The sequence below is a fragment of the Sceloporus occidentalis genome, unplaced genomic scaffold (assembly GCF_023333645.1).
Source record: "Sceloporus occidentalis isolate IW3139 unplaced genomic scaffold, rSceOcc1.0.p SCAF_49, whole genome shotgun sequence".
Classification (NCBI taxonomy): Eukaryota; Metazoa; Chordata; class Lepidosauria; order Squamata; family Phrynosomatidae; genus Sceloporus; species Sceloporus occidentalis.
The window spans coordinates 948-73,036 of NW_028317029.1; the positions used below are offsets into that span (position 1 = coordinate 948).

Below are 72,089 nucleotides of genomic sequence, written 5' to 3' on the forward strand. Positions count from 1 at the left end.
GTTTGTTTTTTACTCTTTGGCAATGAGTCTGTTTCCAATTTTGCTGCTTTTATCTGATTTTTACATTTTTTTTTTTTTTTTCCCGATAGCTTTTTAGTGCTTCCTCACTGCCTTCCTGTTTTAGTAGCTTAAATGCCTTTTTTGCCATTTATTGCACGCTTTACATTTCTATTTATTCACATTGGTTTTCTCTTGTTCCTGACTGTTTTATTCCCATACGGTATGTACCTTTCACAGTGAGAATTTAAGATATATTCTTAAATCTCCCATTGAGTGTCTGTACTCTTGTTTTTGAGGCCTTTTTCCAATTTACAGTGTTAAGGGCTTCTCTTAGTTCATAGTTCTTGTGGCTCCTCTAAGAGTTCCAAGGACAAGTTATAATGTATTATATTGTGATCACTATTTCCTAGATGCCCCCTGACCTGCACATTGGTTACTGTCAGGTTTGTTGGTTAATTTTAAGTCCAGTAGGGTGCCCCCTCTGGTCGGGTCCTGTACCATTTGGGACAGATAATTATCCTTACTTATAGTCAGAAACCGGTTTCCTTTATGAGATTCACAGGTCTCTGTTTCCCAGTTTATGTCGGGATAGTTAATAACCACCTCATTGTGATTTGCTGCCTTGTTTATTTGCTGCTTCCATTATATTTGGTGGCTTATAGCAAACCCCGATCAGTATTTTATTTTTCTTTCCATATATTGCTACCCATAATGACTCCACATTATCATTTCCCTCACATATATTCTCCTGCAGTGTGGCCTTTAGGCTGGACTTTACATAAAGGCAAACTCCTCCCCCCTTTTTTTTTTTTTCGATCCTTCCTGAATAGACTATACCCCTGTATGTTAACCGGCCAGTCATAGCTATCATCCAACCATGTCTCTGTTATACCCACTATGTCATAATTTTCTTCAGACATTATTAACTCCAGTTCATCAGTTTTATTGGTCAGACTTCTGGCATTAGTAAGCATACAATTTAGAGGTGTATGGCTTTTTTTCCCCCTATGAAGCCTATCCCTATTAACTATTCTAACCCCTCCCTCCGCTTCACCCCCAGGTATATTTATAAGCCCCAGCTCTCCATCTACACTATCTTCCCCTTCTATATTGTAGTTTTCCTCCCTCCCCTTTTCCTAGTTTACACACTCCTTCTCACTGAGCACAGCTGCACCCTCCCCATTGAGGTGCAGCCCGTCCCTACCGTAGAGCCTGTATCCGACAGAGAAGTCGGCCCAGTTCTCCATGAACCCAAACCCCTCCTTCCTACACCAGCTTCTGAGCCACTTGTTTAGCTCCCTAATCTCCCGCTGCCTCTCTGGTGTGGTACAGGTAATATTTCAGAAAATACTACCTTGGAGGTCCTTGCCTTAAGCTTGCTACCCAAGTCCCTGAAATCATTTTTAAGGACACTCTGCCTACCTCTCACTTTGTCATTGGTGCCAATGTGCACCATGACTACTGGGTCTTCTCCAGCCCCTCCCAGTAATCTGTCAACCCGATCCGCGATGTGCCAAACTCGAGCACCAGGCAGACAACACACTGTTTGGCGATCCCTGTCTTTGTGACAGATTGCCCTGTCTGTCCCCCTAATAATTGAGTCCCCCAGTACCAGCACCTGTCTGGCCTGCCCTGTGCTCCTCCTTCTCTCCTTACTGGAGCAGACACCCCTCTGGTGGTCAGAGGCAGGGACTTGCTGCAGTACTGCTAACTCTGAACTAACATCCCCCTCATCTGCCAACCGGGCAAACTTGTTGGGGTGTGCTAGATCAGGACTAGCCTCCCTGGCGCTTTTCCCCCTACCCCGCCTTCTAACTGTAACCCAGCTAGCTGCCTGACTGTCCTGTACCTCCATCCCACTATCCTCCCCAACCTCTACCCGTGAGAGCTTGCTCAGTGAGCAGCAGACTCCTCTCCAAGTTGTCAATAGATCTCATTGTTGCCAGTTGCTCCTCTAGACTCAGTATTTGTGCTTCCAAATGAGCAACCCGCACACATCTCGCACAGCAATATGCACCCTCGAAGCGCTGCTCAAGGATTGCATACATTGAGCAAGATGTACACCTGACCGCATTGTCAAACATGGAGGACATCTTGGCAATGGGGATAGCTCAAATAACTGGCAAAAACAGACAGTAAGGCGCAAAATATATATAAATATATTATATGGAATCACAAGGATTTATACTTTACCCTCCTCCTTGCTTTTGAACTCCTTCTTTGCTTGTAACTCCTCACTTAGAGATGTCACTTAGGAGATTCGCCCCATCTCAGGATTTGCCTGTGTCCAAGCTAAATGCAACTGCAAAAGCCAAACAGAACTCACAGAGAAGGTTACTTAATTAGCAACACACCTGAAATAGCCCTTACCCCTTTCTTTGCTTTTTTCCAACAGAACTTTACACTGAACACAACACAAACAGTGCTCCGCCCCCCCCCCCTTGCAATAGTAATGAATATCCTCTCCTTATTTGCTTGTAACTCCTCACTTAGAGATGTCACTTAGGAGATTCGCCCCAGCTCAGGATTCGCTTGTGTCCAAGCTTAATGCAACTGCAAAAGCCAAGCAGAACTCAGAGATGGCTCCAACACTAAACTTGGACATGGCGTGTATGTAGAATTCCAACTGGCCGTAAGCACCTGTTCTGCTTTACTGCTAGCATCAGAGCTATCCTTCCTGAAAGGATAAAGCCATTGAGGATGTAAATATGAGCATCCGATGCACATTATCACGGCTGCTGGGGGTTTCTAAAACTGTCCAGGACATCCTTGTTGAAAGGAGGCTGCACAGCTTATATATTTGAAGAGAACATGGCAGCTTGATGTAGTGGTGGTTACCTTTCACACTGCTAACTTTGTTTTACTCCATTAGGCTGACTGTCCGCTGCACCCTGTCTTCAGACTCGTTCCTCCCTCTAAGTGTTGTGGTTTCACCTCTGACGCCACATGTGGGTCTGACCAGTTATGGGCCATTAAACCTGGAGATGAGACTTGCCAAAGGTAATATGGAAATAGGCAATCAAAATGATTTGTATGTGACTTCTTGTTTTTTGTATTTTTTTTTTTTTTTTTAGGGCTATTACTAACTGCGCAATAGTAGGTAAATAAACCACCCAGCTAGTCAATATTTGAACCTACAGGCAGCCAAAAGCTGCATGCTGCCTAATTCGGAGTGGGGATCAGTCTTTAACCTGCTCAATGTTTTTTTTTATTTTTTTGTTTTTCCCCTTGGCAACAAACAGGGCTTCCTGATAACTACAAAAACTGTCTGTCTTGTTGTTCACAAATATCCAGACAGCTGTTGTAAGCCTTTGCCTACTTTTTAATTGCTAGCCATAAACTGTTTTAAATGTAACTGCTGTGCCCAATTTGTACACTTACACCAGTAAGAACGGCGCAGACTATCTACGTGGTTTATGGATACACCAGCACACTGGGATAATATTGTGGCCGCTTCTTAAATCTGATTGCTCCTCTTAGATAATGAATATAGTCAGTACTACACTGATGGAGAATACCCAGTTGTGAAGCTCTTGAGAGATCCTGTGTATGTGGAGGTCCGTATCTTGCAGCGGGTAGATCCTCAACTTGTACTGGTGCTTAAGGATTGCTGGGCAACCCCAACACCTGATCCTTACCAGCAAACTCAATGGCCACTTCTGCTGGAAAGGTGAGTAATGGCTAAATATGGAGATGACCATAACAACCTGCTGTTACTAGAGCCACCACTGGGCTAACCCTCATAGTTATGGCTGTCCACATGAATTTTAGATGCCCATTTGGAGGTGACAACTACAAAACATTAGACGTACAGATTGATTATCTGGCCAACAGAGACTTTGCCTCTCACTACAAAAGATTCATTGTCAGCACGTTCACATTTGAGGATACCACATCACAACAGCCTCTGCATGGTCAGGTGAGTGGCTTGATGGAAATGGCAGCTTCTTATATTTAATCTATAGCAAAAAAATCCATGCAGGTGTTATGATGGACACTGTTGTATGTCCCTGGCACATGGGTCATTGGTCTTCACTAATCTATGGTGTTCTATGGGTCTTCTCACTCAGGTGCACTTTCACTGCAGTGCTTCAGTCTGTGTGCCATCTCCTACAGAGCGGTGCCTTGCTTACTGTCCAACCAGGCGTAAGTATGATGTTGTGGCTCTGGATTTAGGGGTAGTTGAGTGGGTTAAAACTGTAGGTTTGCAATATAAAAAAAGTGCAGTAACCCCGCAGTAAAGAAGTACAAATGCAGTATTGCAGTTTTTTTCATGTCCAAAAAACTGCAGTATTACTTCAGAAAAGCTGCAGTCATTTTTTTGTAAGGGTTGAACAGCACAAAATGTTTTCATGGAACATAGACTTTCAACTTGTTTAGTCTATGTGGTATAGCTGTACTGGAATTTGGGGATAAATGCTTATAAATGCCACCATATAAACTACAGGATATAATGGGTTATCCCTTGATGCATGTGAAACATTTTATGCCTAGATAACAATTTGCATGGGGTCCTGAATAAGGCCGTGCATACAATCTAGAAATGTGACGGAATTAACACTAGTTATGACAAATTTTATTGGTTTTGGTAGTAAACATCTAATTTTTTTTTATAATTTGGTTTTTACTAGGGAAAAGATCTGAGACTCGTCCTATACAGGACATGAGGCTGGTGTCATCACATGGACCTATTGACTTCCAGATTTCAATGGAAAATGGAGAACACCTTTTAAGAGGTACATTTCAGAGCCTACAGAAATTGATTGACTTTTAATAGTATAGGATGTGTCTAATATTACATAAATGTGTGTTTTGGTGTCCTTTCCCCTTCAGAGTCCAGACAATCCTCTGCCTTGATTGAGTGGGTTGGCTTTGCTGCTGCCCTGGGTGTAATCTGTGTGGCTGTGGGTGCTGTTGGCTTGTGGAGATTCATTGCACGAAGATCGCATGATGTGACTCCTGTAAATATGTAAACAATAAAATGTAAAGATGTAATTGTCAAATTCTTGGCCGTGCATGTGAATTCTTCATTATGCAAAACTCTGGGGTAAGGAGCCAATTGTCCCTGAGGTTGTTGCTTAAAGTATCTGGTTATCTATAGGTAGGTGGACCTGGTGTGTGGTATGATGCATGCAACTTGCCTGCTTTCTTGGGGTATATGTAATGTGGTATTCTACTACAGTTAGGGTGCCCACATTGTATTTCTGCCATTCAGGGACACACCATGTGCATAGAATCAGACATACAAAGCCGGTATCTGCAGGTATACAATAATATATACAAAAAACAAAAACTGTCTGCGCTTCTTACCCTAATATAGTTGGCAACAAATATATAAACATAATATAAATGAGAGGTTTTGGTTATATGAATTGGCCAAAGCATAATTAAGCTCACCCGCCACGTCAAGGCACACTCTCAATAGGGTGAGAACCTACGCTCACCTCCTACATAGTGGGCACACAAAGCAGTTTATACTGCTACCAAAACCTTATTAATGTGTCGGGAGGTGCAATTAAACCTCCTCCCTATTAACCCCTGGACAGCAAGCTGCAACCAGACTAATGAGGAGCCAACAACCTCAAATATGTGCAAACAGGGAAAAGAAAAAATGTCGGTGCGCTAAGCTAGTCACAGGCTCAAATAATACAAATGTATAATACGAGGCCTACCAAACAGGTGTAAGCATGCTGCAAAAACAGTGTATTGGCTGTACAATGTATACAAAAAACAAAAACTGTCTGCGCTTCTTACCCTAATATAGTTGGCAACAAATATATAAACATAATATAAATGAGAGGTTTTGGTTATATGAATTGGCCAAAGCATAATTAAGCTCACCCGCCAGGTTTAATTGCACCTCCCCCAACACATTAATAAGGTTTTGGTAGCAGTATAAACTGCTTTGTGTGCCCACTATGTAGGAGGTGAGCGTAGGTTCTCACCCTATTGAGAGTGTGCCTTGACGTGGCGGGTGAGCTTAATTATGCTTTGGCCAATTCATATAACCAAAACCTCTCATTTATATTATGTTTATATATTTGTTGCCAACTATATTAGGGTAAGAAGCGCAGACAGTTTTTGTTTTTTGTATACATTGTACAGCCAATACACTGTTTTTGCAGCATGCTCACACTGTTTGGTAGGCCTCGTATTATACATTTGTATTATTTGAGCCTGTGACTAGCTTAGCGCACCGACATTTTTTCTTTTCCCTGTTTATACAATAATATATAGCTACATAGCACTCTTGGTATAGATCAACAGAACACACAAGCCCAGCATTGCAGGTATAGATCAACTGGAAATCACATGTAAGCTCAGCACTGAGGGTATCTATCAAAAACACATGGAAATGGCATTGCAGGTATCGATCAACTCAATAAGACCTAAAAAACCCTGCGGGTATACATAATGTGTGATATGGATCAACAGAATTACACACAAGCCCAGCTTTGCAAACATAAATCAACTGGCTTCATGTAAAAACATTAAAGGTATAGATAACACCCCCACCCTCTAAATTACAGGCATAGATCACAGGTTACACACCCCAAAGCCAGCCCTGGCATCTACACTGCCCACATGGAACCTGACCAGCACCCAGATAACACACATAGGATTTGCCATATTGGTTACCCCCCCCCCCCCCAAAGGCTAGAACACCCTGCTTGTGCCATCTCTGCCTTTCCACAAATCAATTATACATCTGACGCAAACTCTTACAGTCGCTCACCAATTCACACTTTTATTCACACAAATCATTTATGCATTCACTAATGCATTTTCTCCCAGATTCAGTCAATTCTTTCACTCATTCTCACTCTAATTTATTTCAATATTCTTACTTCCATCTACCCCTGACACCCCCCCCCCCTTCGTAGTTCACTTGCCTTCCAGAAGTCCTGCTGTGGCCTCTGTTTTCCTGCTCTGCCACCGTGTGCGCTGCTTTACTGCTGAGCCGGAGTATGACGTCAAATTCCAGTGCTTGGCATGACATGCCAGCCCTTGGAGTAGAGGGGTGCCGACCGGTTGCTGAAAACTCCATCTCTGTCCTCCAGCAAAAGACAGCGTTTCGATTCTGGGGCAATGCCTTGTCCCGGATTGAGGCTGCCCGGGACTAAAAGTCCAATTGCGGAACTGTCCTGGGCGATCTGGGACATGTGGTCACACTATGTAGTATTGATAAGAATGCAGCATTGTTCATGTAGCTGAAATTTTGCAGCATAACTCCACTCCTTTGTTCTATGCCGTTGCAGAAACCTTCATATGGTGGTGGTCTAGACACCCATTGGGTAAATGCCTGATGAAGGCACTGACAAGCTGATTGTGGACCACTTCCATGGCCTTGTCCCCCTCAGTTGACAGCATCCTGCTCTTCTCATTTTAGAGAAATCTGTTAGAGCCGGTGCTGGCGTATGTAGAATGCCTGCAACGCTAACTTTTATTTGGCATTGCAGGTATTCTAGTTTTTTGTTTTGTGTTCCCCCCCCCCGTCACCGGATGTGCAGTTAAGGTTGCCACCAGATGGCAGCAAGATTCTCTTTAACACAAGGCTATGTATCTGTTATCGTTGTGTGCCAACAAATTCCACAGCGCTGTACAATGGGACAGTTAACGCATACATAACAAATATACACTAATAGACAAGTCAGGAGGTAAGAACCCTGCCCATAAAATGCCTTATCGGCCTTGCAATCTAATCTGATCCAATCTGGCTCCGGCCCCATGTTTCAGCCATAACCATTTATTTGAATTTAAGACGGAACCAACTTTCAAAAGTGATTTGATGATGAAAGATGCCAGACGGGTTTGTTTTGTAGCGGCAGTAGTTAATTTTCGGTAATGTATAATTTAGCCTACTTGTTGCAGTTTTCCTAAATCCAGGTGAAGCTTTATTAACTCTCCTACTAGCGGGAGCATAAATCTATCAAATGTATAGCTGAAGTTCTTGTCTGGGTCAAATGTTTAAAGGTTTAACGGCTTCAAGGGAAGGGCAGCTTTTTTTTTTTTTTTTTTTTGCCCCACCCCCCCATTATAAACTTGTCAGTGCTGAAGGCACTTCAACACTTTACAACTGAATTAAAAGCATCTGTATAAAAGTTTAGTGCTGACAAAAAAAATAAATCACAAAACTACAACTTATATTGAGGATAAGCATATATTCAGTATTGGGGGGGGCAATGTGCAGTGATGGTGTGCATCTGCACAGTGACAGGACATCTAGGCACACGCTGCCAGTGTGGTCGTCTGGTGGCACACCTGGTTTTAAATGAAATTGGAGGCAGGAGGGCTTGAAATATTCTCTGCCGCTGTCCTGAACCATCCCTGTTGGGTAGGCTAGAATTATTTTAATTTTTTTTTAAAGTATTGCGCGCCCCCCCCCCCCCCTCGATCGATGGGTGAAATTTAAGTCGGAAAATTTCTGTGGGAACTGGCAGGAAGCAGTGAAGAATGCGGTGTTCCAATGGAAAAAAGATCACAAATGCAATTTTGTTTTTTTGGGTGCTGCAAAACCCTGTAAGAAGAAGAATTAAAAATAAATGACACTAAATCTCTGACATACCTCTAAATGATCCCATTTTATGTGTATGCTACGTAAGCTTATTACAGCTTGGAAATGGTTTTTATGTCTAAAGATATTCAGACCGTCACGTAATTTTACTTTTTCTTAAACTGGATGATTTATTTTACTTTTGTAGAGCTTTTTCTGTTTTATTTTAAATTCCAATTGCCAGAAATTGCTACCGCATCCACATCCGCAAAAACAGAAATGGATACGAAAGCTCGAACTCGCCCATATCACATGTACAAAAGGAGAACAGGTCTAGTGCAACTTCACTTCCCACAAAGAGTGGTAACTGTCTCGAGGCAATTCTGTGGCTATTTCCAGAGTGTGTCTCGGTCCTGGATCAATTTACTCGGCATCGCTTCTTTTCTAACATCTATTTTAAAAAAAAAAGTCAAAAAAAAAAAAAAATTCCTACTGACTCCAGCATAGATGGGATTTTTCAAAGTAGATGAACAAACTGCACGTTATTAATAAAATAAATCCGTTTTATGAGCGTTGGCAGAGACTCTCTGCTTTTAAAACTAGTCGTCTTTTATTTGAATTGACTATTGATTGCTATAGTGATAACGCCATTTTTAAAATTTACGGCAGAATTTCTTTTGATGGATCCCCAGTGGCGATTATTGTTATTTTGCCCATTAAACCCGAAGACGTTTATGTGTTTGCCGAATGTATCCTGGTCACAGAAGCCGATGTGCCGTATTGTCTGGAATATAGGTTGCACCCCTAAAGATTGATATTAATTTAAATAAAATGTAATAAAAAAACATTACTGGAAAGCTAAAACAGTATTTTCTCGCTCTCGCTTACTCATACTCTCTCAAAGCTCATTCACTCTCTCACGCTCTCTCTCTCGCTCTTTCTTAATGTCTCCCTACCTTATCCGCTGTCTTCTGCTTGTCTCGTGTTCAGTCTTCACTCCCGGTGCACTTCTGCAAAAGTGTGCAGCTTCCTAGCGCACCCGTTCCCCCGATTGTGGGTGCTCTCAGACCCTCTGCCCTTTCACGGAAGTGCGCCTAGATCGAAGACTGAACACATGGGGACAAGTGGAACAGACAACGGAAAACAGAAGACGGAAGCAAGAACAAAAAATACAAGGGAAAAATCGGAGCCGCACTGTGGATAAGGTAGGGGGACATTGGAATTATCTAAACTCAATTATAGTGCGCAAAAGTATGGCGTATGATTGGGACAATTTGATAAATGGCCACCTAAACATACGTAATGTCCATACCTGGGATCAAGGCTCAGGCTACCTGGATCCCTCCCTTTTCAGGGTGATGCTGTGGGAGGGTCTGGTGATGATTGCGGGTGAGGATCTTTAACTTTGTGTGGGGGTGGGACATGCCTAAATGTTGCCCCATGACCTAGAGGACCTAAGAAATGGCTTTTCATCCTGAGTCTCTGGGCGAAACCTCACATATGGTGCAGCCAGGCATACCCAGCAGGTGGCCTCACACTGCTGCACCCGATCTGCCACTGCAGCTTTTATATTTGCCCGGTGGGCAAGATGGCCAGTCTAGACCTGGCTATAGTGGGGGGCAAAATGTTTTATAAATCACTAACAGTCTGTTGGTTTCAATAGTGATTGTCCCACATTTAGAACTTCATACAAGAGCACTTTTTATAGCCAATTGTGCATACATTTCTAGAACTGGCCCCAGGAGAATTTGCTCACGTGCTCCTCATAGGAGTGGGTTCTAAGTGTGAAACCAAACATCATTCAGCCCCCACCTAGAGATTAAACCTGGAGTACTGGGCCATGAACCAGTTCTGATTTCCATGCCCAGCCCCACTTCATCTGGGCACTGAGCATGCACAGCTGCCGGCAGTCCCAATAAATTGAGACAATGGATGGGACTGTTGGCAGCCGCGGGACAGGTTCAGTTGATTAAGACAATTAGTTATTAATGTATACACCGATCAGCATTAACATTATGACCACCGAGAGATGAAGTGAATAACGCATCTTGTTATCATGGCACCTGTGGGTGGGATATATTAAGCAGAAAGTGAAGATTTCGCTCTCAAAGTTGATGTGTTAGAAGCAGGAAAAATAGGTCAATGTAAGGATCTGACAAGGGCCAGTTGTGATGGTGAGACGAATGGGTCAGAGCATCTCCAAAACTGCAGCTCTTGTGGGGGTGTTCCGGTCTGCAGTGGTCAGTACCTATCAAAAGGGTTCCAATGAAGGAAAAGCGGTAAACCGTCATGGGCGGCCAAGGCTCATTGATGCACTGTTGGGTTTGACCATATGGTCAAACCCAACAGACGAGCTACTGTAGCTCAACTTGCTGAAAAGGGTAATACTGATTCTGATAGAAAGCTGTCGGAACACACAGTGCATCGCACTTTGTTGCATATGGGGCTTTCCAATTAGTTCCCAAGCAAGGATGTCAGACTCACAGGTCTGTAATTACCTGGTTGAAATGTTGATCCCTTTTTGAATATTGATACCACTTTTGCTTAATGCCGAACCAAAAAAGAGAAGATCCTTGGAGATCAAATGCAATGGTCTGGCTACCATCTGGTCCTGGGACTTTATATATTTTAACTTTATTTGGCATGATATTATTTGTAAAATATTTAAAATCTTATCTGTAAAATTCTGCCTTCTCCTGATCTTCAATAACCAAGTTACCAATTCCAGACTTCAATGGGCTAACACTTTCCATCCTTATTTTAGGACAACAAGACAAAAAAAATGGTTTGTCTAGTTGTCATTGGCTATTCATTTCTCATTTTCTACTATTGCCATTTTTGGAATTTTTGTTAGCGTCTTTGTATTTTATAAATGATGCTGCTGATCCCATAGATTTATATGCTTTAAATGTCATTCTCCTTTTTTTCTTTTTTCCTGGCCCACTGTTCATTTTAAATAACCTGATTTAATGGTGTTTTTCATTGTCTGGTAGATCAACTAAAAGGAGATGTGGCATTGGAAGTCCCCTAAGATCCCAAACTGCAATAAGAAAATAAATTATTCCTTAGGGGAACAAATATTATGTAACTTCAAAATGGCTGCCTTGCTACTTCCTTGACTTAGTGTTGGTCTCCAAGGGTAACAGAAGTCACATGATCATCATACACAAAAAAAAGCACCAGAGCAACAGCTGCTGGAGTATATTCCAAACCGATTATACCATTTGTTTTAATTTATAATTTATGGTATGTGATTTATTTATCGTATTGCAAATCATCGTGATCAATCCCTTCTATATAAATCCCTTTTGTTGCAATCTGTTATTGTAGTTGGGGGTTTTTTAAAACAAATTTCAACAAAACTCCTTAAATAGAAAAATATATATTCTTAAATTGTTTTTCCTTTTAAGCAAAAATTTGGAGACGGCTGGTAGTCGGATGAAGAGACAGCCCCGGACTAATGAGCGAGGGTGCAATGTGGCTCTGTGGAGACTGGCTTCAGATGAAGAAGTCATGGAAAACAGGTGGGATGATGATGGATTTACCTCTCCGGCAGGAAACGTGCCCCAAAGTAAGTGATCTACTTTGACCCGATTTTTCTACTTTTTTTTAGTTTTTATGAAAAACATTACAAACAATATTTTTCACTTACTGAATAAAGCTCTATTGAAAGAGACAGTATTCTTAAACATCCCCTATGAATGAAGAAATATAGGTCCCTTACTGCCAATTTCGCTTTCCATTTATAAACCTATGGTAGAAGCATCATAAAATGATTGCACCCATATATTTGGGGTCTATCTATGGTCACTGTATACATCTGCCAACATTTGAAACAAGGGCATTCTCCGTTTTGTGCAATGCAGAGTATATTGGGATTTCTAGACTTGTTGTCGGTCTACAAGGGGATGGCGGCTCCCTGATAATTGACTATGTTCCTTTTACCCATTATAAAAAGTGTCACTGATTCAAGTTCTGAGGAAAAAAAACTGGCATTCTGTAACCAGGTAAGGCTGATTTTCTGAAGTAATATATATAAGATTTGAGGTTGTCACTGATGCCCGGTGTGAAGGTCTGACGCGTGATCTTCTAGCTCTGTTGTAGGTATAAACACTGATGCCCTTTAAACCCTTTAAAGGTTGTCACCACGGTATGAGTGCCCATCAAGGGCGATTATCACGACTAGATTTATCTCAGTCTATTCCATTGTGTATTAAGCCGGGAGAATGCCACATTTCTCAGCGACAGGTCCGGCACATCATCTAAATGCTTGAAGGAACGTACAGGTTTTATTAATTTAAGACCATAATGACAAAATAACCCAGCAACATTGCATTAATCAGAGCCAGATTCTCATTCTGCCATTAAATGTTATTTTGTATGTTATTTTGTTACCATGTAGGCATATTTGGTAGACCTTCTAGTTGCCTTTGTTAATTACACATAGATTAATATATTTAATTCCGCATTTGGAATGCCTGTTTATAATGCTGTACACACAACCATTTACAGTGTAATTAAATAAACACTTTTACTTTTATTTCTTTTTTTTAATTCCGATGCCCTCCTTTGTCTCGCCCCGCGGCCTCGTTCCGCTGTCCATCGCACGCACGTCTAGTTGTCTACGTTATTTCCCTAGTTGCTGTTTGTGTTATAATTAAACAATTTTTAACAAGCATTTTAATTCCCTTCCATTCAAAACCTTTTCTGGTTTGTTTCTGGTCTGAGCGTTACGGTTACAAGCGAAGACCAGAAAGACAAATTGCTCTAAATTTTCCTGTTAAAAAAACATTACAATTAAAACGTATGATATTATGGAGTGTTTGGTGGTAATTGATTTTGCTAACCCTAATAGGATGAAGTGTAGAAAATTGTAATCCTGCACTTTATAAATTATTTTAGTGACATCACATTTGCTCCTACACATTTTTCTGTTTTAATACCTGAAGGGTAGGTTCGTGATTCATGGTGACCATTGGTTAGAGCAACGAAATATGTGCTCCTTAAAACCCCTTGTTTCACTAATTAGAAGTAATTGGGAGTTATATGGAAAGACCAATTCTAGTGGGACAAAATGGGGCAATCGCCATAGCAACTAATGTTCCTGCTGATTGAAAAATGCATTTGGTACACAAAACATTCCCAACAAGGTGGACTTTGGACCATCTTTTCCAGCTTGTAATGGCCATACCTAGCCCGGGTGGGCCTTGATGGTTAGGCATCTATGTGTAAAAGTTTTAAAAAATTAGCATATGCTCCATTGTTTGTAAACCATAAGGAGTCATACAGCCGTTTGCCATGACAACCCTAAATAACGAAAAAAATTAAAAGTGGTCATTATCACCAGAGCAGTCAATGGAGTGGTCCAATCAGCCATAGGTGCCTATGAAGATAAGTCCTGAGCCACCTTTGAAATTGGCCATAATCAGTGCTTCTTTCTTTCTTCCTCCTCCCCATTTATTTTTTAATGGAGGGGGGGCTCCACATTTTGTTTTTGCATTAGTTGCCCCGGGGATATAAATCCAGCCCTTATGTTACAATGTCTGTGTTTTCTAACCTCTTAAATATAAAACTAAAACAATTTTCCAAGAAACAGGGAAAAGCTTATTTTCATGCCCGGCTGTTTTGTTCAAGTACCGGTATGTCTTCTCTTAAACAGGAAAGCACATCTTCTATGTAGGAACCCCCAAAAGGATCCAGCAGATTACAGAGGAAGAGCAGTTCTTACAGAAAGATGAGATCCAAGTAACACCTTTACCAGGTAAATGCAATGACTTTACTTCTGTCGTTTTATGTGTTTTTTACCACCATGCAAAATATATATTTTTTTAACCCCTTAATGACAAAGCCCGTACATGTACGGGCTCAAAATGCATTGTTTTCAATGGGTTTAAGGACCGCCCATTTACCTTAAGGGGGTTAATAAAAATGTAATATATGGTATTTAATAATAATATTTCATAGCACAAGCTCTCCTCCAGTAAGGCTAGTTTCGAATTTTGTGTTTTGGCTGCATATAAAGTGTGAGAAGCTATAGAATTTCTTCTCCAGTTCCCATGCAGTACTTCATAATATACAGTATGTGTATCCCCCACTGTGGCTCCAAACTAGAGCCCTGCGCTGGACTGCTTTTTTAAGCCAGCTCCCGCAATGTGGGTGTTCCGCTCCCGCCCGCTCCGGCCACATTTGTGGCCAATCACGCCCGCCTCCTCACCTGATTTCCTGCGCAGTCCCGCAAGGCTGCCCTCGAGTTGTTCCCTCACAGCGTCTCTTCTCTTGCTCCGCCCAGGAACAAGGCAGAGTCACAGTAAGTGACGTCACATCACGTGACTCTGTTTTGTTCCTGGGCGGAGCAAGATAGGAGACACTGTAAGGGAGCAGCGAGAAGGCAGCCTTGCGGGACTGCGCGGGATTACCGGGACCCGCAGGTACAGTGCCTGACCGCCCGCAACACCAGCAAGACCGCCCGCGCCCACCTCCCAATGCAGTCCTCTACTCCAAACCCTGTGATAAAATATATATATACTTTGTATAATAAATACCAGGGCCAAAGTATGACCGTTTAAAACAGTCATTGCCCCCATTCTGCCTAAAGAGCCAGCATGGGTTAAACGTTGGAGGAGAATAGAGCATGCTCCCCGCTGCCTCGTATGGACCGTGCACTTCCTGTCTGCAGCGTGAGCAGGGAGTGTTTCATGTTTTAGGGTATGTGTCTCTATCACAGACCCTCGAGAGGCTACTAGTGACACCTTTTTTTTTTTTTTTGTGATTTAATTGTGGAGATTATGTTGAAAAAGTGATTCTGGTGAAAAGTCCGAAAAGTGGTTGTCTCACTATAGCAACTGATAGAATGGTCCAATCAGCAGGGGTATTTAGCTGGTTGCTATGTGAAAAGACCACTTTTCAAATGGTCACTGTTTATACACAGCCCCCATTGTGTCCAGTTGTTGGTCAGTAAGATAAGTTCACCGTGTGTCAAATTGTTGGAGTATGTACCGTGTGTCAAATTCTTGATTGAGCCCCACACATCAGGCCTTTCTAGATAGTTAAAAGTTGTCTAATTCCAGGAAAAATATACTTTATTGATGTTTTTGCTTGTGAACTACGTCTTGCACATATGTGATACCTCCTTACCCCAGTGAGTTTTTTATGTATATAAAATGTTACCTTTTTTTTTTTTTTTTTTTTTTTTTAAAGTTAAGTTTTAAGCAGCCAATCAGTGGCAGGAAAGTGTTACCATTTAATTAATTGGGAGGACTTCACACATCCATCGCCTGCACAACATTTAGTTGAGGGGGTGCAAAGCAGCAAATGCATTTGGGGGGATTTTGCATTAAAGTGCATATGATGGCCGTAGTGTCCCATGTTCCCTCTGCACTTCTCTGGCTGCCTGGACATTTTACATATGGGACCTTTGTTTGAAGGTCTTCTAGTCTAAAGAGGAGGTCAGACTCCTGTGATGTGGCTTTGGGAGAATGTCAGGTCTCTGTTTCTAAGCATCACCTGTATCTCAATAAACATTTAATGCAGTTTTTAAGTGACAGGGAGCATTGAAGAGAAAGGTAAAATGGCAGCACTACATGATGCAGCGCTTATCTGGTGATATTTTAAAAGGCAGGTTGAACAGGGCCTTTGAGCATTGTGGACCACTTACCACAGTAATTACATGCCTCAAGTCAGTCCAGTAGTAGCCAAATACATTGAAATGTTATAGATCTGAACGGGGATGAGGGTCTCTGATTTTGCTGCGTGTAACCGAGACATAAGCTTACACTTATGCACGCTTTCTAGAGTAATAAACTAAGTTCCCGTTCCAATCTGCAACTTCTGCATTTATAGAGAAACTTAGAAAAAATGAAAACTCCAAGTTCCATTTCAAATTTTTTTTTTTTTTTTGCCACCGGCAACCTTTTTCTATTTTCAACAAATTGACTCAAAACTGAATTGCGGGAGCTCCATTCAATGAAATTGAGCAGACTTTGCAGCACTGTTGGGTTCTGGAATAAAATAAAAAATTGAACATGATTGCACAATAACAAGGCATCTCGGCAGCGATTCGCTTTGCTATATCTGAGAAATGGATTTCTTCATCTTATTTACATTAACATGCATACAATATCCAATTTACCCTGCAAAACGTTCAAAGTCTCCGACATCAATTCCATACCCAACAGCTTTACAGCCAATGGGCTTCATTTAAAAATCTCACATGAAACAACATTCACTTAATTTATTCACACGATACACGAACTGAAAAGGTATGATATCTGGGTGCTGGCATTGATTTATAAAGCATGTATGGTACTGCAGCTAATTCCTACACATCTGGAGACTGAACCGGGTACATGTAAATTATGCATCATAAATACACTATATGGATAAAAGTATTGGGACACACCTTCATTATTTAATTCAGGTGTTTCAATCAGACTCATTACCACAGGTGTATAAAATCAAGCGCCTGGCCATGCAGTCTGCATTTACAAACATTTGTAAAATAATGGGTCATTCTGAAGAGCTCGGTGAATTGAAGCGTGGTACTGTGATAGGATGCCACTTTTGCAATAAGCCAGTTTGTGAGATTTCATCCCTGCTAGATATTCCACGGCCAACTGTAATTGGTATATTGGACAGTGGAAGTGTTTAGAAACAGCAGCAAATCAGCCTTGAAGCAGAAGATCACGTAAAGTCACAGAGCACCAACGCTCTGCTGACAGGGCCGGCCCTACCATGGAGCAGAGTGGGGCAATTGCTCCAGGCGGCACTTTGCCTCCCCAAGTCTTTTTTTTTTTTTTTTTTTTTTAAATCGGAAGAGAGAGAGGGGCGCCGAGTGGTTTTCGCTTACCCTTACCTCCTCTGCGAGCCCTCTAGCTCGGTCTCGGTGCCGGCTTGTAATGTTGAGCGCCGGAAGACAACATAATTTCCGGCGCTCAGCATAACAAGCCGACACGGAGACCGAGCAGGGAGACTCGCCGCAGGACTGCTGAAAGGTAAGTGCAAAGGGGGGATGGATAGGGTAGGTAATAGGGAGGGAGAGTATGGGTATATAATTGGGAGGGAGAGGACGTGTAGATAATGGGGGGGGCGGCATTTTAAACTTCGCCCCAGGTGGCATTATGTCTTGGGCCGGCCCTGTCTGCTGATTTCAGAAGAGAGCCAAACTTCCACTGGCATTAATACCAGCAGAAAAACTGCGCGGCGAGAGCTTCAAGGAATGGGTTTTCATGGCCGAGCAGCTGCATGCAAACGTCGGAGCTAGTGGTATAAAGAACGCCGCCACTCTGGAGCAGTGGAAACGTGTTCTGAGGAGTGACGCTTCTCTGTTTGGCAGTCTTATGGGCGAGTCTGGGTTTGGCGGATCCCAGAACGTTACCTGCCTGACTGCGTTGTGCCAGGAATGATAATGGTCTGGGGCTGTTTTTCAGTGTTTAGACCCTTTACTTCCAGTGAAGGGGAATCTTAATGCTTCAGCACCAAGACATTTTGGACAATGCTCTGCTTCCAACTTTGCAGGAACAGTTTGGGGAAGACCATTTTCTACTCCAGCATGACTGCGCTCCAGCACGCAATAAGGTCCATAAAGACGTGGTGGAATGAGTTTGATGTGGAAGAACTTAACCTGCAGCACAGAGCCCCGACCCAACAGCTTTGGGATGAAATAGAACAGAGATTGTGAGCCGGGCATCTCGCCCAACATCAGTGCCTGACCACACAAATGCTCTACTGGATGAACGGGCAGAAACACTCCAAAATCTTGCGGAAAGCCTTCCCAGAAAAGTGGAAGTGTTTGTAGCTGAAAAGGGGGACCAACTTCATATTTAAAATGCGATGTCATACAAGTTCCTGTTGGTGTAACGGCCAGGTGTCCCAATACTTTTGTCCATTTAGTGTAATCTAAAATAAATATCCAGGACCCAATTTTTTTTTTATTGCCTTTTCTATTCTTTTCAATTTTCATTACATGGTAGTGGTGTACCTTGGTGTAATGGTACAAAGATTATTATTTATTTTATTGTTTTATATAGCGCCATCAAATTCCGTAGCACTGTAAAGATATAACCAAAACGTCTTCTATACCATAAGGTAAAACTCTGTTAACGTGTTCATGCGGAGATATTGATTTTATGTTGTTTTTAGTCAAGTGCTTGTGAAATGAAGCTTGCTGCTGTTGCAGTTCCATTTCTGGCCAGCTCGCGGTGCTGTGGAGTCAGTTTGCCGGTACATTGAGAAGAAATACATGTGCCGTCCACATACAACCAACAATTATCTGATTCAGTTAGAATTGTACGAGCTTTTAGATTTCTATGTTCTGACCGTCTGGGGTGCCTTTCCTACAGGGTCAAAGGGCAGACTGTCCAGAGATGTCAAGGCGTATAAGTGCCCTGGGTGGGGACACTTTGAGAGAACACAGGACCCTATTAAAAAGTTGCATTGGAGATAGGATAGTGGTTTGATCTAGACAAAAAAGTGATTACTAGCTATTCCAGCCAAACTTCAGAAAACAGAATAGATCAGACAGGGTCACGCAAGGCAACGTTAATGAGGCTGCACACTCCGGATATGATATGTGATAGAGTGAGGTTTGATTGATGGAGCTGGGTGTGATGGAGTCAGGATACATTAGTGTAAGAGAGAGTGTGTGTGTGTTACAGTGAGTGAGTGTTATGGGGAGGTGCATGCAAGGCCCAGGGGGTGAAATCAGTTTCCCACCTTGTTCCGCTGCTACTTAGTCTCACTCATGGTAACAGTACCCCTTTCTACCTGAGACCCCCTTCATAAAGAAGGGAGGGGGTAGTTCCAATAGAACGGTATACAGATGGATAGGTATCCGCTTTGAAGTCTGCACCTATCATATCTGCCTGACAACAAGTTCGCTATAATGATTTTAAAAGGTATTATTGCTGTCAGCTGTGGGTGATCATCGTGACACACAAACCAAAGTGACACTTAGCTGCAGTTACGTTACATGATAATTAAGCACACAGTTCATGACTGAGAGATGAGCCGGTGTGACGCTCTGTGTGTTATATAACAATTGTGTGTAGCGGATTACCGACTGCCACGGCTTGGATTTGCATACATTAGAATAAAAGAAATGAAACAACAATGTACGTAAAGCCTCGTGCTTAGCAAACCTGGCTTTAAGTAGCACCTTTTATCCAACGTACAAAAAGGGGCTGAAAAAAAGAAGCCCAAGTTGTAGGTAGATGCACAAGCCCCCCCTCCCCCCAGCTCCACAGTTGCTTCTATTCTATCGATGACAGATATCAATGGTCAAAAGTATATGCAGCACCAGGTGCAACAATAGCTGCCAACAGTCCCAAGTTTCCCTAGACAGTGACAGTTTTTTTGGTCCTGTACAGTCAAATTGAGTCTGTCCCGGCATAAAAACACCGCCTATGTACGGCGCGTTACCGTGCGCAGGCAGAATTGTGTTTGAACTGTGTATGTCTTGTAAATGAGCCCAAAACGACCCAGTATCTGTACTGAGTAGCCTAGAGCTCAGCGCTGCAGGGTCATGCAGGGTGTGTGGCCCTGCCCTCTTTAGGCCACACCCCCTTTGTTACAGGATCCAGGACATAAATGTTGGTGAATATGGGTCCAGATTATAATGGATGCTCTGCTGTGTAAATGGGCCAGTTGTGGAGATTAAACTATAAGTGGATCATTGAGCAGCTGCTCACCAGAGTTCTGATTGCCTAAAATGGTGATCTACCCCTTTTTTTGCACCAGCCCTGCTACCCTAGGCCAGTTGAACTCAGAAGACTCTTCTGTTGAAGAGTCCCAAGTTTTGCGGATGGATTCCGTTTGTCCTCCTCTAAATTTTTAATCTACAAAAAAAAAAATAGAGAAAAACAGAACATTGACATCCGACTGATTGAATGTAGATGAAACAAATCTCTTGTATTTTCTTTATGTCTTATGTCTGCCAGCTGTGGTGTTAAAGGATATTTGGCAAACGGACAGAAACGTGCCCACGAGACCTTTCAATCCAACAGTTCTGGCTAGGAACAGCTTCCTAACCCAACCTGAACATTATTCCAGGCATCGGGGGATAGGAGGTAAGACTAATTCACATCATCTTTCTTTGGGCAACAATCCAGCATGATTGGCTTTGCTAAAGTATAAAAGATGCTTATAAAATTAAACTAATTTTATTTATTTCATAAAGCATATTTTTTTTCCCCCTAAAAAATTATCTTTTGCAGAGATATAGCAAAGAAAAGTCTTATTTCCACAGCTTCTATGTTGGGGTATTTTCATGGGGACATTTGCAATTTTCTGTGCTCTCCGACCCTTTTTTTTTTTTTTTCATTAAAATACGTTCCTTATATACCTTCTCTCTCAACACATGTTAAGACGCACGGGTGCAGAAGGACTCTTGTGAGCTTACAATCTGTTAAGAGGAGAAATGAGACAGAAGGAGATGGACTTCTTGGGCAAAGATGATTTGACTGTAGAGAGGGTGATGTCCTCAATGTCGTGGGGATCTCAAAGAAGGGAAAGAAGCATGGTTACTTCACGTTGCAGGTTGAGGGTATTACGAGGGTAGGTGGCATTCTACTCTGAAATGGTTAGTTTTTAACGCTAGTGTAAGTAGGAGAGAGTTTGACCAAACCAGGCAATATGACCCCAAAGCGGAGATATGGGGGTCCGCTTGAAGTGTAGGGTCTCTATGCTCCCGTCAGTAGAAGTGGCAGCCGTGTGGCTCTGTCTTTTAAGTAAAAGGCAAAGCTCAGAGTTACTGTATCAGGATCTCCCAGCCAGCAGCCGCCAGTCACATGGGAAGAGATACTTTTTGCATCTAGGTGCCTAAATAGATAGGCGGAGATCTTTGGAGATAAAAGCAAACCCAAAGGGAGCCGCAAGTAAGGGTCAGGAATTTAAATGTAATTTTGAAGGTTATGGGGTACCAGTGGAAGGAAAGAGAGATTGGATCCATGCATACCTCCCAAATATCCCTCTTTCTTCCCCTAACATCTTTCTTCAGAAGGTTTGGTGGGTATGAGAGCATCCCAGTGGTCTACGGTACTAAAAACTAATGTTTATAGAATCAACAGAAAATACATAATTCCTCCTAATGAACTATTACAAGCATAATCTGAAACCAGACCAAAACATGGCGTGCAGTGCCATTTTCAGAACAATCCAAGTTTTTATTGATTCTCAGTTATTTCGGCTCCAACTCACTGAAAGCGGCGGCATTATTTCGAACAGCGGGGGAGGCGCTGCATGCAATTATTCTTCTTAGCTTTATCGCCATTTCATTCGTTTATTTTCAGACGGAACTTGGATGAAAATAAGAATCTTGCTGATAACTTATTGTTATCTGATTAACATTAATTGTAAAGAGAACAGAATAACCCCAACCAGACTGTAGAAAATGACCTTATTAACGTGTAGACTTTTCTATAGAAGATGGAACCAGATGAAGCTCGCATCTGCTCCGCCGGCACCTGCGGACTCGTTACCTTAAAACACATTAAGGAAAGAGCTTTCTGTAGGTATGGAACATAATAAATAAATGAATACGTAAATAGAGGGGAAGTCATTGTCAAAATAATGTTCCATCAAGAATGTATTTTTATACATTCCAACCAATAAAGTGATTTCATATAGTCATCAAAAAACGTTGAACCTATTAGAATGTCAAAGTCGCCTAGTAGTCAAATAGTTTTTTTGATTAATAAATATTTAACAGTTTAACCATTTTAAAAGGTCTATACAATTAGGACTTATTGACAGAAGTTACTCTCGCAGCCTGTCTTGATGGGGTTGTCATTCTTCATCTGGTGCAGAGCAAAGCTCCTCAAACTTTAGACACAAAAACAAAAATTTTTTCGTGTATATATAAATGCTATAGGTTAAGTTTTGAGATAAGATGCGGTCCCCGTCCCGCTTGTACACAGACACCTAATCTCCGTTGACCCTTGCACTGCCCGTTTGCCACAGCGCACATCCAACCCATCCCAAAAACATAGACCACGACAGAATAATGACGGCCAGCTGGCATTAAAATCGGCCGCAGCATTTATTTACCAAGTGCTACGGCGCTACTTATTAATTAATTAATTAATTAAACCCATTATACCTTTAATGACTCTGACCCGGCAGAATTATAGGGTCCCATCTAAACATTCTACATGAACATGAACATATGAAGCCTTAACAAATAAATCCCCCGCCACGTACCACTTGCCGGTTCCGCCAAACACAGTGGGTCGGAATCCGTCACCCGGCGTCATCCCTCATCTCACATAAATCTAACCACTAACGTGTCTTCATAAGTATGGGCAATTAACCCTTTCAGGCTAGCCACGCCACCAAAATCTAACCGGGACCCCTCTACCAACCACATGGGCAAATGAAAGCAACATTTAAAAGGGTAAGGCGGGCATCATACCTTTAATACAGTACCTAGTCCTGCTTTTTTTCCTTATTTGGTGAGAATTATTCCCGAATCATCGTTACTTTTAGGATTATATTGCAGGTAAACATAATTTACATCCAAATGTGATATTTGATTGCCCAGATGGATGTCCTCTGGGACATGGAGTAATAGGATCATTTACAACCAAGCATCTGAATCCCAAGGTATACCAGGTACTGCAGACTGCACGTCCCATCATCCTCAACTAACCAATGACTATAACTACAGATCCCAGTTAGCATGATAGGAGTTGCAGTTCTCAGCGGCAGGAGTGCCATTGACGTTTATGTGTTCCTTTAAATTTTAAGTTTAAATCTCTTTTATTGGCGATAAATCCAATATAAAGAAATCTTCACAAATGAGCTTCTTATGTATTCAGCAGACGGCAGCCAAGCACTGAAACAATGGCTGTCTTCCTAATCAATTCTCCGTTACAGATCTGCCTTGTAGTAGGAAAGCATTCACAGCTGTATTGGTCCCGGAGGGCAGTGTGCTTTGTGTGTTGTGATATCTTTAATTAGAGCGAGATTTTGGTAAACAGCGCTGGATTTACATACCGTGTGCCTGAAGGTGCAGGATCTTTGCCCCAGCACACTATTTATTTAGAAAATTCTATTATAACAGAAGGAAGGAAATTGTATACTTATACTAATTAACATAAATTCACTACAATAAGCAATTTTATTTCAAAATGCTCAAGCCATGTTTTTTCCAATCAGAAGTGACATTTTTTGTCCCGCATTTTCATTCACACACTCTCTCTCTCTCACGGTCTTAATGTCTTCCTACCTATTCTGCCAACCGATTCCGTGCCCACATATACATCCGCAGCTCAACTTCTTGTTTTGCCTTGTCTTGTCGTTCTGTCTTCTTCCTTGGTCTGCTTCTCCCCAATATTCCCAATATCCTTTGTTAACCTTGCCTCCTGGAGCGCTTCCGTCATAGGTTGCACACCATCTCTCCATATTGGAGCAATGGCCGAGATGCGATGGGTCCTGCCTTTTGTGGAAGTTCTCCGAGAGGCCAGAATAATGCAGAAGGATCCAAGGAAAAAGAGAGGCGTACAAATGCTTCTCTTTCCCTGCGGACCTGTCTGCGTTATACTGGCCTGGTGTGGTAACAGGGAAGAGCCTCTCCCCCATTCTCCCATCGAAGGAGAGGATGTGCACCCTTTGGCAGAAGTGTTCTGGGAGGCCAGGCTAATGGAGCAGATATTGGGGAGAAGCTAACCAAGTAACAAGAAAGAATACAGAAGAAGGGAACAACAAGATCAGGCAAGACAAGTAGTGAAGCTGAGAAAAAGGAAAACAGGGAAACAGAGGAGAAGGTAGGAAAACTTTCAGAGAGAGTGTGAGGGAGCGTGAATGAGAGAAATGAATTTTTGTTTGTCATGTATCTATCATTACGTAGGCTGTAATGATAGATAAGGACCAATTGGCCAATACCGCTTACCCTTTCACGCCTAACATTTTATTACCTTTTGTCATTTAACATTCATTCATATGCATCCCATATAAATGTTCTTTACTGTGTTACCCTTGTACTGTATGCTGATCTATAATAAACGGCTTCAGATCATTATCTCTGTATCTTCTGCAACCACCCTGATGTCTGGGTGCAACTCTGACTAAAAAAATGTAGTATGGAAAACATACAAAAAACCTAACAATGACTTCAAATGCTAATTTGGTAACTCTGTGAAGATTGCATTTGTTTATTTGAACCATTATAAAATACTTATTGGACTTGAATATTTCTATTGAATAGCATTCCATTTGGCACAGTTCCCAGACTGTTATTAGTCTACGGTAGGATTTGACTAATCCGCACCCCAGGACTGGGATTTACTTGGGGTGATCGGGAATAAATTTGTTTCAGATGTGCCAATTGCATCTGGTAGTCACGGCGTTAGATAACATTAAGTATGTGGCATCACAGGTTTTGGTCTGATTAGAACGTACGCTGTCATAAATAATCAATGCAGAGGGAGAAATAAGCTATCGCTGTGTGTCTCGTAGTAACAGAACAGAAATTTATTCCGTTCTAATTTTTTTCGTTTTATAGTTTATCCATCAGGTTCAAAGAACAACAAAATAATTCACACCAAAAAAGGTATTTATTTTAAGATTTTTTTAAAAAAATTGCTCTACTAAAGCCATTGAATGAGGCTCACTAAAATCAATAATAAAAATTACTATTATTACTAGGACCTTATATTGTAGATTTTGTATCCATCTACTCACCTCCCATAACGCATTATTCTATGATACAATCCACACATTAAATCATGGGATCCTGATCAAAGCAAAGGCTGCTCATCAAGCAGGCAGGTAAGATACTGCAGCCTAAAAAAGTAGCCTTAAAAAACAAATTTGGCAAACCAAGTACTGAATATATATCTATGAACCATATATTCAGTAGAAGGGACCGTATAGGATGCATATAAAAAGAGCACTGAAAGGCTCCAGCCAGGGTGTAATTGTTGCCTGAAATACTTTCCACTGTAGACACCTGGTGGCTTTATGAGGAATTGCAACACACACAAAGCTTTCAATAATGGCCCAAAACCTTGAATTCCCAGATGTCCAGGGGCAATTATTGTAAATATGCTATTATTCCAGATAATACATTGCATATTTGCTTGGTGATACACAATGTCAATTATTTGATTACATGTTAATTATAGAAACCCTAACATTTTGCTACCTTTAGGGCAGTCAATAACTTAATCAATTGAAATAAATGTCATTTTAATTTCTGTGTTGGAGACCCAATGAGATCATTATTCTTAATATATTGGGTTTCGTTAAGAAAAAGGGCATTACAGTCCTTTGGAATTATGTTTATTGGTGTAATCGTTGCGTGAAATCATTTTCTTAGCGGTGTTTATGGAGCCGCTTCTTGTTTTCCATTAATCCGAAATGTTACCAGAGGCTCCTTATCGAAAGTACCAATCATTCAACGCAGGCGATTATATATGAGAAGAGTCTGCGGGAAAGCATTCATTTTACAATCTACCGAATTGCAGTTTTCCCATTTTTTTTACAGCGACACAACTTTAAACGTACATATGTTTTTACATTTATTTTTAGCTGCTTTCGGGACCAAAGCTGTTCTGCAGAGCAAGGAGGTCCTTCTTTAACTGTCGCTGTAATTGTATTCGGTTTAGAAAGTATAATTTGCCTCTGTGTCGTGGCCACATCCAGATGTATCTATCTTTTGTGTTCTAGATACTAGTTTGAAAGACATAAAAGTATAATTAGGCAAATGGTTTGCCGAATCCCGGAGGAAGTAACTTACATTGTGCTTTTACCCTTTGAACAGATGGTGCTGTGAGTAAGAGATGGTCTCCGAAACAGCCGAATAACCAATCGCGCGCCTCCAGAGATACAGAAGACAAGTCTCACCCCTAGATCATTTCCATCCTTTATGTAACGGTTCACATTAAACCTGGACGGTTCTGTACCATATGCTGAGAAGTCTGACAATAGCCTGGGCAACCTTTCATTTCCAAGCCTATAAGACGTACAGCTTTGAAAGGCAAGCCGGGTAACCTAATGGATGACATCCTTCAACCAAGGATGTTAATAAAAAATATAGATACAGTGGGGCGTAAAATGTTTTAATTCCTGTAATTTACAATCTCTGTATTCTACCTGCGTTGTTCTAAGAGAGACTGCTCACGAGCCTATAGTGCTAGAGACAGATTACAGCCATGCGCTTCCCCTGTAAACCTAAAATCCATGCCAATATTTCAGATGTTCAAATCAGGACACCTGTTTTGGGGGTGTGGTTACATGAGGAAGTGGGCAGGGCCAAAGGCAGAAGTGGGCAGGACAACTGCCACCCAGGTGGGGGACCTTACCTGGTGAGCCACCTGAGGAGCTCAGCTGCAGACCAACGCTGGTGTACATGTGGGAGCAACAATGGAGGTTTCTGCTCCAACAGCACGGACCTCTATAGATTTTAAGCTCCCTGGGCCAACCGGAGGACATCAAAGGCCCATGACTCCCACTGTCCGCAAAATCGGGACAGTTGGGCAGTATAATAATTGGAAATATCTAAGGGCGACGGAGCGTTTTAAAATGTTCTGCAAAAGCAAGATAGCAGCCGCCACATGCAGCACAACAGAAAATAAGAGTTCATTTTTATATTAATATATAAGTAAACGAAAACATGATGATTATGATGTATATGTTTATATGAAATAGTATGCGGGATAATGTTGAATGAAGAAATTCTCCTTTAATTAAAAAAAAAAAAGAATGGAAACACAATATTCAACAGCTTACAGTTTAATGCAAATAAGCTGGGGATGGCTGTACGCATCACATTACTACGAACAAATAAAATCGAACACTGGAACGCGACTCACTTTCCTCCATCTGTACTTGTAATGAATATTATAACAACAAGCGCACGGCTTGCATTTCTTATTACATTACATGAAAGCAGCAGACACCGGCAGTACAATCCCGTGTATATTTCTACACCGGCCCTATACTCTCTCTCATCCATGATGTACGCAGTTAGGTCTTTCAACCTCATTACTTTCCTTTTTGACGTATGATCAATTATAAATAAAGCAAAGTCTCAGTATTGGTGGTTTATGGTCATTAATTGCAAATGAAGCAAATGCAATATCCTTTATGTTAATGTTGGTAGAATATATATATATATATATATATATATATATATTCTATCATAATGTGAACTTGAATAACTAGGAACTTTGTAACTGAACTGATGCTTCAGAATATTAACCATTTCAAAAAACAATTACAAACATTAGATGTGGCGACCCACCAGTTACTTAAAATGACCCATTAGCCATTCTACTGGAAACCATTATTATTTATTAAAGGCTCAAGCGCACATGTTATCATATGGGGCAAAGGCTTGGAGTGGGGAGAAAGAGGGCAGTTGAGAAACTTGGTTACGTAGAGAATTTGGAGGGGTAAGAGCAAAGTGGGGCATTCGCTAGATTAAAGGCAAGAAGTGGGAACTGAAATAGAAAAATCTAAGCCGGAGGTGAAAATGTTAAGGGGAAGCATGGTAAAAAAATTTAAGGGTGAGAGGAGAATGGGTTGGGAAGAGAGAAAGTTAGGAAAAGGGTTAAGAGGTAAACAGTGAAAAGGTTTAATAGGGGGGATTCAGTGAAAGAGGGGGTAAAAGGGCCTAAGAAGAGGCAGGGGAAAGAAATGTAGTCATCATGGGTTGGTTTAAAAAAAGCACTAGGCTAATTTCTAAGCATAATTCCACCTTGAATATAATCTGCCACGAGACCCTGAAATTGTTTTAAAAACACTAAGATTCAGGGTCAGAAGCCGCAAGTTCCCGGGTTTGACATCTGTCAAGGCTTCTGAAGTTCTAAGAACTACCAACATGGTTTACTTCAATGACAGCAAAACAATATAGACAGGAAAAATCATCTAAATTGAGATTCTGGAATGCTGCTGAAATAAAGGAGGCATAAATATTGGGGATTCCATTACACTATATGGCCATATATTGCTTAGCCGGCCACTTCATCAAAGCACCCCAAGTTTGGAGATTTTTCCATGCCTATATTGCTTACCAGGGAGCCGAATCAGTGGGACCTTATTGCATTTTAACCCAAAAGAGGCAGCAGGTGGAGTGCTTAGTGTCTACTGTTTCTATGAGTGTGTGTGTGTGAATGATCAAAGTCTCTTATGATCTAGTATGAAAGAAGTTATATAAGTGCTTCCATTGCCACAGTTTCTTGCTCCTTGCTGGTCTACGCTTACCAAGAAACCTGAACCCCAAATTCTGGTGTCACAGCCTGAGACCCTAATTCCCTTTATACTACAGTGGACAGGGTTTCTCCATGGGCATTTCATGAATTAATGGGTCATTCATCTTATCTGTGACTGGAGATAGGTATGTAAGTAAATCAGTTCTATAAATTGTTGGGAATGGGGTCTACTACGCTTCAGTAAATAGATAAATATATATGTGTAACTCATATTGAAATAAAGCTGGATGGAAAAAAACCATGATAACATCTAAAGCTGGTATTCTACAGTAAAGTCTTGTAGCCAAATCTATCTCATTAACAGAAAAAGGACTTCCTTTATGTGATTGTAAAGTGATCTAAAGGAATTCATTCATACGCTTGCATAATTCCATCAGCTGCCTTCACTTTTTCAATATTGCATTCAGCTCTGCCACGTAAATGCAGTTTAATGAATGGGGCCCTGTCATTGAATGCTGTGCTTTTTTAGGAGAGGTTTAACTGAACTCCTTGAAGGGCTAGCACAGTTAATTTGGACATACACTGCTCTATGCCTCATAGCTAGAAGCCACCATGGAGAGCATTCAAATCAATCTAACCTGCTCGACACTAATAGGTTAATTAGTGCGCCTCTCTGAGATAGATAGAAGTGAATCAAAACATACTAGACCAAACTGTCACTTTTTAGATTAACTAAATCAGCCCGATACGGACCTGCCATAGGCTTCCCAATTCACCGGCACCAAAAAACATGCTCAAGGCGCTACGTATCCCACTGAAAAAAAACCAGTCCCATTGGGAGTGTGCTTAGCCCTAACCCATACACTCATCCTCAAACTTTGCAGGACCTACTACCTCATAATTCCAACTACCGGGGGGGAGGGGAATGGCGCTGTGCACCTGTTGATCGCCTGTACAACAGCCAAATTATCACACCAAAAAGTTGTGTTGTAAAGTTTATCTCCCCAAACCATTAAGGCAACAGAGATAGGAAAGAGCTCCAACAATGCAAAACCAACCCATTCAACAGGGCTGGACTCCGCCACCCATCTTCCCCTAAAAAACACCACAAAACCCACGGAGCCTGCCAGGGGCGTAACTAGAAACCACGAGCCCTGTGTGAAAAAATGCCCTGGCCCCCTAACTTCAACAGCGGGTCTGTACCATCATTGTCCCCACACAACTGGTCTGTGGCTTCTTTGCCCCAACATACAACATATGTAAACATACTTACACAAATTACACACACTAAGTCATACTCAATAACACACACTCCATCTCACCCTACTTACACAATTACACATATATGCTCAAACACACACACACATATATGCTCAAACACACACACAAGTACACATCCATGTTCACACGCACACGTACACATCCATACCCAAACACACACACACAAGTACACATCCATGCTCAAACATCCACACACAGAAGTACACATGCATGCTCAAAACACACAAACAAGTACACATCCATAAATATATATATAAATAGATATATAGATATATCTAAACACATATACATATATCCCACCTCCCGCCCCCGCTTACCTCCCACCGCTCCTACAGCTTTCCCTCTGGCTGCTCGTGTACACTGTGCGGCCAGCCTCGGTTTCACCTTTAAAATACGGAAGGTAAAACCAAGCTTACCCAAAAGCGAAAGCTGCACCTTGCCTGACGGCTTCACCTTCATGACCCACTCCAACAAATCTGCTATCTGCTCCATTTTGGATAAATCCATTTCTATGGAACTGAACTAATGTAGCAGGCCACATATATACGCATTTCCTGCCATTTACTGGTGGATACCCTAAGTGGTCCAAGGCTGCTCTAGGTGAGCTGGGATGGACAGAGTGGACTCACTCACTGAGTAGCTGCTCCCTCCTATCCAATACCTCCCAAAGCCCAGACACTAAGCTAGAAACCTGCTAAAGAAATTTGAGGTTATCATTATGATATAGACTGGAAAAACCCGAGTCAGCCAGGAGTGGAGATATTCTTAATTCCTTACAGGGACTGTGTGTTACCGAATGGAGCCAACAATGAAGAAGACTTGATTTCGGATGTCACTGTAGGTGATCATCAATCTGTATGTTTTAATATAAGGAGAGAGGTTGCATTACACTACACTAAAACTAAGTTTTTCATCTTAGAAAGGCAGATTTTTGTTTTTTACATTAAAATATTTGAAAAATGAGTCTTTGATGGTCTGGGCATCTTTTGTAAGCCTAAAAGAAAAAGGAAACCACTGTGGTACTTCGTAAATGGCGTAAATATATTAAAGGAGAAGAAGCCAGCTTTTACAAACTATAACTAGACTCAAAATGAGGAAGATGGGAGCAAATACAAAGCTAAGCTTAGGAAAGCAAAGAGCGTTATTAGATCTGCCTAAACAAACACGAAGAAGGATATTGCCCGGGTTGATAATATAGATATACTGTATATCAAATAAATACAGTAAATTAGAAGAATGGTCGAGAGTGTGGCAGCTGCAGTTTAATGTTGATAAATGTAAAATAATGCACTTGGGACAAAAATATCCCAAGGCAGAATATAGCATTGGCGACATCGTTCTGTCAGCGACAACGGAAGAGAGAGACTTAGGAGTAATTGTTTCTGATTACTTAAAAGTAAGCAGACAAGGCAATGAAGCATCGGAAAAGGCAAGCAGGGTGAAGAGGGAGAAGGTTCTGCCATTTTACAGATCTCTGGTCAGATCTCACCTAGAGTATTATATAGAGTTCTGGAGACCCCAAAATCACAAAAATGATAAGTGCTTTGCAGGATAAAAACTCAGGAAAGACTAAGGGACCTTAATATGTACGGCTTGGAGGAAGAAAAGGAGAGGGGAGATGTGATAGAAACATTTAAATACCCAACGGGATTGGTCATAGTCTAAAACTAGGGGGTTAGAGGCTTAGATGTAATGTATGGAAATTCTACTTTAGTGAGACAGTAGTAGATAAATGGAGCACTCTCCCAGCAGAAGTGGTGGAGGCTAATACAGTGAGGGTTAAACTTAGACCTAAAACTACTGTCACTATGACACCAGACACATAATTTATAGGGGATTGGATACCTTACATGTTCCTATGTTTAAGTGTAAATGTGCTAAACCAGCAGAGAAGATGGGGCATCATATTTAAAGAGCATTTAGCATACTGCATAAAGCAAAGGATTGCCATCGTTGTCGGTCATGTGACTTCCCCTGCACACTCACCACACTGAGTTGATGCTTTATGGCACTGTTAATGAAGTCTATTTCTAGACTTTTATAGGGCAGAGTGTGCAGCTTGTGATTAAGTCTAAGCCATTGTGTTGTTTAAAACACATAGTATAATAAGATGAAAGAGCAAGAAAACAGGATACAAATGGCTAATATGCAGCTGGCTGAAAATACTATATTATACTAGCAAACACTAGTACAGATTTTGTTTTAAAAAAGAAAATTTATTTTTTAATCTCTTACTAGTAATAAAGGCAATTTGTATGGGTTCCCTTTTAAGACGCCGTGGTATACGTTCAGGGCTGGTTTCTATTGCACGTATAATGCCACAGCATGCTGAACGCCTCAGAATAAATACAGAGAAGCTGAACTTCCGAGCAACCATTGCAGACACTGTGACCACATAAACCACACAAAAGCACGGGGAACAAGACCTTGCACTAAAAAAAGGACATCCGTGAGCAAAGTTCACCGTCTTTTTTCCCCAGTTCTTCCGTATTTTATATAAATCAGTACACTTTAGATAATTGTATAGTGCCCTGTTCATTGAGCTGCATATCCCTTATAATAATTATTTTTTTTTTATATATAGCGCCATCAAATTCCGTAGCGCTGTACAATGCTCCTATAGTCGTGTAGGCATTGTGTCTGCAGTCATTTCTGTAAGAAAACTGTGTCTTTCTGGAACGCAACCCTATTTATATTATAATAATTATTATTTATTTCTTTGTAAAAAAACACTAAATCAGACTCTTCTTCCTTCACATTAACTTGCATCACCTTTTCTAGCAACTTAAACCGATGTAAGTGTGAAGACTGTTAGTATACGGGATGCATTTGTGATTTGGCCCAAAATCTCAGCATTCTGCAGCATCAGCACTGCTAATATAGTCCAGTAAAAAAAAAAAAGTGTTAAACAACAATGTAATTAAATAATTACACTGAAAAAAATCCAAGAAGAGAGCAGGCTTTAAAAAATATACATTAAAATTGAGTAGCCGGCGCTTGTATTTTAACATTCATTCTTTAATATTTTGATTTTCTTTTATAGGATTGAACACCATTTGTGGTAAGTGGCTTGCAGCCTAAATCCGCTTTTATTTTGAAATAAGTGTTTTTATTGTATTGTACTTTTTATGGTGTGAAAGTGATGCAATATCTTGATTTTTTTATGTTCTGCCGCTGATATCCTATGCTGGGAACCTCTGTGTACTGTATGTAAGATTATTATTTCATCACCCATAATGTGTTGGATGAAAACTAAACAATTTATATCTTTTCTTCTGAAGATCTTTTCCATAAATGCTAATGATTGGTAACGATCAGGAATTTCCTGTTTTTCTAAGATAATATGTAAGACTTACTCAATAAAATATCTACTGCAGTTTTTAATACTGATCCTCTAGGTGAGGGCTGACCAGAGCAGGGCCGTAGGAAGGGTGAGGCGAGAGTGGCACTCGCCTCGGGCGCAGCTGCGAGGGGGCGCACAGCCGTCCGATCGGCAGCTGCAGCCTCCAGGACTGGTTGGGGAGATGATGGATCTCTCTAACCAGCTCAACAGGGCCCCAGTACTCCCTAATCACTACGAGCCGGCAAATGATGCAGAGATCAAATAACATCTGTAAAAACTATTTCCCATTCTTGCCTCGGGGGCGCAAAAGAAGCTAGCTACGGCTCTGGACCAGAGATCTGTAAAGTGGTAGAACCAACTCCCTCTTCCTGCTATTAATGCCACTCGCTCTACAACCCAGCACCCTGGAATATTATTACCTACTTCCACTACTTTGTGCATGCGCGATTCCCATTTCGCAGTAAAACTGACACAGTGCTTGCTGAGATGACATTACAAATATATAATTGCATAATACAGATCTATAGCCATTTAGCTTTCAACTACTAAAAGACTGCAATGTATTTTTTTGGGTGCTGCCCTAGGTTTTACACAGGGCAGTACTCCAGCTGTCCCCCGAGACTCACCTTCCTGGTCCTTTACGGCTGAGTGCTGCGACATGACACCTTTGGTCTAAAACAAAGCAATCAGAATGGTGTCATCTAGAATCTCAGAGCTTCACCCATATATACCGACAATACCAGCTTCTTACCAGCCTAGTAGAGCCAATGGAGTATTGTGGTCTAGGTCTATGGCAGCAGATCAATGGGCAGCAGCCCGTGGGACACTTTATTTAGGCGACTGGCCTCCTTAGTGCACTGCAGCTCTCAATGGGTTGGTTGGAGAGATTGGAGAATTCCTGTGAAACTGCCTCATTTATACTGCAGAGGTTGGTGCAGTATCTTTTCTGAGCGACCTATGGCCCACAAAGAAGACTCAAAGGTGAAGGCGTACAAAGAAGACACCCAGCACAGGCCAGGTTCTTTGGTAGTGGCAATGGGTAGTCTCCTGGGTCAAGACTCAAGCCAAGGTCAGGTACTACCATAAATAATTCTACGACTATAGTTATAGTCAGCTATCCATAGACACAACACTGGGCTCATCAGTTTGAGACACAATGCAATTTTGCCAAGGTTAATTGTCAGTTTAATACCACTGGGACAAGTTGGGACTTGCACAAATTTGAGTTTATCAAAGATAAACATACCCAGAAACACACACACACAGTCACCACACTAACATACCCAAACACACACATTCAGACACAGAACTCACCATTGTGAAGCCTCAGCCTGTGCGAGCTGCCACGCTACTATCGTGAGGTCACACAACATGACTGCGTCTCGTCCTTTATAATAATAATGCTGCTGAACGCATGTGGGCGCCAGAAAGAACATGCCACCCCTGTCAAAGTGCTGCCTGTGTGCCATGTAAGTACTGTGTGTATCTAAACCACCTCAACATCAGTCCTAATAGCAGAGGCCTACATTCCATCTTCCTAGAAGCCATTAGTGGAATTCCACAAGCTAATAATGCGTAGGAATTTTTTTAGTTCAGTATATGCTCAAGGATATCAGTTGTGTTACATAGCAACAAGGTAGTGAAAATAATTTTTCCATAACTAACTAGTATATGTTTTTAAATAGACATGCCTTGCTATATACTGAGTGCCTTGGTCAGTATATAGTATATAGTGATGGGAGTTATGCTGTACCACCATTAATGTCTGGATCAGTATAAAGTAATGGGTGTAATGCTGTACCACGTCAATGTCTGGCCCAGTATATAGTGATAAGAGTCATGCTGTACCACCGTCTGTGTCTGGCTCACTATAAAATGATGGAAGGGTCAATTGTAGGGTCATGCAGCATTAAATGGCTCCTCTCATTTGTGCCCCCCTTTTATGGCTCCGCCCTCGCCAAGCCACAACTATGGACGGTATTTTTTTTTGAGGAAAAGGTGGCAACCCTAGTGATGTAGTATGATGTCACAGTCATTTTGACCACAAGTGATGCACCTGTTTTTGCCCCTTTGTGAGGGCTGTGCTGATTCTGCATAGTTTTATGCATAGTTTCATAACACTCTTGAGAACATACATGGCTACATAAGCCCAGTTGTCAGAACTGTCTTGTAAAATGTAAGATTATGTAAATACTGTATAAATATATATACTGCATATAATGAAGTATCTTTGTATTTAGGATTTAAAAAGGTAGCCATTTGTACGGAAAGAGTGCGAATTTTTGTGCATGAAAGTTGTCAATGGATGTATCGCTATAGGTTTCCGTGGTATGGCAGGAATTATGTGCCTGGATTGCTAGTGTTCCGTGTGCGACCTTGCTATCTCTTATTACGCTCCCTTCTCTCTCACTCTCCCCCCTCCCAGTTTACTCAGCAAAAATCATATCCGTCCTTATTCTCAAAAATATACTTATATCTAACATAATTTCATTGCATGAGGGGTTTTTTTTATAATGCAATCTGTTTTTCTACTATCTTTTAATTAATACATTTCAGACCTAATGTATTAACCTCATACATCAGCCTGAAAAGCACTGAACATTGTCTGTCCATCAAGGTGCTGGTCCCATGAGCCTTTGCTACTCCCAGCCAGTAGCTCATTTAAAACAGTTAAAAGATTTATTTCTGAGTGAAAGCACATCGCCTGCCATGGGACAGAGACAACTGCAAAAATCATCTTTTATTAATGAGTACCTTTGAGTTCTTCACATCCAGGTCACCTGCTTATGTGCTGTGGCATTGCAGACTGAATATCATACAAGTTCCATCCATACGTGTGTACATTTAATGAGAATGAGCGGGTTGGAGTGAAAAGAAAAGTGACCTCTATTCTGTGTACAAGGAGGGTCCTGGTAACATTCAGACTTGAGGTGCAAGTCGAGCCAGGTGGTCGACCACTGTGGCAGACAACATGATCAATGTGGACTACCCAGTCCTTTCCAGAACACTTTTATGCAAATTAATGGATAGAAAACCTCTTAAAGAATCACAGAATGGATTCAGTTATGATGTAACTGCTGCTTAAAGCCCTGGCTACTCTAGTGGCCCCCTAATGGCTGTAGGTGGAATTGCTAAATAAAAAAGCCAAGCAATTACTGCAACAGATAGACATTCCTTAGTACAGATTTTGAGACCTACTTCCTTCGTACGTTGATTCAATTCCCCGCCCCCCCCCCCCGTAACCGAGGACACATACTATACGGGTGCTAAACATCATTACAGCCCTGATTGGTGATTTTCTTTGAGTCCCTCATTAAAGGGACCATCTGTTCACTTTTTATGGTGTCATATAACATTTTAAAAATAGGCTAATCATTTATGTTCCTTCTTGCATTATCCAGATTCATCTTAGCTCTTGCATGTATTAACTAATTTTATTTTGTGGTATTTACTGATGTTCTCGAGAGCGTTCAGAGGAGGGCGGCTGAAATGGTGAACGGTCTGCTTGATAAAAACGATCAGGAAAGACTTTAGGATTTCAATATGTACGGCTTGGAGGAGAGAAGAGAGGGGAGATGTCATAGAAACATTCCAATGCATAAAGGAGAAGAAACGTTAGGACAACAGACCATTATCTACAAGTAGAGGTTTGGCTATAACGTAAGGTGGCAGTTACTTCACTGAGAGGTTGGTTGATAGTGGAACAGCCTCACAGCAGAAGTATAAAGGTTTTTATAGGGAGTGAATTTAATCATGCACGTGGTAGGCATATGGCTCCTCAATCTAGGGCGAGACCCCGGACTGGTTAAGGTCTTAGTCTTTACATGGGCAGATTTGATGGGCCAAATGGGTCTTATCTGCCATCAAGTTTTATGTTTATGTAGTTTGAAAATCATTGTGTGTTTCTTGCGCTGGGATACTCTACCACCCATTACTGGGTGTTAATATCAAAAGTATTTACTCACTGTACAGGGGGCATGTAGGTGAAATTAACCTTTTAACTCCCTGATTTCACTACATAATTTGAAGGGCCACCTCAGTGAGCTTCTCCTGTCTGGACAGAGTGAATGCATAGAGAAATCAGGAAGTTCAATTGTCCAACTCATATGCAAAAGTCAATTCTATGAACAGAATAAATTAATCAAGCCAGCGTGATGCCTCTCGCTCTTACCTCCGTCCTCTAGGCTGAGAAATACAGAGACTTTCTCAAGTATCATCCAGTAAAATTTAAAGAAAGCCTTAGATGACCCAAGTCTACGGACACATGGTTCTATGGTTTTACATCTCATGATATAATAACAATCCTCTGTTCCTTGTCTTAGCATGTCTAAGAATTAGGTCCTTAGCAGGGCTTTAAATTGTTTGTAAATAGCCTTATAACCCTTCCCAGATTCATGGGCAGCAATAATTGCTTCTCTAAGATCATTGCTGATGTCTTTTCTCCCTGACATTGTGTTAATACACACCTGAATGCTCCAGACCAGCAAACTGCTAAATCTTTGGCTTTTATAAAGGTGGTCATACTTGCTGATGATCAATTAATTAAGGGCATTTGATTAGCAGCACCTGTTTTACTTAACATCCAAATCCCAACGGAAGCAGTAAGTGTGTGCTTGGGTTTCCACACATGACTTCTCCATTTCGGCTTTATTTTTGTTCAATACATTTTGACACTGTGTAATATGTCATATGTGTTGTAATAAATACATATATATATATGTGTGTGTAATATATGTTGTTGTTGTTCACCTGAGGTTGTATTTACCTAATTTTTAGACCTGATAAGGAACAGAAGATTGTTATCATATCCTGAGATGTAAAACCATAGAATTTAAAGAGGGTGTACTTTCTTTTTCACAAGACTGTACCCTGGTAACGGTGGGAAACCTACCCCATATGATACACATATACTCTATTAAAGCACAACCCTTCACACATATTCTACGGTTGTTTCCAGACCCTTTGTTAACTCGTGCAGATGATTGTGGCATTGTATGTTTGCTTATAGAAAGGGTTTACCTTTTTTGATGGTGATGCAAGGAGAATCAATATAACACCCAAAGCTACTATATAATGTACTCACAGCAACCAAAGAGAAAAGCTCATCACACTAAAGGCATTAAAGCTTTCTACCGATATCTGTGTTGTACACTTAAAATACTGCTTACGGAGAAGGAAAAAGTGTTAAATAATTCATTTGAAAATAAATCTGTTCTCTTTTTCTTCTCAATACTGGATATCCAATAGGGCTTGTGTAATGGGTTTGTTAGCCCATTCCGGAAAATGCAGGCGTCTGTTCATCCAGAGATTTGCAGTTACAGATAATGAGGCACAATCTAGGCTAAGCAGTCATCAGATAGAAGTTATCTGTAATTAAATGTCATATCCATCAAAAAATCTACTTTTTTTTTCCCATACACTGTGGATGTGGCAATGAGGGAGTTTGTCCGTATGATTTTTTCCCCTTCTGTCTAATATTTTTTGTTAGACTGAGTACTTCCAAAGATGCTGATTAGATATTCCCTTGTATCACCCTAGAAGCCAGATGATCTCATTTTCATACCCTCTGAATTCTAAGTTCCTGCTGCTTACTAAAATTAGTAACTACCTCTGAGTATGAATGATAGGCGCCAGCGAATGAATGGATAAATGTTTTGCTAAAAAACAAACTGATTAACATTTGCTAATGTACGAGGCTACCGGTAGCCAATCCAGTCTTCTGGAAGGGCTTGCAAAGACCCCAAGTCAAATTGCCAGGAACTATTCTATAGGCAAATCAATTAATGTTATGTATCAGTTCAGGAGGGACATTCTATTGGTTGCTTCAATGGTAAGATTACTTTTTTTTATTAGTAATATTATTATTATCTTTTATTTATATAGAGCCAGCAATTTACGCAGCACTTTTCAAACTTTCCATCTGATTTTTATTAGTCATAGCTCCAAATAAATCAGAGGTCTTCTAACATGGTGATCCTGCAGAGATGCAAAGCCATAGGTGTCCACAGTACGAAACAACACTTGCCTCCGTGGAAATTTCCCTGACACTGCCCCCCCCCCTGTTCTGTCTATGCTCAGCCCCATGGATAGGGCTAATATTTATATCCTCCCTTTTAAAAAAAATATGTTGACGTCCATGAGCAGAGCACGTCCATTGTTATGGGGTGAGACAGTATAAAGATGCACTGTGATTAGTAGTCAAGTCTTGCATGGTTGGCAGCAGTCAAGCCAGATATCCTGCTGTCCTGGGCCAATCAGTCTTGGGACCCTGTCGAGATGTTGATGAGATATTGGTTCAATTTCTTTACCATTCTAAAAAAAAATTGATAACCGACATGGTATGATTTTCCATAAAGCATCCTCAGTAAGAGCTTTGCTTGACATTTGTTGACCTGCTCCTGTCCAGCCCTGACACTTTTGAATGAATCTACACCTTTGTTTTGTCCCCTGTCCATATTCCATTTATGCCCCGTCTATAAACTACTTAACTTTCATTAATGTATTTTTCTGGAGGAGACAAACAGAAGATATATAATTATGTCTCATGTTCTGCCCATATTATGCTGTCCCTAAGGGGCAGTTGGGCACTATCCTTAAAAAGATTTTGTTTAGCCAATTCCATATAAAGGATTCATTTTTCAGCGTGATATTTGATCAAATAATTTGTCTATAATAAATACATTTATGGCATTTTAAGTTTAATACCTTACAATAGCTTAAAGAGGAGACACTTCAGGAACCAGAGACAGAAATCACAATCACCGGACTATCCTGTGAAAATCAGTCTATCTAGGACGCTTTCACCAATTTTCTAAACTTTATTCTAAAAGTTCCATTAGATAAAGAAGACCAGAGTTGGCAATATATTTGCAGTAATTTGTAATTTAGTATCAGTATAGGTATAGCATACCTCACAAGTGCCGCTCTTTAAGAAGGATAGTCCCCCTTTTGGGTCTAAATCCCCCCCCCCCCATCTGTTCTCCTCTGATTTCCCTCTTTTCTTTTATCTCAAAATGTTTGGTGAGTATGAGTGTATCTGAGTGTTATAAAGCCATAAACATTAGAATAATGAATAGAAAAAAAGCCAAATATTTATTTTTATGTATTTTACAGTGATATAAGCTAACAAGTTTATATTTTACCCTTGCCCTTGCCTGATAAAATAAGAGGACCACAATCCAGGGACACGTCTTATGCCACTTAAGCCCCAGTATTACGTTTTTTTAGGTGTATAATTGTATAGTAATGTTTAATATATTACCGTAATTCTATTGCATTATTTATATCCTCCAGCAGCGGCAGGGTAATAAAGACCCTTGAAGGTCTCCTGCTTCCATAGCTATAGCTCACAGAGTTAATCTTCACATGCAGGTATGAAGAGTTATTGGAGTTTTACTTGCAGTGACATAGTAGGGGAGGGCCAGGGTTAAATGACAGGACTCTGTTGCTAAGCAGCACCAGTGTCTCATTGAAACTTAAAATGCAGTTTATAGGTAATAGGATCATTGGGGAACAAAAGTAAAAAATATCCTTTATATAAAGTAAAATGATATTTAAATTTAGATGAAACACCAACTTTAAGTTGCTGGTTTTTACAAGCTGGTTGAGACATTATTTGGGATCAAGCGTAGGGGGCACCCCCAGGACTGGAGGCTGTTAATATATGACAATGTTGATACAAATGTTGGCTTACCTGGTGCTTTATTTCTGAGATTGTTACAAAAGAAAAAACAAACAAGACAGACATTAAAGGACCAGATCTGCTAAGCGAGCAGCAGTAAAGGTAAGTTGTATGTGCCAACTGGCCCACCAGGCATTTGTCCAGTTTTCCAGATGGCAAGACCCGACCTGATGTAGATTAAAAAGTTTAAATATACATAAAAATAATATCAGAAACTGCTTAGCATAGACCTTTTCTTTCTTTAATGTATATGTGATTTAATTCAGGCATTCGAACTGCTACGGTGTAAAAGTACCCGTTTAAATCATTCTGGACACGTTTATGTGATTAATTAAGATATGAGAATGAGTTATTACCTCTGCCCTCTGAGGGGAGAAAGGTTTTTACAGACAACATAAAGTGGGACTGCCAACATGGCGATGAGTTACAATCATATTGGTTGGACTTCTTATAAAGATTAAAAGACCATCCTTAGATATCCTTGGGATAAACCAGGAATATAAATTAAGTTCTTAATTAATCCATATCTTGTGTACCAAAGCTAATTGCCTCAAAGCTAATTTTCTGCTGCATGATGTACTACAAATAAGCTACAAACTCACATGCTGAAAGAAAATGATCTTGCAAATAAATACATCCTTTTATTATGTGTACGGGTGGGATCCGCCGCGGGCTGCGTTATTCCTGTGGGTACATGGAAGGCAGAGATGGCCAGTCCGGACTTTTTTCCCCCACTTTAAGTCTTTAAAGTGGGGGTGCGGCCTATATTCGGGGTCTAGCGCCGGGCAGGCAGCGGGGTTAGGATACAGATCCCCCGCAGCGGTGCAGGGGACCTGCATCCTACTCTCCGATACGCTCGGACAGCCTCCCCTGCCAGCACTTTCCCCTGCCAGGGGGGGGTGCCGGCACGGGAGGTTGTCTAATCGCATCGTGCGGACGGTAACTGGCTGCGGAGGTTGTTTACCCGCATCGCCGCAGCCGGTGACCGTCCGCACGATGCGTCTGCCCCCCCGACTTACCAGAGGAGACTCCCGGGTGTCTTGCGGGGCCGGCAGGGGACATCTACGCAATACGCGTATACAACTTCCGGTGCCGGCACATCCGCTGAGTGCCGGCACCGGAAGTTGTATACACGTATTGCGTAGATGTCCCCCACCGGCCCAAGAAGACACCCGGGAGTCTGCTCTGGTAAATCGGGGGGGGGGCAGAGTGGCAGCATATCTCGGGGGGGAGGAGGAGGACAGTGACAGCATATCTCGGGGGGGGACAGTGGCAGCATATCTCGGGGGGGACACAGTGGCAGCATATCTCGGGGGGGGAGGACAGTGGCAGCATATCTCGGGGGGGCAGTGGCAGCATATCTCGGGGGGGACACAGTGGCAGCATATCTCGGGGGGGGAGGACAGTGGCAGCATATCTCGGGGGGGCAGTGGCAGCATATCTTGGGGGGGACAGTGGCAGCATATCTCGGGGGGAAGGACAGTGGCAGCATATCTCAGGGGGGGAGGACAGTGGCAGTATTTCTCGGGGGGGGAGAGACAGAGTGGTAGCATATCTCAGGGGGGGAGGACAGTGGCAACATATCTCGGGGTGGGAGGACAGAGTGGCAGCATGTTTTTTTGGTGCTTTTTAAAGAAAAAAACTTTTTCTTTAAAAAAGCACCAAACTTTTAGGGTGTGGCCTATATACGGGGGCGGCATATATCAGAGCCAATACGGTATATATATACTGCAATAAATCAAAGTGCAGCACTTATTTGACCCATACTTGGCGAGTTGTCTTCTGCTGTGGTCATTTTATCTATCCCCCGAAAGGGCCACCTTCACCTGCTGCCCCAGGGACATTTCTTAGCGTGGTTTGTATTCTACACATATCCCGGTTTACTCTCCCATTATTCCTATATCTGCTGTAAGGAATTCACTGCATCCGACCACAGTTAGTGGATGGGATTTGGACCTAGAAGACTCCTCAAAGGAATGCCACATTTCCAGGAACGCATTATAAGTGAAAGTTCTGAATGTTCCTCCACAGGTGTCGCACATAAAAACAGCTACAGGTATAACACAGGTGTAGTTACTACCCCCCAGGGAATAACAGGTTTAAATTAGGAAACACAGGAAAGTAAATGTAGGGATCACAAACATAAATCTACAGAAAGGCCGAACACTCAGTTTATGTGTAGGAAAAAGATGGTTAATTTGCTAACATGAAGAGTACTAGATAAAGATGAGATTTATGGTCCGTCTGGCAGGATAAGGAAACTAAAGTCAGGTAAGGAAAGGAAAGGTGGTATTCACAGTAGATACAAGACGAGGAACTAAACTACTAAACTAAATTCCACAGCTCAGAGCACAAGCTCATCAGGTGCAACAAGGAAGAGTCCCAAGAAAAGTCCTAACAATCTGGGAAAGGAATAAGGAAGTACTTTCATGATATGTTTAACATCCCTGTTAGGATAGATAATTGAATAGATACAATGAGCCTGAGGGTAAAAACCAACCTATTCATTAAATAGGCACTACAATCATAGAGTCAGTCCAGAATACCTTAGGAGGCAATCACTTCAATAGCATCATTAAATAAAGTCCCATGGAAAAAAATATTATTTTATTTATATCCAGTGCTGTATATGTAATGTAGGTTGGCATTGGCAATAATTTTTGTTTATTTCATTTTTGTTCCAATAAACTTTCTTTATCTGCAGACCTAGAGGCCGCTATTGCCATCCGTCATGTGATTTTTTGGGGGACTTCCTCTGGTCAGAAATCACATTGAGCTGAGTCTCTAGGGCAGTGCTGAAGAAGTCAGTTCCCCTCATAGACTTTCATTAGTCAGAGCGTCCAGCTGAGTGATGAAGACTAAGTCATTCATTCCACAGTAAGTGTGATAAGGAGTCAGGCTGTTTATATAGATTGGGCTAAAACACAGAGCTGTGTCTCATATACAGCCAGGCCCGGACTGGGACAAAAAATAGGCCAGGGCATTTAAGCCCGAGCAGCCCATTTTTATTTATTTATTTATTTATTTATTGTTAAAGCCCACCCTTCATGTACCATCTTTGCATTTACTCATTCACACAAATCATTAACACATTCATTAAAGACAAGCCCTGGATACTAAGAGGAAGGGCTGCATGACTGGGCCTATATTTAACTGGAAGCGTGCTGGCCAGGTTTTAAGGGTCATGTAAGGGACATCCTATGGGGTCCCATATCCTCGTAGGGGTGGGGTTTTTGGTGGCTATTTAGGGGACCCCTTTTTCCCGCCACTGATCAGAAAATCAGTTAATCAGAGTGACAAACCCAAGAATTTCCCGCCCTCCCTCCCCAATTTTTTCTGTTCTACCTGTATGTGGTGTACGGCAGAATTTTGAGATAGGTATGCTGAATTTACGATTGGTTGTTATGCCAACATTCATGTTTAATTGGTTTTCTCCACGGGTTCAGTCCCTGGGGGAACTTTCGAAGGGTAGGGTGTTCCGACCCAACGGTCTCCGTTTGGAATTTGGCGGGATATCCCTACAAGATATTGTCTGGTTATGGTTTTTACATGTTATTAATGCATAACCTATCTCTTGTTTTATTAATATTTAATATATTTTCTTGAACTTGTCACAGTTAATAAAGCACTGTGGCCTTACACTTTTTCCAACGACCTCATGTCTATTGTGTTTTTATTTCATGTCGTTTCGCTGTATGTTAACATATATAGTGCCCGAGTCATGCAGTCTCACAAATCATTCAAGCAATTCATCCACACATGAATTCATTAATTGCCATACGCATTCACACAATTCATCCACACATTTATTCATTCATTCATTCTCATACGCATTCACACTACCCCCTCTCCCCATCTTATCTGCCCCTTCTCACTATGTTCCCCCTTTTCACTATGTACCCCTTCTCACTATCTATCCCCTCTCCCCATTTCTCACTATCTGCCCTCTGCCCCTTCTCACTGCACCCCCCGCCCTCACCCTACTTAACTTGTTGCCGGAGCAAGAAGCAACTGCGGCTGGGCCCGCGGCAGGACCGGACTGACTGGGCCTATGCCTCTACGGCCGCATTAACGCACCTGCCCCTTAAGCCCGCCCCAACTGCGACCGGGTCCGCCACTCTAAGGGGCCGGGAAGCCCCCACCAGGGCCCGCCTTAGAGGTCTGCAGCTGCACAGGGCTTATATTAAAACATCGGGGTGTTTTTTTACTTTATTTAACATCCTCTATGTTAAATAAAGTTAACAAAAACTTTATTTAACATGGAGGATGTTAAATAAAGTAAAAAAAACCCCGATGTTTTAATTTAAACCCTGTGCGGCCGCACATCCGTAAGGCCGGCCCTGGTAGGGGTTTCCCGGCCCCTTAGAGTGGCGGACCCGGTCGCAGTTGCGGCGGGCTTAAGGGGCAGGTGCCCCTTATGCCCTGCATTAATGCGGCCGTAGAGGCCGCATAGGCCCAGTCAGTTCATTCCTGACTGGGCCTATTTTAAGGTAGGGGCCTGGAGCTACAGCTCTATCAGCCCCTAAGTCAATCCGGCCCTGCCGCAGCCCGGCCCACCGGGCAAACAACCGGTTTGCCCGATGGCCAGTCTGGGCCTGTATACAGCTGTCTGAAAATGTTATAGACACTAGCAACTGAACTGTGTGTTGTAATGCTAGTAATTTTCATTAAAAAAACAGAACCGGCATGTTCGCAGATCAACCGGAGACTACTCTACTGTCTTCTCCTGCCTCCTCACCACAAATGCAGGCCATGCTATGTAAATCCTGAAGAGGACGTGAATATGGCTGCTCCCATGGTATACACTTAAGGTGGGTCTCCTTAATTTGTAAGCAGCATTACATGTATATGGTGTACTGAGGTGCTCTGAAAAGTAGCATCTTCTCTATGTGGCCACCTTCTCACCTTAACGGAAGAGCCATCGAAGAACAGCGCCGAATCGCAAAGTGACCATTTGGGACCTACGATGGAAGTTCTATGCTCCTATGTTGATGTGTGAGCTCTGTGGGTCAGTCAAGGGAGATTAAAGGGTCCCACAGACTGACCCATGATCCCCACTTCTAGAATCGGGACAGTGAATGAAATTTGTTACTGTACCCTGAAAACCAGAACTGATAGGAGGTCTGCTTGCATGCTCCCATGATCAGGTTCTCCGTGTCAGGGAGCACTCTCATCCAGGTAAACCTGCCACTAGTGTGGGGTCGTGTGGCACTCATCCTTCAGTTTCCTTGCCTAGGAAGTCAGTGGGCCTGCAATTATGCTCACAGAGCACTTAACTTTATTCTGTGAGTGGGCTGGTGGCAGCAATTAGCCAAAGTGGCAACGTTTAAAAAAAAAAAACTATGAGCAAAAGCGCAATCAACTGTCTCAAAAGCTATAATCATGAAAATCAGTACAGAGTGGAAAAAATAAAATTACGTGCGTAAAAACCAATACCTGCTTACTCACCCTTTAAACTAATTGGAGTTAATATTTCACTAGTAAGTTATTTAAACAAACTAATGACTCACAAAACCCGCCAGTCACTTAACACTGAATTTCACAATATGTTTTCAGCTCATATTTTGATCATATTAGGAGGAAGCACTAGGGAATATTTAGTAATGGTTACTTTGACTGTTCGTTTGTTAGCATATATAATTATTCAGTTGTTGTTTGTTATTTACTGAAGTTTAGTTTTTAATCTACATAAGCTGGTAGTCGAAAGCCAATTCAGTTCAGTGGTCCGTGAAACTACAGCCCACTACTCCCTGACCATTTCTTACACTTATACTCCAACTAAACAAAAATAGAATAGAAACTACAAAAGTAGAATGCGGTATAATGTTTGTAAACTGCATTTAATCGAGATTCCTCCTTAACCATTTTTTTCTCTTTTTTCCACATAAACCCAATGCCATGGTGCCATCAGCCTGATTCAACATTTGTTATTTTTTTAAAATCATGTGCACATCTAATCTCTATTTCTAATCCTGTTAAGTTTATGCATTTGAGTTGATGACTAGAATGATTCACACACGGTGTTTACTAGACTTGTGCAATCGTATTCGGGCGAACATGACAATGAACACGAAGGGTGCGTTTTCGTTGCTCAGCCCAAATACCGAACATACGAACATGGCGGCCGCAGAACGTATACGAAGACACACAACGCGAAGAATCTTCATCTTCGTCTACTTATCTCCCTGGTCCCTTCCCCATCTAGCCTACCTTATCTACGCAGCATTGCATGGGTTAAAGGAAGCGGAAATCCGTAGGTTCGCCATCAGGGGTAAAAGGGCCGTGCGAACGACTCTATTGGTCACCTGCAGGGGCCTCCTCTGGCATCAACCAATTGGCTCACTCGCACGGCCTTTTTAATGTCTGACGGCGAACCTACGGATTTCCGTTCCCGTTAACCCCTGAGTTGCTCGTACGGACATTTAAAATCCTGGCGCCAAAGCTGCTGCGTAGTCCGTACCGCATTAACCCCGTATTAACCTCTTCTACAAAAAACAGCAAAAAACTAAGAAAAAAAATGAACACGAAGAATGTACACTAATATTCGCCTGAACCGAACACAGGAACAGCGAATATTCACGGAATACGAAGACGAACACGAAGAGTTGGCCGGCGCCCAAGTCTAGTGTTTACTGACATAGGTACAGGGGAGGGCTGGCAAAGGGTACAACGACCCCCTGGAGTGGTCTAATTTGAATATTTTTTAGACCTTCACTGGATCATTTCTGTGCTCTGGGCAGGGTCAGATTGCTGGCATCAAGCATTTGCTAGGCTTGCCTCCATTAGCCATATATTTTGAGGCACTACATTTACAGGTTTTAGCTTGGGCTTTTCCCCGGGGCTGGAGGGCTCCCTCCCTCCCATGACAGTGTATATACACCCCTACATTAACTCATCACTATTGTTTAATCAGAATTACTCACGGTCTTCTGACCTGTTTGGGCCTGTTTCTAAAATAGGAGGATACACCAATATCCTTATTTGTAATAATAGAAAAAAACACATTTTGCTTCTCGTAACTGTAATTTCTAGGTTCCCTTTTTCATACATCGGTTCTCATGTGCTTTTTCCTGTTGGTATCTGTAGACGAGTCTTGACGTGTGATATGTAAAGTGTGAGCCAGACGTTTTGATGTGGTCTGGTGTGACATGTGATCCTACAAGGAAACAGAGAGTAACAAGAACCTATACAGAACAATACATATAACAAGCTCGGTTTATTTATTACGATAACTCGAGTCCTCCACTTCCTCTTAGACATTCTATACATTTCCAATTATCTTCCTTATACTTCAGCACAACTCTGTCCCTGAACTGTTTGACTCGAATATTGTTCTTCTGTGATTTCTAGAAAAATGGAACCGATGTTGAGCAGCACTTTTTATAAAATAATATCAGATTCTCTATATTAAATCCGAATTGATATGTTGATTTAAATACCCCTAGAACATTGGAACATAGCCTACATTATGACGACTGATTACCAGACTTACAGGACTGTCTTTTGTCTCTAGGTGGAGAGATACTGGTGTCTAGTGCCATCATCTTCATACAATAAATACACCCAGGAGTTTCCCATGGTTGGTCAAAGGGAACTCTCCCCGTATGTTCCACATTAGAGCCTACAGGGGCAATAGGAGGGCCTGGAGGTACAATATAGTAAATCTTAAAGGTAGCAAAGTTGGACATCCAGACATGCTGGGCGTGGTGAGGAGTATGCCAAGACTCGCTTGGTGCCTCGCTTCACCCCCATGTGAGGCTAGTTCTTCCTCCTTAATGGAGACAAAACCTCTTCTGCCTCCTCAAAGAAGAAGGAGGGCTCTGGGGGGCTTTGTTTATACCTCTCAATCATCAGGCTTGAGACCAAGGCATCTATGTACCTCTATTGCTGCTCTATTGGCAGAGCTTCCTACACGGCACACCATTTCAAACCAACTTCACTCGGTGACAGTTAGATGTTTTTTACACATGCAAGATCTCACATGATATTGAGTTCCCCCAATGTCTTAATGTTAATGTTTGTGACATTAAAAAGAAACCACTAAATATTTTTTTATAGTTGTCTGTGAGGATGACAATTAGGGAAGAGGTGAAACAAAATACTGGGCTCGGTCGCTGGTACTCGAGTCATTTGGGGAGTTTTGGATATTTTTGTAAGTCACACTTGTGTTAGTTATGCAGAGAGGGGACATTAAGGTCACTGCACCCTTGGCTTAACGCTCTCTATACTAATGTTTAATGATGGCATATACTGAGCGATCAGGCTTGCTGTTCCGCATTATGGCTTTATGGTCTACCACTTTGTTCTAGTTAAAGAGAAGTATGTGTAAAGCTTTTGTGTAAAGATATTTCAGCATCAAATGGCCAGTATCTGAATACACTATTGAGATGTATAGAGTCATTTTACAGGGAAAATGTTGTATTCTTACAGTCTTGTTTTTACTCTGACAGCAGACAGATACAATGTAATAGCTTGCATGAAGTGCTGTTACGGTTAAAGGAACTTTAATCTATAAGATAGGCGGGTGGTCTCTTTAAATTTTCATGTGGTTTTTTTTGCAAATCATGGGGGATTTTGCTGAATCTTCCTCATATGCATGCATCCCTTTTCCCTAGCCCCAGCTAGATGCCCTGCAGGAGATGCATTTGGCTGAAGGCATCACCCTGCACACGATATACTCACGCTGCGTCAGGGGATATGTTTAGACCCCGGTGATAATATGTCTTGCCTTTGATTTCAATGTGAGCTCTTTCCTGCCACTGATTGACAGCTTCCAGCAGCCAATCAGTGGCAAGAAAATGTCAGATCACAGAGGAAGATATTTGTTTGTTTTGGAAGAACCATGTAAACCGTTTAAAAGAGGGACCGAGGACCTCCCAACAGTTTCACTAATTTAAAGCTGTTCCGATTTTATAGCAGTACCCTGCTTAGCCAAATTAGTATCTCACTTTACGATCACCCCCACAGTCCTTGACTGTCCATGTGTTGCCTACAGAAGCAAAACATGGCTGAGAGATGGAGGAGGGTGTGCTAGCACAGACCTAGCTCCTTACTAAAACCCATTGCTGTGCCATAACAAGGCTTGTATCATTGACTTAATGTGCTTACAGCATCATGCTGGCTGTGTAGTGCAGTAGTTCATTAATGGCAGAATGGCAAAGTATAGGATTCATTCATTCATTCTACAATAAATCTACCAGACACTATTCTTGCCTTGGTGCCATTTGGTCTAGGACCAGCTCTGATCACACTCCCTTATCATGCCATGACCCTTCCAACTCCCTAGAAGGAGTTTTGACACAACTTTATTACAGTTATTTATTTATTCATTCATTCATTCATTCATTCATTCGACTCCATATTTCTGAAGAAAAAAAAGCTCAGATGATGGTGAATGTGCTGTGTTATTGCAGTTTGGTAAGCAAACCACTGTCTTTTTATTTCATGTGTATTTCCAATTAAGGGAAATAAATGAAATGTGTCTTACTTTCTATGAGACACAGCCAAAAGTAACATATATATGCATGGAACTTTCTGCTCCAGCTATACACTGTTTGTTGTTTTTTTACACATTTAAAAAAAAAATAAAGTTTGCCTCTTCATATCATCATCTATGCTCATTTGCCTAATTGCTCATCTTCATATTTACTAAACATTAAACCTAATAATTTAACGTACACTGGTATACAATACCATCAATGGGACAAAGCATTTTGCTGCAGCTTAGGAAACCTCTTTTTATATTTAATTTCTAATAACTGCAATAATGGTGAACTTGAAATCTTTTGTTTTTGTCCAGAAAGGATACTCTTGTGTTCTGTGAAAGTCATATTGACATCAAAACAGCAGCCAACCTGTGGCAAAATGTGGCAAATGTGAAGCAGCAGGAGCATTACATGAATTAATACAGCAATTTAAAGTATAACTTGGATTCACATTTTCGCCAGTTGTTTGGAGATTAAGAGAAATCTTTGTATTGACCTTGAATACACTTGCATATATTAATTTTATTTATTTGGCTGCTTAATTTTATTAGAAAACAAATCCAATGTGGTTCCTGGTTTAAAGCCCTTTTAGATCCATAAAGTCTTTGTTATCAGTCAATGTTCCCGATCCTCCTGCACATTGAACGTCGCATCACGTCTTACCAAGAATTGGTAAAGTGGCATTAAATTATTACAATTTGTTTTCCTTCTTATACATGGCATCATTGCTTATTTTAAAGTTGTGTCTCATTGTGTCTTTTCTTCCTCATTTCCCAAATAATTTCTGCTTTTACAAGCTTTTTTTTTTACCATTGTATGTAATTTTTCCCTAGAGACCATGAAAAAAACGCCAGGATTATCACAATGAAAAGATAATCTGTCGGCTAATAGAAAAAAAAAATCAGTAACCCGTGGCTATATTGTGCCGATGAAAATGAGACGTGTGAGAACAAAGTTGGAGTGAAAATGTAGTCCCTCAGGTTCTATGATTTCCATTGGTGTCCGATAGAAAAATGCCGAATAACTGGTCAATCAAGTTGAACCTCTTCTAAGAACTGGATGTTATAGGAGGACCTGATTTGGGAGCGTTACTGAGGAGTCATGATGTTCTGGCAAAAAGTGAAACATTTTTTCAACTTTACTTTGATTTGCTTCTATTAAATATAGGAACTCTGATGGATTTGGGTTATCTGAATGTAGTTGCTAATTTTGGGGATTTTATTTGTAAAAATGTACTCTTTTACATGAAATTATAAACATGGTGAAAGAAGCCGTTAGGGTGGTCGGCACGACGGGTTCCTTTCTGTGTGACTTTTTGCTGGACATTATTGCCAAAGTGCAGTTTTTGGGGTTTTTTTATCGGTTTGATCCAGGAGCATTGACCTTGAATCAATTGTGTACCAGTATATTTAGGGGCTTATTACTTAACCAGACAACTAGGTTAATCCCCAAAAACCATACACAGGCTATTGCTATCCAAATGTTCAGTAGACCCTGATTTGACCGACATGAAGGAGAAATGTGTGCACCAAGTTGGGTACTGGCCAAGCCTGAACCCATGAGGACCTACCTGCCATGGTCTTCTTATCCTGGAACATAACATCATGTTCTGGGACTCATTAAGCAACAGCGTCTTGGGTTGCCCGATTGTTAACCTAGTCGATTTCGGTCAGGATAGGCTGCAGCTAGGATCATCCTTTGAGCAGCCCAAGAGGAAGATATTCAACAAAATCATTGGCCCCTTGAAATTAGAGATCTGCTCCATCTTCTTTGCTTAAAATGTTACAGCAGTGTGTTAATGTCAGTGCCCAACTGGCAATGAAGAGGCAGACGGGGCACTTTAAGGCTCATGGAACGTGCTGCAATTTGCCCGGTTTCACAATGGCCAGTCCAAGCATAGTCAATGTTATGCTGGGGGGGCTAAAACAGGTAAATTATACTTGGATTTGGTGGATTTGAGAGTTGGATGGCACTGCCAGGGTTGAAATGCATTAAAGCTATTTAAACATTAAACCTATTCTGCACATACATCCTAGCTGCTGTCAGGTTAGTTTTCTTTCTTTAAAGCATTACTTTTAATGTATTCCTGGAGCTCCTCTTATTACGCTGGAACCAGAATTTACGGCTCTGAAATGTTTAGTACAGTATCACCAGAGTTATTCATTTTATTTTCAGACTCTATCTCCATCTTACACATGCTTCCAACCTTGTGAGTTAAACCAAGTTCCCTCAAATTCTTGGAGCCTGGCTGTGTTTTTTTGCAAAAAAGAAATCAAATATGAAAGAAATATGCCCAGTTTGAAGAACTTGGTGTAGGCACCACAGTGCTCAATGATTCATCAGTATATATATGTAGTAAACAACAATACCATCTAAAAATTATGGAACCTGGGAAAATACACAAATATTGACCAAACGTTCACATCCCAGGCATGTCAAATGGCCAAAAAGAGGCAAGGTTTCCGCCAAGTTCCCAGAAAAGGTGGAGAGCCAAAGCAATACTAAACCAAAGCAAGGTACCACATAAGGACAAAACCACCCCTATGGTCTTGGGAGACAGATGTTCATGACCAAACCGGCAAACCAAAGGGTCAGTAATTCTGAGTTCCTTATACTAGTTATACATACACTGCATATCTTTAGGGTAGTCTAAGCATTCTAAATTTCTTTACTGTTCAATATAAAGAAATTAATTGGGCAAAACCAGAGAAAAAGCCTTAAAACCAAATGAAAAGGAGGTGCTGTAACCTTAATGGGTTGTCCTCTCAACAAGCAACCCAATCCTACACACAGAAAGCAAACAAGGTAAGCAAAGAATGCTCTCGAAATTGTAATTCAAAGGAATAATAAGCAATCACATCATGAGTCACAGGTTACAGTGTATTTGCACCGAGATATCCTTCACCCTTGATTAAGGCATCTATGCCGAAACATTGTTAGGGATCTCACGGATACGGCCTGTTGTCTCATGCCCGAGATTATGATATCTGTATATTTATTTATTTGTGCTGATGTGCTAATACCCGGTAATTTGTGATTCATTATGTGTTTGCTTATTATTGCACTAAATTATAACTTCGCTTTGTACTGAACTTGCTAGTATTTTGCATGTCATTTTCGTTACTGTGTTATCCTGAGCTTCCTTCTCTAGAAGCTTATTCTAGGTTTCTGCCACTTCAGGAGAGCAAAGCCTTTTTACATATCCTTCCTTAATGCCCCACGCTCCATATTTCAATCATGGCTTATTCATCTAGTACGCCTATCGGTTTGGAAAATGATACTTTCTTGCATTATTTAGTTCATTAATATATTTCATGGTTTTTCATTATGTCTCTTCTTTCTGCTCTTTCTTTCCAAGGTATGGATATTAAGATTTTGCAGAATGTTCTCTTTGAAACTTAACTATATACAGTATTTGCTAAGCGGCTATTACAATGTATAGGTGGAGTTATGTACCCTATAATGTAGAGGCATAAGGACCAACATACAACCGAGGAGAGAGCACTGGGTTTCTCAGCTATGCTATAATGTGATCCTCAGGTTTATTACATGCCTCAGCAGGTTTTGGGTTTCATATGCTAAAACTTGAATCTTAAAATGAATTTGCAATCATTCTAGAGTTGTTTTGAAATACTTAACTAGGCTATCGTGTTTAGCAGGGCAGGGCAGTACCACGGTGTGTGTTTTAGCTAAAGTAGGAACACAAAGAGTGCCCTTTACCAAACGCTCAGCGCTCCATCCGAGACCCCGTCAGATATCCACATATAACCATTATATCTCGAATATGTTCCATGCCGGCAGATATCGTGCCGCATCACCTAAACATGCTGCACTCATGTGTTATAATAGATCGGTCACACCTGAGAATGTTTATCTCAAGAGTCTGCCTATTTTTTTTTTTTACATTTCTAAAGATTTTAGCTAGGGACTCAGAAATGTGCATTATGTCTTTTGATGAAATTAGTGCATAGTTACTCATTCAGTGAACCTGAGTAAGAGAGGCCGCTCCGTTACTCAAACAATAAAGGGAATTACTGTGCAAATTTCTTTTGTTAGTAGGTTTTTGTTTCTTGAAGCAGCAGCGCGGAGAAACTTACATACACTTCTACATTTAGTAAATTGAGTGTATGCTTTAGTCGTGTGTCACATTTTAGTAATTTTATAGTAATCAGCCATGTTTTGCAGGATGTTACACATCCCACACACTGAAGGGTGTTCAGGAAAACATGGCCTATATGGTCCTCCTATAAAAGGCCACCCAAGAGCGGCCATCTTGGTTATTCTGCCCGCCCTTTCCCTTTAATCGGTTCCCTTCTTTTAGTGCAAGGAAGAGCAGAGTACTTTTTTGTACTGGTTTATTCCTCACACTACTGAACAAATTTTGATTGAATAAAGATGAGGTTATACGGGGAAAAAAGGGATTCTGGTGCCAAGCTTGAAAATGGGTATAATTACCATGGCAACCTGTGAAATGGTCAGGGCCGGCCGAAGACTTAACGCCGCCTGGGGCGAAGTTTAAAATGCCGCCCCCCGCCGACGCCGGGGGGGGGCGGCATTATCTACCCCCCCGGTACTTACCCTTAAACAGTCCTGCGGCGAGTCTCCCTGTGCTGCCACGGTGCCGGCTTGTAATGCTGAGCGCCGGAAATTCGCGTCACTTCCGGCGCTCTGCATTACAAGCCGGCACCGAGACCGAACAGGGAAACTCGCCGCAGAGGAGAGAGAGAGGGGCGCCGAGCGGGTAAGCGAAAATCACTCGGTGCCCCTCTCTCTCTCCTCCGCTTCAAAAAAACCAAAAAAAACCGCTTGGGGCGGCAAAGTGCCGCCCCTTCTGAAGTGCCGCCTGGGGCAATTGCCCCAGTCGGCCCCATTGTAGGGCCGGCCCTGGAAATGGTCCACCTTTTTGTAAAGCGCCACTGTTTCTTATGTTCACGTAGCGTGCAGCCAGGCAGCACTCAATCTGCTGGAGTGATGGCGGTTAGCAAATCAGAACTTTACCAATAGCGAACGTGTCACGGAGCTGGTTAGTCCGACCGACTACCTCCGCTGTCTTGTGCTCCCTTAGCCTGGGACAACACACACTTTCCCTGGTTCCCCAGTCACTAGCCGAGACTCAGTGTAGGGTATAACATTCAGAACGCTTTATTGTACACAGGCACAGGTATATATATTTATATAAACACATCAACACACAGAATGAGACGTCTGAGTAACATAACTGCCCCCTTTAGCTGGGGGATTCAGGTCTCCCAGGAACAATAGGGGAGATAACGGGATTAGCCGTTTTGTTGGGCTTGTAGCCGGGTGGTTACAGGGTGTGCTTCCGCAGGCTTGGAGGGGCCAAATGTGGAGGTGAGATGGCCTAAGTCGTTGCCCAGTAGAATTTCCTCTGGAAGCCCAGTCATGAGTCCCACTTCTAGGGTGCGGGCAGCTGCCCCCCAGTCCAGATGCACCTGAGCCATGGGGATTCTATATACTTTGCCCCCTGCGACTCGTACTGCCACAAATTTTCCAGTTGTTACCGGGACTGGTACCCTCTGGGGATCCACTATGGTTAAGGTGGCTCCGGAATCACGAAGCCCCCTGGCCGCTTTTCCATTGAGTAACACAGGCTGGCAGTGATGATGGCGGTTGTCCCCCGCAATGGCTTGTACGATGTCAGCCTCGTGTAAAATTCCCCAGTCTTCTTCCTGACCAACACATTGAACCACTGTGCGCCGGGGCCTTCCTCAATATGGTCCTGACGGCTGGGGTTGCTGGGGACAGTTCAACTTAATGTGTCCCGTTTGGTTGCACGAGAAACACCTCCGAGCGTCGGCTGGTGGGGGGTAGCGAGGACTTCCCATGGCTGTAGCTTGCGGTGGGGAATGGGCTGGCAGATACCGAGGGGCTGGCCGGGTGTTGGTCGAGTTAGCCCGGCGCGTGTCCTGGTACTCATCTGCCAAGCTGGCGGCTTGGGCTAGGTCTCGGGGGTGATGGTCCCGGACCCAGTCCCGGACATCAGGGGGAGTGTGGTTAAAAAACTGCTCCAGAAGGAACAACTGAGTCACCTCTTGAGCGGTCACTGCTCGGCTCCCTGTGAGCCAGTTTTGCACTGCTTTCTGCATCCGATGCCCCCATTCTTGGTACGTGTCTTTCTCCATCCTCCGCAGGCTACGGAACTTGAGTCTTTGTGCCTCCGGGGTGATGGCGAAACGAGCTAGTAATTGTTCTCGTACTCGCTCATAGCTGTTACAGTCCTCGTCGGCCACTGCTCGGTAGGCTTCAGCCGCCCGGCCAGTGAGCTTGCTGGCAAGGATGGTTACCTTATCTGCGTCTCTCACTTGTTGCAACAGACATTGCCGCTCGAAGTCTTGGAGATATCCTTCGATGTCCCCCTCCGCCTTGATGAAGGATTTAAAGGCTGCATAGGGGAGCTTTCGGCGGTTACTCGCCTCAAAGTGGCAAATTTCATCTCTTTCCCCTGAAGAACGTGCTTGTTGGGGAAACCTTAGCGCAGTCACCTCTGCTATCACACGGTTCATTATCTCTGCGGGTGGATGGGGCCCGTAGCAGGACAGGCTGAACAGAGCATCCCTCTGGAACTCATCCTGGTCTGCTGGGGTAACAGGGTCGGCTTGAGCCTGGTCGTCCGCCATAAGTTCCGCAATGAGGGTATCCCGGGTTTTGTTGCTGGCAACCTTTCCACGAGCCTCCAGGAGGTCTTTCAAAGTATTCCGCTTAAGTTTAGCATACCGCTGGTCCATGCACTCGTAGGGTGCTCTCCGTCTCGGCTTCTTGGTCCTGGTAGTGGTTTGGATGTCCCGTTTAGCTAGGAGCAAATCCCACCGATGCCACCAATGTCACGGAGCTGGTTAGTCCGACCGACTACCTCCGCTGTCTTGTGCTCCCTTTGCCTGGGACAACACACACTTTCCCCGGTTTCCCAGTCACTAGCCGAGACTCAGTGTAGGGTATAACATTCAGAACGCTTTATTGTACACAGGCACAGGTATATATATCCATATAAACACATCAACACACAGAATGAGACGTCTGAGTAACATAACCGCCCCCTTTAGCTGGGGGATTCAGGTCTCCCAGGAACAATAGGGGAGATAACGGGATTAGCCTCTGATATCTTCCACCGATAGTCAGGCAGGAGCCCTGGCTGGGCACCCTGTGGAGATAATCCTGTCTGGTACACATAGTGGGGCAGGAGGCTATTCTAGCTGCCCAGCAGTTCCAAAAGTAAAACCTGTATGTCCTGGTACTGGGCCTGGCGGTGTGGGGGTAAACATAGAAACTGGGTTCCAGGGGAACGGGTGGTTGGGCTGTATAATATCCACAGCGGTGTGCCTGAAGGGACGAGTCCGTCACAGAACGATTGATAACTATTAATTTGAGTTCAATAATAATACACTTTTCTGTAGTTTCTATGCACATTATTGTAACTATTGAGGTCGTAGAACAGTCTTATACAGCTGGGTCAAACGGACTCAATCTCCTCTTCTCCCCAGCATTTTGGTCCTTCCGAGCGCCCGTACAGAGGTAGGAAACAGTTACCGTTTTTTGAAATTTAAACCCTATTAACCCAGGGCAGCCGTTAGCCAGAAAATCCTAAACAGTAATAGGGGTCTCCTTGATGATTACAAAGAAGAATAAAGGGATTATGCTATACATTACAATAAAGGTACATATCACATTGTGGGATACCATATAACGGCACCCATCCAATTGTGACAGGTTTATCATATTATAGTAATGTCATGTAAAAAAAACCAGAACATTTGAACATGTAATTAGTGAAAAGTTAAATTATTTGTGTTGTTTGGTCCCTAAAAAACTAATAGCCAAGGCTAGTCTTAGTACAAAACAGCTGCCTGTTGCTCCTAAAAAAAAAAAAAAAAAGACGTCGGGTTGCCTATAGTCTGGGTATTTAGAAAGACGTCAATTGCATGGCTTCGGGCGCATATACATGGGAAGAGAAAAATAATACCCTATAGTATGTATGGACATTATTATTATTATTATTATCCTTTATTTATATAGCGCCAACATTTTACGCAGCGCTTAATACAATACATAAATTCAAGGGATATGACAAGACAAGAATTGACAGACTAAAACAAACCGATACATTTGGTGGAGAGAGCCCTGCTCGCAAGCTTACAATCTAGAGGGAAATGGGGTGACAAACATAAGGCATAGAGAAAGGGTGAGAGGTATTGTGGGGGTTGTATCGATGACAAGGAAGTTCTAGCAGCTAAGATGGTATGCTTCTCTGAAGAAGTGGGTTTTTAGATGTTTCTTGAATGTTGGGAGGGAGGGAGAATGCTGAAGGTTCGGTGGAAGTAGATTCCAGAGATATGGGGCAGCTCGAGTGAAATCTTGTAGACGCGAAAAGGAAGAGGTGATGAGTGAGGAGGAGAGCCTTAGCCCATGGGAGGAACGTAGGGATCGAGTAGGAGAGTATTTGCTAATGAGGTCAGAAATGTACGGAGGAGCAGTATTATGGATGGCCTTATATGTCAGTACCAGGATCTTAAATTTAATTCTAAAGGTAATTGGGAGCCAGTGGAGGGTTTCACAGAGGGGGGAAGTAGAAGAGGAGCGACGTGCAAGGAAGATGAGCCTAGCAGCGGCATTTAGGATAGACTGTAGAGGAGAGAGTCGAGACAGTGGAGTGCCAACCAGAAGAGTGTTGCAGTAGTCAAGACGGGAAATGATAAGGGAATGAACCAGGGTTTTTGTGGATTCTTGGGTGAGGAATGGGCGGATACGAGAGATGTTTTTTAGGTGCAAGCGGCAGGATTTGGCGAGGGACTGAATGTGAGGGATGAAGGAGAGGTTTGAGTCAAGGATGACCCCAAGGCATTGGGCCTGGTTAGTAGGAGAGATAGTCGTGTTGTTAATGGTGATAGAGAATTCAGGTAGTGGAGTGGAGATGGAGGGAGGGAAGATAATGAGTTCAGTTTTAGAAAGATTAAGTTTCAGGTAGTGTTGTGACATCCATGAAGAAATAGCAGACAAGCAATTGGTAATACGGGACAGGAGAGATGGAGAGAGATCAGGAGAAGACAGGTAGATTTGGGTATCATCTGCATATAGGTGATACTGGAGGCCAAATGAGTTGATTAGTTTGCCAAGAGAGGAAGTATAAAGAGAGAACAGCAGAGGGCCAAGGACTGAACCTTGGGGGACACCAACCGAAAGTGGAAGGGGTGATGATGTCTTGCCAGAGAAGTTGACAGAGAAGGAACGGTTAGACATGGATATTATTTTTTGCTATTGTTTTTTCGTTTCTGATGGAAAATAAGTTTTTTAAACGAAATTTTTAAACTCTTCTGAGGAAGCCAAATATGTTCTTTGGCGGAACGCGTTGACACTATCCAGATTGTTACACTGAAGATCTCATCTATGCCTTTAAAGTGTTTAAGCATAACATCAGTTGTGCCACCACTTGGTAATTTTAAAGAAGATATTAACAATAGGAGTGCAATTTATTTTTAAACAAAAATATCGTGTCCATACACACTACACTACTGTTTTGTATTATTTTTCTCTTCCCGTGTTTCCTAAACACTGAGAGGAGTGTTCTTTGGGCTGTTGCAGTTACTGGGAACGTAACGAATTTTATTATTGCTTTATCTTTTGCTTTGCCACATGGGGTTGGTATATTCTTTCACGTTTGTATTATTTAGAAGTCCTTGGAATGAAGAAACGTAACTCTCGATTTCCTGGGAAATGAGGGGTCAAGAGGCAGGTTCTCATTAGGGCCCCCTGACATTGTCAACTTTGACTAATTTGTGGCCTATAAGCTACTCCAGTCATGCTCCCCAGTTGGGGTGGAAGCAGTAGAGGTATCCATAAAGACATGGTGGGAGTTTGGTGTGGAAGAACTTGAAAGGCCGCACAGACCTCAACCCCATCGAACGCCTTTGGGATGAACTGGAATGGAGATTGCGAGCCGGGCCTTCTCATCCAATGTCAGTGTCTGACCTCACAAATACTCTATAGGAAAAATATCAATTTTTTATATTTTTTTGCCTTCTTTATTGACAAATATAGGTTGATAGGGTTGATTAAACTTGATGAACTTTTTCAACCTATGTAACTATCTGTAAAAAAAAAATTACTTCTGGGATGATCCTTTTTCTTTATTACACCCAAGACAATTTTTACCAGAAGTGTTAAACCTTAACTCACCCATCATGTGCAACATAATTCTGGAAGCTGAATTTGCTTCTCTTTCTGCATGATCATTTAGCCCGACACTGCTGGGGAAATGCGTTTCCGGTGTGCCACCAAATCCCTTTTGCACTATATACAATCCTCACGTGTAAACTAATTAAGAGTTCAAGGTTATGGGTCATTCCAGGTAAGATAATGGTGGTTCTGCAGCCAGGAATTAATCAGCAGAGCATGCTGACCCCTGGCCGGTGATTAACTACGCTTGTTCGGTGCATTTATTAATCATGCTTCTTTATTATTGATTATCACACATGTTTACTTCTGTGCCTCTCTGAAACATAACCCCAGAAAGGGCAACCTAAGATGGACTCTGATCCTAAATTGGGTCTGTCCTGATGATCTCAGGACATTTAAAAGGCATCAGTGTTGCGGTTGTTACCGGGACCCAGCTGGATCTGGGCCGCTCCTCACCCCTGGTGTGTACTGGGCCAAAAATGAGTGAAGGAGTTGAGGGAGGAACCAAGGATGATTGAAACTGTGGGGACCCTGAGCAGGTCCAAGTTAGGTCCATTATGTTCTAGTAGCCCATTGGGACCTAAACTCCCGTACGCTCTTTTCTTTTGATGTCCTTCTTTTCCAGGAGCTCAGAATGTTTGCAGAGTATGAAAGCTTCATCGTGTTCTACAGCCCCAAAAGGCACAATAGCCTGGGTAGAAACAGCAGAGCGCATGCTTAGAAATCAAGCTGTGTAAATAAAGCACACATGAATAGCTATCAATAGGTCACAAAATTGCATACAAAGCTCTGCATCTTGACACGCCTTTAGCCCGCTCCCTTAAAACTAAAGTGTCCCTCTTTGGCCGCGTGAATGTTGGAAAGTATGAGCTCCAAAGCTCTACCGCATAATGTCAAAAACGGTGACCTTGCGCAAGAAGTCTTTGCCGGAACAAGATAACAAAACTATAGATAGACTGTGAATGACCCAGAATAGAGGAGATAAGGAGAACGTCTCTTTTAAAAGCCCTGGAAGGACTTTCAGGAGGACTTCAGTCCAATAACCGGACATATATTATATTAACCGCCATCTTGGAGCATTACATAAAGTACTGGCTCTAGGAACACTGCAGATGGGGGTCTCGTCAGACCACCGTGCATATGTGCAGAAAGAGCTTCTATTGATTCCATGGAGGGCACGGCGACTGCAGCTGCAAGGCTTCAATTTTATTTTTGTTTATTAATGTTTATTTTTTTTATATTAGACTGATTCTTCGTAAGAAGAGCCGTCACGGACAATAAACTCTCTTTAAACTAATATAGCAGCTCAATTACATGGAAACACTCTGCAGGTCCAAGGGGAGAAAGGGGGGTCCAATAAGATCAACTTAAAAAGACAAAATAATATAAAACGACTGTCGGGAAATTAAAAAATTAATTGCTACCTACCTGCGCTACACGCAGGAAAAGCCTAAAACCGAGCACTATTGATTTTTAACAAAGTAGAAGCACTCAAGCCTGTAGCCCCTGATTTAAGGCAGTTTATGCATTGAACCTGCCCTTACGTTAAATAAAAAATAAAAACACTTTCAAGTTAATAGCAGATAAAAGCCTTTTTACCACTCGAAAAATGAAGCTAAAAATGGCTGAGAAATTTTTTTTGTTATCCGTTGTCATAGCTTTCCATGAAAAAAAGGACAATATAGCAAGTACTTTAATGCATATGTTTGACTTTCTACTGTTTGGGCTTTGAGATTCCCATCAGTGTGAGCTGCTGGATGCAGGAAAATGCGCATGCGCGGTGAGGGTCTCGTTCCACCTGCTGGAATTCTCACCCAAGAGAGAAGCTATGAAAGTTCAATACAGTGGGGTCCAAGAGAAAGAGAGTCAGAAATCCCCTTTTTTAGAACCCTGCCGGAGCCCGCTGTCTGTGTATAACACTCGTCACCGGAGGTAGTTTCCCAAAGCTCTGGTCGCCAGTAAGGGGGATGCATAAAGGTAGCGCAGATGCATGATAGGTGCAACGCTGAACACGTTCCCCCATGGTGATATATATATAACGGCATTTAGCAGTCTTTGTAGATTTTTAACAGGCAAAAAAAGATTCATGGAGAAAGAGAAGCGTTTCTCTCTTTGTGCGCTTTTCCGCAAAAGGGCGGAGCCACATGGGCAGCCTCTCCCCCGTTCCTCCAGTCAGGGGAGTTGGTGTGCCTGGTAGCTCCACCCTTTTGTGGAAGAGGACCGGGAGGCCAGGCTCATGGAGAAGCGGACAAAGAAAGAAGAACAAACAAATAGATGCAAGAGAAGAAGTTGTGATGCGGGGGGGTTTCGTCGCGTTTGACAGCATTTCATCCTTGGACCCAGGCAGCATAATGTCTCGGGTCGGCCCTGATCTTGCTAAGTATTTGTAACTAAATTGTGTGGGGTTTGTTTTTTTTCTATATCAAGATAGTACATGCATTCAAAATGGATCAGCCTCCCATCAGAAGTGGTAGAGGCTAATACAGTGAGTGAATTTACACATGCATGGGATAGGCATATGCAGGGCCGGCCCGACAATGGAGCCGAGTGGGGCAACCACAGGGGAGGGCTGGCAGCCTAAGGCCTGGGGGGCAAGTCAAGTCAAGTGGCCCATTGTGCCACCGAATCAGCCCATCTTTTCCTGATTTTCTAACTCATATTGATTATAAAAATACAAATATGATTCAAATGTGGTTTAACATAAGTAAATTTAATAGCAACAAAGGATATTAAAAAAAAACGCAAAACTTAATGTCCCCCTGATGCTCAGCCAGGTAAATGATACTGGCTGAGAATTATGGGACGTATAGTACACAGCAGCAGGGAAAGTGTTTTTAAGGCTAATATGAGTACCCTACCAGGATCAAGTGGGCCCATACACTCTCAAATATTAATTCCCTGGAAGAGCTGATTGGGGACAGAGCTGACACTGGGGAGCTGAATGGGGACAGCAATGACATGGGGGGCTGAATGGGGACAGAGGTGACACTGGAGAGCTGAATGGGGACAGTAATGACACGGGGGGCTGATTGTGGACAGAGGTGACACTGGTTGGGGCTGATGGGGACAGCAATGACATGGGGAGCTGAAAGGGGTCAGAGGTGACACTGGGAGGGGCTGATTGGGGACGGAGGTGACACTACCGTTTCTTTAATGAATACAATAAAATAATATATAATTTGTACAAATATAGATTGGTTTAATAACCTTGTACATCTCCCACTTCTTCGTGTAGACCTCCGTTCCCTGGTAGCTGCAGACTGCCGTTTTCTACGTCGTGTCACTGACATCCGGTGCTCCAGCAGTCTGAGTGCGAGGGGGCGGAGCTTTCATCCCTGACGCTGCTCCTGTCACTATGCGGCCAATCTAATCTAAACGGCCGCTGGGTGCTGATGCTGCTGGCCGGCGCTGCTTTAATACCTTTTTTTAAATTTAATATGGCAAGCCGGATCGGCTTGCCATAGTAAGTAAAAAAAAGTATTATAGTAGCGCCGACCGCCGGCATCAGCACCCAGCAGCCGTTTAGATTAGATTTCGGGCGGCCTGGGGGGCAATTGCCCCCCGGCCCAGCCCGCCCCTGGGCAACCGCTCCAGGCGGCACTTTTTTTTTTTTTTTTTTTTTTTTTTTTTTTTTTTTTTTTTTTTTAAAGCCGAGAGAGGGCACCGAGTGGTTTTATCTTACCAAGTTATCTGTACCCGCTCGGCGCCCCTCTCTCCTCTGCAAGCCCTCTAGCTCGGTCTCGGTGCCGGCTTGTAATGTTGAGCGCCGGAAGATGACGTAATTTCCAGCGCTCAGCATTACAAGTCGGCACCGAGACCGAGCAGGGAGACTCACCGCAGGACTGCTTAAAGGTAAGTATGGGGGGGGGGAGGAAGGGTAGATAATGGGGGGGCAGCAGGGAGAGGAATGGTAGATAATGGGGGGGGCGGCATTTTAAACTGCGCCCCAGGCGGCATTTTGTCTTGGGCCGGCCCTGGGCATATGGCTCCTGAATCTAAGGTGTCTGACCTGCCATCAGATTCTATGTTTCTGTGTTCCATGCCTGTCCTTCCTTTACTAATCACCCCCCCCAAAGTGTTTATTAAAAAATAGCCATAAATAAATTTAATTTGTGAAATAAGTGAAACACCAGTGATAGCGCGAGTGAGGAAAGTTTTATGTTTTATACTTGTCTGTCTACAGTAATTATTTTTAGCTGAACTATTTTTACCCACTTTCCACCACTATAAAAAAAATAATCCTCCTGATTTTATTTCATTACTCTGTTAGGGTAAATATTTTTATAATTGTCTTAAAATAGCTTATTTACAAAGTCCTTAGGCATGCAAAGCTTAGTTGCTAACAGTCCTGCTATAATAAGATAAAACGTGGGAATAATGCCCGGACCACGAGCCTCCAAAATAGGGAGACATCCCCGGGGTCTATGCGGGGTATCCATTCCCGGAGACGGCAGACACACCAGGATTTTCAGATAACATCTACCCGATTGCTCAGTGATACATAATAATAATAATGGCGGGATCACCTTAATTATACAAAAATCCTCAAGATTTAAGATTACCCCCCCAACACTACCCTAGACGCACCGGCTACAGAGAGCCCCAAAATCCAAACTATAATTATACGCTTGGCCTCTGCAAGGCATTATTTATGCTCCTTTGGTAAGGTAAGGGTTAAAAAGACTATTTGCCTAAGTGCGGGTCACAGTATTAGCTTAGGGCCTTGAGAGCCCAACAGGTTAACCCCCATATGGCCTGTGTGTTGGAATAAAGTGTACTCACCCCATGCCCCAGAGGCCACAATGTTAAAGAAGTACAGAAGTCCCTGTCTTGAAAGCAATACACTTGTATTCAAGTCAGGAATGCGGGCGAGTACACTGTTGTGAGATTTTTGGGGCCCCAGGGCCCCTCCAGAGGCTGGCCCCACACAACCGTACAAGATTTATCATCCAGATAGCAACCTTTGCCTTATTAAGGCTTATTATCAGCTGTGCCTATATGGCAAACAGCCTGCACTGGCTTTTAACCCTTTAATCCTCATTAATGAATTATGCCACCAAAATATCTTGAGACCACGATCTCTTGCATTGTTTAGCAAGGCTTTGCTGGTCTCAGAATGATGGGAGTTATAGTCCAAAGCCTCTGGAGTGGCGGAATTTGCTCTCGGGCTTTCGAAGAGTTAATTTTTTTTTTGGGTTGAGGAAATTGCCTGATTATTGTTTCCACGCGTCTACTACTATTTAAGTAAAATAGTCCCACGCAATATTGCTGTATTTTCTAGGGCTCGTACCGTAACACGTGTTACAGCATTTCCCTGCTATCCACAAATCATATTTTCCCTATTATCTGAATAAAGTGAATAAAAATTGCTATTTTTTTGCAAACAGTTGGCCCGTAACTTGCTCTAAAATAGCATTTTTTTTAGATTTCCATACGTTGTCAGCATGCACAAAACTCATGCTCTATAATAGTTCGTGGGGAGTGAATAATAAAAAAAAGAAATCTCATAATTTACTTTGTACAACTTTCTTGAGACAGCCTAGATGTGTGCTGGGTTTAACCCCTTATGTGCTGTCCAAAAGGCTTTGAGTTGTTTGACTTGTGTAGCCTTGGACAATTGTACAATTGTAAGTGCTCTTTAGAAAAAAAACAACGTCAGTGCGTTCTTCCTGGTGAAATATGATCTAAAGGAATAAAGGGTTAATGGGAAGGTGACTGCCACAGACACTCGAAGTCCATCTCGTGTTTCTCAGGGAACTTCCTGAGTGACAGATGACATCACGTGGAGGTGTGACTGAGTGATGATGTGGAGAGTGAGGTCTGCTGTGCTGCTGTGTGAATGTGGAACGCTGCTGAACATAGCAGGGCTGCCTCTCTTCCCTCCTGGGCAATCCCAACTTCACTAAACACGGGCAAAGGCTGATTGCGGTCACACAAATTCAACGGGGGTCCACCGGGACTGCTGAAAGAGAGGGCTGCCTGCGCTTCAAAGTCGTGTTTGTAGTCACGGGGGCTCTGATGCCTGTTGTGGGCTCCTGAATTTTGAATAGCGTGAGGATGAGCTGCACCGAAGCACGTTCCCAGCGAGGAAGCCGTCTGTTCTTGATGCGTTCAGCTGCTGCCAATTTGCCGGTGAGTTCCCCTCGTCTTTCAGTACAACGCAACCTGCACGGCAGACCGAGACGTGAACATGCTGGTAACGGGGCACGGGGGCCGGGAATGTCTAAGACGTGCTAGTTTTTCGTGCGCCGATGTAATGGAGATGAATGGATTTCACATTTGTTGACGTTCTTTGGTAAACTTCTTTTCAAACCCCGCAGGCATTCAGAGGAAAGGACGAGCGCGTCCACTGAGTCATTCCTTCTGTGTCGCGGAGCGAGGGACAGAGCTTTCGAGATTTATCTGCTGAACTTTCGCACCTATGATGAATGCTGAAATCGGGGCTCGTTCGGGATCCGCACGCCTATCGCTTTCGATGTGCTGGAAAAGTGACGCGTATCAGTGAAAGAGCTTTAAGCGAGTGAGGATGAGAGAGGAAAGTTTGCTGTCGCTGGAAAAGATGTGCAGTTGGAGACTTTGCAGGAGAAGCCGGTGGCGGGCGCTGAGGTCTCGGTGGCTGGCAGCCAGCCTGACTTGTACGCTGTTAGTTGTGTACGTGTGCACCCAGGACCTGTTACATAGTGTCATACGTTTCCCTATATTATGGGGGAGCTCAAACCCACCGAAACAAGTGACTGTCCTCATCTGGTACGAACCCTTCGGCAAAAGACGCCGCCTCGGGGACTGCCACCTCCTATTTAACATCACCGGGTGCAATCTTACCACTAACAGGAGCCTCCACCAGGAGGCAGATGCCATCTTGTTCCACCACAGGGATATCGGCGATTTCAGTGACTTCCCCATGATAAGACCAAGTTCTCAAAAATGGATTTGGATGAATTTCGAATCCCCGTCCCATTCCCCATGGCTGTCAAGCTTAGGGGGCATATTCAACTGGACCATGTCGTACAGGGTGGATTCTGATATTTTTATGCCGTACGGCTATTTGTTCTCCAGGAAGAAACCTAAAGTTATTCTCCCGAGGAAAAAAAAGCTGGTGGCGTGGGTAATAAGCAACTGGAGCGAGGATCACGAGAGGGTCCAGTACTATAACCAGTTGAGGGAGTACGTCGAGATTGACATATACGGGCGATACGGGATGGATTTAAAAGACGATAATATTGTCAAGACGGTCTCTGAATATAAATTTTACCTTGCCTTTGAAAATTCCCTGCACACGGATTATATTACCGAAAAGCTATGGAGAAACGCCTTCAAGACCGGCGCGGTCCCCATCGTCATGGGTCCGACCCGATACAACTACGAGATGTTCATACCTCGCAACTCGTTCATCCATGTGGATGATTTTTCCAGCCCGAGGAAATTGGCCGTGTACTTGAAGTTTCTCGACAAGAACATGCACCGCTACAGAAGGTACTTCACCTGGAAGAAGCAATACGACGTCCACGTGACGTCCTTTTGGGACGAGCACTACTGCACCGCCTGTGAAACCGCGAAGACGGCTGGGAATCGGTTTCGGACGGTATCCGATCTTGCAGGCTGGTTTGAGAGCTGACAGCGTTAATCGGGTTACGACTGGAAGAACTCCTGAGTTATTTCAGAAAGTATGAAATCTTTTCGGCAGCTTTGAGTGCGACACGCAGCTCGGTGATTAATATAAAACGGCCCGGTGTCGTCGGTTTAATCGGATTCCCCTGGCGGATCTGTAGACATGGCGTTATTCAACCCCGTTCGCAATGGGCTAGCCATTATTATTTAAAGAAATGAACTCTGATCCCGTTGCTCTTATGAGCTGATATCAAGTCGCGAGTAAGCAGGTTTGTGTTTGGAAACCGGGTTGGGTGCATGGATAGCTGATAAGTAATACATGCGTCCTGTCCTGGGAGAGGGCATTGAGCGTGTTGTGTATAGTTGGGTTCCATTGGATGTGGCATTAACTTCAATCATATGCAAGATACTGGTAGTTCGTTATGAGGGCTGATCTTCAGGACAGGTCAGTGGAATCCTTGCTCCTGATTTCATTCTCCGATGTATAGGACGCAGGATAATGCATACTGCGCATGCACAGCGGTGCTGCCGGTTTGAGTGACACCCTGCCAACCGAGCTCCGGTTGACCGGGCGGGAGGTATGGCACCAGGTACACCTAAGATAAGCACGAGTCATTTTGTCGGGACACACACGCTTTACATGTGCTAGGCAGCAACATGTAAAATTTTATATGTGCCCCTGGGAAAAAAAAATGACCCTGGATATAGACTTTTCTTAACCTGGGAGTGCACGGCACCCAAAGAGTTAACAAGATGCTCCTGTGGTTGGGGATATTCTGCCGCCTTTCGGGAGTTACGTTACGAGATAAGCACTGTTTGATGTTTTCTATATGTATGCACCAATAATTCTATTTAAGGGAAAGGCTTGGGCTGTTACGAAGTACGTTCGTTGAATTAAAGGCGTTTATTAGTATTTGTTGCTGGGTGTGGAATTTTGCTATCTGTAAATGATACTGCGGTATTTGCACAAAGCTGGACGGGTCGGTAATAGCCGGTTAGGTACGGGTCGCATGCACTTGGCGGCGTCTAAACAAGCAAATATATTGCTGCTAATTTAAAAAGAAACAAACAAAAAAGGGTGAGTCTCCAGACGGGGTGCCAGATATTAGCGATATGGAGTGATGTGCAGCTGGATAGTGGTACTGTGTACCCGGGTGAACTGGGTTCTAATGGGTCATAGCTCTAGAGAAACGTTTATTGAGTTTGTGTGTGCGAGGGGTGTGCAGCAGGGGTATTTCACAGCCCTAAGGAGCTGAAAGGGTTAAGCCTTAGAGCACTGATGTAGGGTGACCACCGATCCCCCAACAACCCTGTAAATCAGGGCTACAATCTTTTTAGTTGACTGTCTCTCTCTGTCTCTGTCTCTCTCTCTGTCTCTCTCTCTCTCTGTGTCTCTCTCTGTGTCTCTGTCTCTGTGTCTCTCTCTCTCTCTCTCTCTCTCTCTCTCTCTGTCTCTGTCTGTCTCTCTCTCTCTCTGTCTCTGTCTCACGTCCATACACACACACACACACACACACAGTATATGTGTGTGTATGTGTATATATTATATACTGTGTATGTATGTGTGTAAAATATATATATATATATATATATATATATATACACACTAAAAAGCTGTTTGAAGGAAAGTGTGACTCCTGTAATATTCTGCTCTTTACCCCCAAGCCTTTTATCTGTAGATAAACGAAACTCCTCGCCCCGAATCACCCATAACTGTGCAAGTTTTTAAAAATTCTAACTTAAATCAGCGTTAACGTTTCTTAAAGGGACCGTAAAGTGTTTGGGCTCTTCTCACTTCTCATTTCAAATGTAAAAAATGTTGTTAATTTATTAAAGAGCGTAATTAACTAAAAAAAAGCCAAGGTTTCGACCCATGCATTTTGCTAGCGCATGTACGGGCAGAAACGGAACCATAACTGTTTTCTTTTTTGGGTACCGGAACTGGCCGGCTGGGCTAACATGCTGTCCTCAAACGGGTCACAGAGGATTGTGGGTACGTGGAACCCACCTGCCCGCTGTATACGTTCAGGTGTCTTCAATGTATATATAATATATATAAACAGCTGTACGTACGTGTACTGGACGCCGATAAAGACTGTCTAGAAGTTAACTCTTCGCTGACTTGTTTGTGTGAATTATATTGTAAAGTTCTGTTATTTTAGGTGTATTTTTAAACATTGACGATTAAAACATTAACTTTTAGCGTAAAAATGTTTTTTTTGAGACTTTCTTGTCCTTTAAATGTTCTATATTGTCTGTGCTCCGTTCTCTGTGTTATGTTTTTGTATGCATTGATAAATTCCTGATAAACCAGTTCCATAGGGAAACCAGGCAGCATTGCACACATTTCCCGGGGCATTTGTCACGCGCCCCCCTCTCCGCGCTCTGCAGCGGAGCTCCACGAATTGGATGTAAGGTGTGCGCCATATCTGGGAACTCCCAGGCTCCCTCTACTTGCATGAAGGGGGTGTGGCTGGCTATATGTGTGGGCGGGGTAGCTGCATGTGTGGGTGGAGCTAGCCCCAATCTACTTAAGTTTACATGGGGTCGGAGGGTAATAGAGCAGTGAGTGGGCGTGCCTAAATGTTGTTACCGTGACCCCCCAGATTGAGCGCCGCGACCTGGATAACTGGAGAAGAGCCTGCTCACTGGCGCAGAAAGGTTAAAAAACAAAGTAGAAAATGAATTCGCCCAGTGGCAGGAGTTACGCTCTTTTCAAGACACTCCATTTATTGAAAAATGATACATGAAGAAGGAGCTGTGCATAATTATTTTAGTAGAATGATAAATATGAATGAAACCAGTAAAACTTTTACCCCCCCGTTCATTAAATTTACAGCCCGGGGCCTTTGCCAGGTTTCAGCCTTCTTTTTTCTTTTTTTTTTTTTATGCCACATGCATGCTTTATAGCACGTTTGCTCTTGGTTTATGCTGAGCGCCTGCTGCTGGTTATCAAGCAGGGTTCAGGGCATAGGACATCGGCTGGCGGGTTGTACGACGGCAACTTCCCACGCGTTGGCGAGTCTCCAGGTCAATCCAAGGAGAAAGTAGCCAAGCATACCCATTCTTTGGGCAACGTAAATTATACCCAAACCTGCACACCATCTCAATTTGATGGCCGCAATCTTTTGAAAGTCTGAATCCGTAGTTAATGGGAGAGAGAAAAACTCTTTCAATTGCGTTCAGCTTCATTAATTAATATTATAGTTGGTTGAGCAATCGCACCGGTCACTACTTGCCTATATAAACACGTTTCCAGCGGGTTATTTTCTTCACCTGTGTCTTTCTGTGGCTGCTGGTATGTAGCGTGTAAATTTCATTAGCATAGGTAAACAAATGGAGGTGGCGCATGCATTCCAGATGGAAACGAACAAGGAGATATTTTGGGATCTGAGAAAGCAAAACATTAAAACCATGAGACGTGGGTAGTCGGGTCGTTCTGGGTTTATTCATTAAAATGTTAAAATTCTCCATCCATATTGTTTTAAGTAAAAGTTTGTATTAATTTTTTATAGTTATTCTAATCTAAAATTGGTACGGTGGTTTTATCTCCATAGTGGTATGGTCCAACCAGCATGACCATTCCTTGGGTCACTGATAAGGCCGCTTTTCAATGTTTATCCAGAATCACTTTTTCTACCCATTTATTACGCGTTGTGCTTAAGCCTCTGGGTTATCGCGCCAGTGCTATCGTGCCACTTGGGTCAGTTGTGGAACTCGTCGGTAAAGGGCACTGTATTTTGGGCTAGTCTAGCCTTTTTTAAAGAGAAACACTTTAAAAATAAAAGGAAACTGCTAATTTTATGGGCCAGCATTGCTTTTGGTGGAGCCCTGCAGTCTGCATACTCTAACCAACCCCATC

The 72,089-nt window shown here is 42.5% G+C and overlaps 2 protein-coding genes across 2 annotated transcripts; both read left to right on the forward strand.

The window, feature by feature from the left end:
* Positions 1-2,872: 2,872 nt before the first annotated feature.
* LOC149288796 (zona pellucida sperm-binding protein 4-like) lies at positions 2,873-15,175 on the forward strand (the record flags this gene model as incomplete). The annotated part of the gene is made up of 6 exons (XM_089491152.1): positions 2,873-3,000; positions 3,481-3,670; positions 3,772-3,919; positions 4,071-4,146; positions 14,154-14,255; positions 15,171-15,175. Coding segments are annotated over 6 exons (649 nt in total), but the record flags the coding sequence as incomplete, so codon positions are not given.
* Positions 15,176-67,145: 51,970 nt separating this feature from the next.
* LOC149288797 (alpha-(1,3)-fucosyltransferase 4-like) lies at positions 67,146-68,234 on the forward strand. The gene has a single exon (XM_089491265.1). It carries the CDS (start codon positions 67,146-67,148, stop codon positions 68,232-68,234), a length of 1,089 nt encoding a protein of 362 aa, XP_089347391.1.
* The last annotated feature ends 3,855 nt before the right edge of the window (positions 68,235-72,089 follow it).

Excerpts from the sequence above, each read along its gene's own strand:
- LOC149288797 (XM_089491265.1), top strand. The coding sequence starts at position 67,146 with ATGAGAGAGGAAAGTTTGCTGTCGCTGGAAAAGATGTGCAGTTGGAGA.